At 36.1% G+C, this 72,089-nt stretch overlaps 2 protein-coding genes across 2 annotated transcripts; both read left to right on the top strand.

Moving 5' to 3' along the window:
- The first annotated feature begins 43,506 nt into the window (after window positions 1-43,506).
- LOC132316493 (uncharacterized) lies at window positions 43,507-44,610 on the top strand. The gene is made up of 2 exons (XM_059814964.1): window positions 43,507-43,600; window positions 43,754-44,610. The coding sequence occupies exons 1-2, from the start codon at window positions 43,507-43,509 to the stop codon at window positions 44,608-44,610; spliced, it is 951 nt and encodes a 316-aa protein (XP_059670947.1).
- A 498-nt stretch (window positions 44,611-45,108) lies between these two features.
- LOC132316492 (uncharacterized) lies at window positions 45,109-45,600 on the top strand. Its single transcript, XM_059814963.1, has one exon. It carries the CDS (start codon window positions 45,109-45,111, stop codon window positions 45,598-45,600), a length of 492 nt encoding a protein of 163 aa, XP_059670946.1.
- Window positions 45,601-72,089: the final 26,489 nt, after the last annotated feature.

The raw sequence follows: 72,089 nt of genomic DNA, 5'->3' as shown, positions 1-72,089 counted from the left end.
AAGTTATAATTGTTGTGGAGAAGTTGTTAAGTTATACTTGTTGTGGAAAAGTTGAGCTTTGATACCAAAATTGAGTAGCTGATGTAGGCCCCATCATCTGTGATTACAATTAAAATAAACTTAGTCTATTTAAGAAAAATATAAATAAAGTTGAACCTCTTCTTTAAAAATAAATAAATCAATAAATAAAAGTTATACCTCTTCTGTTAAACTGGTAAAACTTGAAGTTCCACTTCCAACTTGACTGGTTGTTGGTGTAGTTGTATGTTCCTACAAGTTCTTATATAGTGTCAAATAATGTCACAAGTTAAAGGGCATTAACTCATGACTTAATATTAAAAAAAATTTATAAGTGATTTACTTGGTTGGGTTGACCCACTTTACATGTTCTCCTGTTATGCCTAAATTCTTCACACTGTGAGCATTGTAGGGATTTGCTCTTTCTAGCATCACTAGTTGCAGCTGTAGGCTCATCTGCATCTCTTGTCCTGGCTTTTTTTGGTCTGCCAGGCTTTTTCCTTAGAATTAGAGGTTCCACAGGATTACAATGCACAGGAGTCCACATTATCTTATCAGGTACTGGGTGAATTATACTAGAATGAGTTCTCATGTATGTTTGATTATAGAAACATGGATCACAAAACTGTTCAATATCTGTTCTTTTGTGTGTTATGGCTGCAGTTGCATGTTTGCATGGCAGGCCATAAATCTGCCATCCTCTACAATCACATAGCCTTGATCTAAGCTTCACTATATGTTTTTCTTCCTCATTTATAACTTTATACTCATCTTTCCCAACCCAATTGTTGAATGACTCACTAAAATTATTAGTAACATGGTCACTTTTCACCTAGTTAGAAAATGCATGCCTTGACCACTTGTACACATCTATTCTTAAGACCCAATTATAAGCCTCTCTTGACACCTCCCTCATTTGCCTCATTGCCTTATTAAATGTGTAATCATTATAGGCTCTAGCTGCCTACCAGAAAAAGACTGCAAAAACAATTCTGGATACTTCTTTTTGAAATTGTTATATAAATGTCTGCAACATAGCCTATGGGTTGTATGTGGGAAAACAATCCTCATTAATTATTCAAGACCCTAGGCACAAGTAAAAAGCAGAAATTAGATATATAAATTTCATGTAATTTATTAGATATAGAAATTACATGTAATAAATTAAGTTTTTACCTTTTGTTGATCTGACATGAAGCATAGATGTTTATCCTGACCAAATTCAACAAAAGTTTGCAACCCTTGAAGGAAGAATTTCTAGCTTTCTTTCCCTTCAATCTCCACCACAGCCACAACTAGTGGAAAAAGGCCATTATTCCCATCAAGGGCTATAGTAGACAAGATCACACCACCATAAGGGGTCTTTAGGTGACAACCATCCAATCCAATGAACCCCCTGCAACCATTCTTAAATCCAGATTGCATAGCTTCTAAAGACATAAAAATTCTTTTAAATGTCATAGTAGGCAAGTCCCTCTCAAGTTTCATGATACTACCAGGATTAGATTTGAAAATTTCATTAGCATACTTAGGAAGCAAAGTGTATGCTTCCCCATGGTTTCGTTTTAACTCATCCATAACTTTCCTTTTAGCTCTGTATAGTTGCATGGGTCTTGCATCAACTTTGAATTGGCTCATCACTATTGCATGCAATGCATCAAGTGGAACCCCTGGATTGTCTTTTATACTCTGCCCAAGCTTTTTAGCAATCCATGTGGATGTTGCATCCCTCATAGTGCCACTCTTTACATAATTATGTAGACCTGTAATTGTCTTGAGTTGATAAGTTACTTTATCTACCAAATGGGAAGTATGTACCCTCTATGGACACCCCCGAACTGTACAACTTACAGTCACTCTTTGCTTCTCATTTTTAACTCCTTTTATATTACATCCCTCTTGGGCATAAAAATCAACTAAAAGATCCCTAAAATGGTTCATATTGAAAAATAGATGACCTTCTTCTAACTTAATCTTTCCATCCTAATAAATGCTTAAATGTTGCACATTTTAGCTCCTAAACTAGGGTATTTTAGTCATTGCATCTATCTTATTTTCATATTTTAGTTCTAATTTATGTTTTTGTCAATTTCAGGTCAATAAGGTTCAAACGGACTAATTTTGGTTCACTAAAGCCTTTTTGGGTCAATCAAAGACATTCAGAAAAAGTTCAGAAAAAGGCAGAAAGAGGTCGCAGCCCATTACCCGTATAGTGTGTTTATTCTTCAAAAGCGGTCAATCTCGGGCCTCTAATGATGTTCCCAAAGATGAAGAAGCAAACCAATTAGCCCGGGGCCAAAATAGAGCTAAATAAGGCTTAAAGGAAATTTTCAACTCTGGGGGATCGATCCCCCACTATTCACAGAACTAAAAATGCCCTTGAGGGATCGATCCCCAAGATCCCCTAGCCCCTGGCAACATTACGGGATTTTGTCTTTTGGGTTTATTTTTGTAACTTATGAGCTTTAATAGGGTTTGTTACTTAAGGCCCAGTGAGCCATTAGTTTAGGTTTAGTTTTTCATTATTTTAATTAGGTGAATATTATTATTTGGAATTATTAAGTTTTATTTTTTTTAGTCTATATCGATATATTCTCTCTAGAGAACGAGAGGAGGGTGAGAAGAAAGGGAAGAGTACAGGCACAAGGTTTGGGAAGAACATCTACACACTCATCTCTCTAGAGCTTCAAGGAAGAAGAAGAAGGAGCAAAGCATGGAGGAGGATCTTGTTGACACCTTGACCACCACAAGCATGATGGGCTAGATCTCCACTTAGGGCTTGGTTGAGCCCTAAGTTTATGTATTTCTAAACCCTTGTATTTCTATTTTTGGGGAGATTAATATATTGTTGTAGTTGATGTTATGGCCTTGCGATTCCTATTTACATGCTTAATTTGATAAATCATAGCTTGTGTTGGTTTAATTCTTCCATTAACTCTATATGTTAATTATATGTCTATGTATAATTAATCTAGGGTTATGCTCTTGATTAGATGTTAAAGATTAATTCTTTCATTAATTCTTTATGTAATTGCATGTCTATGTGTGATTAGAGGATTATACTCAACACTCGATTCCATTGTTATTTAGGCTTAGTGATGGCCATGGCATGGGTTTTATTGGATGGGATTGCTGATTAATTTGATGGGTTATATTTTATCTTGATGGGTTGTGCTACAAATTAGTTTACTTGTCAGTAGGTAGATAATTCATTACTCAAATTGACAATCCACACTTATTATATGCAAATTCTATTATCCTTTTGATTAATGTATGTTCTCATTAGATGCAATTGTGGTTAGTTTGATGGAGTATGCTTAGGCTTCATGGGTTGTTCTACACCCTAGTTTACACGTCATTAAGTAAACAATTCATACTTACATTTGATAATTCATGCATACTTGATTGCAAGTTGTTTTAGTGATTGAAGCTACATTTAAGTTGCAATAATGTTCACCCCATTAATGAAAAACAAGTGGTTAATTGCATGAGCTTAGTGGTGATTCCAATAAACCCTAAGAATTCTCTTCTATCTCTTAAACCCTTAACTCCAACTTTGTTTATTTTCATTGCATTTTAATTTAATTGTTCACTAGCTTAATCAACTAACCATCTCTTTTATTCTCTCTCTTTCTCTTATGGTAATCAATTGTCTTATTTAAATCCAAGCCAAAGGTCTCTTGGGTTCAATCCCTACTCACTATATACTTCATTATAATAATAGTGGTTTTTATAAATTTAAATTTGACTCTTTGATAACTCTTTGAAAAAGGCTTTTCCTAAACCACACATTAAAACATCTCATTTTGATTAAAGGAAAAACGACCCCCACAAAGGGGCTTGATCAAATTTTGGCGTCGTTGCCAGGGACCATTGGTTTAATTGGAGTTAAATTATATATTGGTTTTCATTTGATTATTTGTATATTCTTACTATTTTCTTATTTTTATCTCTCTAATGTGTAATTAGGTATTTGATTCAAGAAAGGCGAACATTGGAGCTTAAAGCTATCGCTGGAATTTGAAGTTGTTTAAGGACCTTTGGGAGCAATTCTTACCCTAATTGTTCATTTTTCTATGCTTGCGAGATAGGCCTTGTTGAGGCTTTCATATTGCTTAAATATTTTTTCCAAGCATAGGTCCTTGTCGAGGCCATTACTTTCATTGTTATATGCATGAGCCATTGTTGAGGCAATTATTTTATGGTGTTTGGATTGTGAATGTGAATGGATCCCTTGTTTGATCCAAGTTTGGGAGAAATTTTTACCCTTTATCCTTGTGCATCTCCATCATATCATGATCCTTATGAGAGTGAGTCCAATGCATTTCATGAATCATCATCATGTAATGGACTTGATCACTTTTATGATCCCTCTTATGCCTACTACCCTCCCCGACCATTTTATGAAGAAACATCTCTATTACCTTACTCTCCTGGATTTGAAAATAAAATGTTAGCTCTAATTGATGAACTTAATGAAAGGAGACAACTTATTAATTCTCATTCTCATAGGATAGCAATGTTCGAAGCTCAAGTTGAGGAAATTGCAAGTACTTTTTCTCGTCAAGAGGAAGAGGAAGAAGAGGCAAGTCAATTAATGACTAATCAAAGTGAGCAAAACATGATTATAGAAGAGGGTGAGGCAGTTGAGCTAGTGACTAATCCAATAGAGTATAAATTGAATTATGAGGACATTACTTGTAATTTTAAAAGGTAATTGATACCTTAGAGAGTGAGGAGTTGTTAACCACTATAGAGGTAGGAGAGGAAAATGAGGAACTTATAAAGGAGAACCTTCCTTTTATTATCTCTAACGACCCTCTTGAGGCTTGCCTTTTGAAAATGTATGAAGGATGTGGTTTTGACATCGAAAGCCCCACATATGAAGTGAACTTTCTAATAAACTCCATAGCTAACTTGGAAAGTGAAAAGATGGTGATCATTGAGGAAGAGAAAAGGGATGAAAAGAGTGTGTTTCCTAATAATTCAATTGAGTCTTTGAAAGGCATTACCTTGCCAAGTGTAAGGCCACCCGTTATTGATTTCATTTTCAAAACCATGGATGAAAGCAAACAAATTGCATCTTACATCATTTCTTTTCAAACCATTCTTTTGGGAGATGAATTTGTTGTTGTGAGAGAGGATCCACTTGGGAAGATAGACAAACGGATTAATGAGGATGTCTCATATCCCCTTTTTGATACTTTTTATTTGCATGTTGCCCCAACGTTTTGCTAGAGACGTTAAACATTAGTATTTTTCGTAGAGTTTCACAACTCTATTTCTCCCATATTTCTTTTTGTTTTTCATTTGTATTTTTATTTGTTTGCATTTTTATTTTGCTTATTCATACTTTGTTGTAGTTTACAAATATATATATATATATATATATATATATATATATATATGTATATATATATATAATAATAATAATAAATTTGCACAAAAGTATCAAGTGTCGGGCGATCATTTGCCTGGCATTGGGCGACCATTGCCCAGGGAAAAAAAAAATTGAGTAAAAATATCAGGTGTCAGGCGATCATTCTCCCGGCATTGGGCGACTATCGCCCAGAAGAAAAAAATAAAAAAAGAAAGTGGCTAGTGTAGGCTAATATTTGATTTTATTTCAATTTATTATTCTTTATTTATTATTATTTTTATAAATTTTCTTTTATTTTAGAATATATATATTCTAGTTTTGTGTTAAAAAAAAAAAAAAAATACTTTTGTAAATGGGTAATGTAGGTTGGTATTTGATTTTATTTTAATTTTTAGTATTGTTATTTTTCTTTTTATTTTTATATATATTTCATTTCAGTATATTTATTTTCTTTTTTTGTATTGCTTAAATTAAAAAAATATATATATATATATAGTACTAGTTAGTATAGGTTGGTAAGTGATTTTATTTATTATTATTATTATTCTTATTTTTATTTTTATTTTTATCTATTTTTCATTTTAGTGTATATATATTTCTTTTTAGTATTGCTTATTAAATATATATATATATATATATATATATATATATATATATATATATATATATATATTAAAAAAAATTAAAAATAATTTAATGGGTAGTGTAGGTTTGTATTTAATTTTACTTCAACTTATTATTATTTGTTTATTATTATTTTTACATTTATTTTAGTATATATATTCTTTCTAGTTTAGTGTCAAAAAAAATAATAATAAAAAATAAAAAAAAGAAAGAAAAAAAAAAGAAAAAAAGCATGAGCTAATTCCCATCTAATTCACTCTTCAGAAATGACTCATGTTTTTTCTGTTACTCATATTCATGTGTTTTATGAATGGTTTCTACACTTGTGGTTGTTTACATTTTATTTTTTTTATTTTATTTTACATAAATAAAATATATATATATATATATATATATATATTAAAAAAAAATTAAATAAAAAAATTTTCCAAGTAGCATTCCGTCTTGCTAGAGACGTTAAACTTAGCCCATTTTTTATTTTGTAGGTTGAATACACATGTTCTTTTTCTTTGTTTCTTCAAAAAAAAAAACAAAAAAACAAAAAAACAAAAAAAAAAAAAACAACAACAAAAACACAAACAAAATATATATATATATATATATATATATATATATATATATATATATATAAACAAAAACAAAAAACAACAAAAAATAAAAATAAAAATAAAAAATATATGTTACAGGTATGCCCTTATGCTTGGTTATGCATGTTTTAAGCTTTTATACAGGGTTTCATCTCATATCTCTTTGCACCGTGTCATATTCTTGGACTGTATGCATTGCTTATCCCATGTGATATTTGATGTGAGTCTGCTAGTATGGTTTTACAGCTAGGTTTTTGCATCCAAGTTTGGGAGAGCCATCTTTCCTACTAGATCATTGCTGGACTTCATAATCTTTGCCATCACGGTATACTCTTTTCATCATTTTTCATTGTTCTCATTGTACATTGAGGACAATGTACAGTTTAAGTTTGGGGGTAAGGTCATCATGATTCACTCTATTTTAAGTTGAGTTTTAAATGCATGACGAGATTTGAGATGTGCTTGGAAATGATTTCAAACTTTTGAAGCATATTGCCATTAAAAAACAAGTTGTTAAAGTCTAATACTTCTTGTATGCTCTAGGATGCCATTTAGGGGTAAATTTTTAATTTTTGATATCATGTTTGCTCTTATGGTACACATCATCTTGTTGGTTGAAAATGCTTTGAGAGTTGATTCTAGAATTCTATACTTGCAATTGCGCACACTAGCATTCAATTTGTGGGGTAAATGCTTAGTTGATTATTTTCTTGGTTTATTGCAATTGAGCTAGTTTGCTTTGAAAGCTTTCATTCTTGATAAAATGACCTTGCAAAGAAAAGAAATAAAAGCACTCACCAAAAAAAAAAAAAAAACTGCATTCTTTCAATATGTCAACTGATTAAAAAGGAAGATAAGGAAATAATGTAAGATATATGATTAGTTTGAGTTCGTAACCTAGCCATTCCGAGCCATTATGCCCGTAGAAGTGACTTTACACTTAACGCCCTAAGACCATCTGGTTTGGGAGTCATTGGCTCAACGCTTGTTACGTGGGGTGATTAGAGAGCTTAAGGAACTTGGACATTGCACATGGTCATACATAATAATAAATAAATAAAAATGAATAAATAAAAAAATAAAAATAAAAAAACTGCATTCTTTCAACATATCAACTGATTAAAAAGGAAGACAATGATAGAATGTAAGATATATGATTAGTTTGAATTCTTAGCCTAGCCATTCCGAGTTATTATGCCCTTAGGAGTGTCTTTACACTTAACGCCCTAAGACCATCTGGTTTGAGAGTCGTTGGCTCAACGCTTGTTACATGGGGTGATTAGAAAGCTTAAGGAACTTAGACATTGTGCATGGTCATACATAATAAATAAATAAATAAAGTTGTTTGGTTGAATAACAAGGTTCATTCAATGTCTTAAAGATTGGTACTATATCTGTATGCTAGTTTGAGGGTAAAGCTATGCCATTACTTTGATTTGCTAGGATAGCAACACATTTTGATGCCGATTCACTCAAAAAGGATGATAGAATTGATTCAATTTGCATGATTAATTGCTTGATGTGTGGAGGACCATTTTTGCTTACATGATGTTGAAATGTTGAGAATAGCTTAGAAATGGCAGAAATTTGCAGACTTGAAGTAGTCTACTTTCAACAGTTGTTTGATATGTGTCGTTGTTTCTCAAATGAGAAAGAGCTGTTGATGTTTGTGGGTACCATTTCTGGAAACTCTCACGAGACTTCACTCGTCCACTAAAGATAACCTAAGGTTTTAAAAGGCTTGTTGCATATGCTAAATGCAACCGTGATCTCTGCGAAAGTGGTGTTATCTTTATTTGGTTTATTAGTTCATAGTTGTGTATATGTTTGTTTCATTCTCATATACTGTAGTTTATTGCTAGGGACTAACAATATCTAAGTTTGGGGGTGTGATAAGTGCTTAAATGTTGCACATTTCAGCACCTAAACTAGGGTATTTTAGTCATTACATCTATCTTATTTTCATGTTTTAGTTCTAATTTATATTTTTGTCAATTTCAGGTCAATAAGGTTCGAACGGACTAATTTTGGTTCACTAAAGCCTTTTTGGAGTCAAGCAAAGACATTCAGAAAAAATTCAGAAAATGGCAAAAAGGGGTCGCAGCCCATTGCTCGTATAGTGTGTTTATTCTTCAAAAGTGGTCAATCTCGGGCCTTTGATGATGTTTTCAAAGATGAAGAAGCAAATCAATTAGCCTGGAGCCAAGATGGAGCTAAATAAGGTTTAAAGGAAATTTCCAACTCTGGGGGATCGATCCCCAAGATCCCCCAGCCCCTGGCAACATTACGGGATTTTGTCTTTTGGACTTATTTCTGTAACTTATGAGCTTTAATAGGGTTTGTTACTTAAGACCCAGTGAGCCATTAGTTTAGGGTTAGTTTTTCATTATTTTAATTAGGTGAATATTATTATTTGGAATTATTAAGTTTTATTTTTTTTAGTCTGTATCAATATATTCTCTCTGGAGAACGAGCGGAGGGTGAGAAGAGAGGGAAGAGTGGAGGCACAAGGTTTGGGAAGAACATCTACACACTCACCCCTCTAGAGCTTCAAGGAAGAAGAAGAAGGGGCAAAGCATGGAAGAGAATCTTGTTAATACCTTAACCACCATAACCATGATGGGCTAGATCTCCACTTAGGGCTTGGTTGAGCCCTAAGTTTACGTTTTTCTAAACCCTTGTATTTCTATTTTTGGGGAGATTAACATATTGTTGTAGTTGATGTTATGGCCTTGTGATTCCTATTTACATGCTTGATTTGACAAATCATGGCTTGTGTTGGTTTAATTCTTCCATTAACTCTATATGTTAATTATATGTCTATGTATAATTAATCTAGCGTTATGCTCTTGATTAGATGTTAAAGATTAATTCTTTCATTAATTATCTATGTAATTGCATATCTATGTGAGATTAGAGGAATATACTTAACACCCGATTCCATTGTTATTTGGGTTTAGTGATAGCAAAGGTATGGGTTTTATTGGATGGGATTGCTGATTAATTTGATGGGTTATACTTTATCTTGATGGGTTGTGCTACAAATTAGTTTACTTGTCAGTAGGTAGATAATTTATTGCTTGAATTGATAATCCACACTTATTATATGCAAATTCCATTATCCTCTTGATTAATGTATGTTCTCATTAGATGCAATTGTGGTTAATTTGATGGAGTATGCTTAGTCTTGATGGTTTGTTCTACACCCTAGTTTACAAGCCATTAAGTAGACAATTCATACTTACATTTATAATTCAAGCATACTTGATTGCAAGTTGTTTTAGTGATTGAAGCTACATTTAAGTTGCAATAATGTTCTCCCCATTAATGAAAAACAAGTGGTTAATTGCATGAGCTTAGTGATGATTCCAATAAACCCTAAGAATTCTCTTCTATCTCTTAAACCCTTAACTCCAACTTAGTTTATTTTCATTACATTTTAATTTAATTGTTCACTAGCTTAATCAACCAACCATCTTTTTTATTCTCTCTCTCTCTCTTATGGTAATCACTTGTTAAAACCAATTGTCTTATTTAAATCCAAGCCAAAAGTCTCTTGGGTTCGATCACTACTCACTATATACTTCATTATAGTAGTAGTGGTTTTTATAAATTTAAATTCGACTCTTTGACAACTCTTTGAAAAAGGCTTTTCCTAAACCACACATTAAAACATCTCATTTTGATTAAAGGAAAAACGACCGCCACAAAGGGGCTTGATCAAATTTTGGCGCCGTTGCCGAGGACCATAGGTTTAATTGGAGTTAAATTAGATATTGGTTTTCATTTGATTATTTGTATATTCTTACTATTTTCTTATTTTTCTCTCTCTAATGTGCAATTAGGTATTTGATACAAGAAAGGCAAACATTGAAGCTTAAAGCTATTGTTGGAATTTGAAGTTGCTTAAGGACCTTTGTGAGCAATTCTTACCCTAATTGTTCATTTTTCTATGCTTGCGAGATAGTCTTTATTGAGGCTTTCATATTGCTTAAATATTTTTTCCAAGTATAAGTCCTTGTTGAGGCTATTACTCTCATTGTTATATGCATGAGCCATTGTCGAGGCAATTATTTTATGGTGTTTGGATTGTGAATGTAAATGGATCCCTTTGTTTGATCCAAGTTTGGGGAAAATTTTTACCCCTTATCCTTGTGCATCTCCATCATATCATGATCCTTATGAGAGTGAGTCCAATGCGTTTCATGAATCATCATCATGTAATGGACTTGATCACTCTTATGATCCCTCTTGTGACTACTACCCTCCCCGACCATTTTATGAAGAACCATCTCCATTACCTTACTCTCCCGGATTTGAAAATTGAATGTTAGCTCTAATTGATGAACTTAATGAAAGGAGACAACTTATTAATTCTCATTCTCATAGGCTAGCGATGCTAGAAGCTCAAGTTAAGGAAATTGCAAGTACTCTTTCTCATCAAGAGGAAGAGGAAGAAGAGGCAAGTCAATTAATGACTAATCAAAGTGAGCAAAATATGATAATAGAAGAGGATGAGGCAAGTGAGCTAGTGACTAATCCAATAGAGCATAAATTGAATTATGAGTACATTACTTGTAATCTTTAGAGGAAATTAATACTTTAGAGAGTGAGGAGTTGTTGACCATTATAGAGGTAGGAGAGGAAAAGGAGGAACTTGTAAAGGAGAATCTTCCTTTTATTATCTCCAACGACCCTCTTGAGGCTTGCCTTTTGAAAATGTATGAATGATGTGGTTTTGACATCGAAATCTCCACATATGAAGTGAACTTTCAAATGAACTCCATAGCTAACTTGGAAAGTGAAGATATGGTGATCATTGAAGAAGAGAAAAGGGATAAAAAGAGTGCGTTTCCTAATAATTCAATTGAGTCTTTGAAAGACATTGCCTTGCCAAGTGCAAGGCCACCCATTGTTGATTTCATTTTCAAGACCATGGATGAAAGCAAACAAATTGCATCTTACATCATTTCTTTTCAAGCCATTCTTTTGGGAGTTGAATTTGTTGCTATGAGAGAGGATCCACTTAGGAAGATAGACAAACGAATTAATGAGGATATCTCATATCCCCTTTTTGATATTTTTGATTAGCATATTGCCCCAACGTCTTGCTAGAGACGTTAAACATTAGTATTTTTCGTAGAGCTTCACAACTTTATTTCTCCCTTATTTCTTTTTGTTTTTCATTTGTACTTTTATTTCTTTGCATTTTTATTTTGCTTATACATACTTTGTTGTAGTTTACAAAAATATATATATATAAAATAGTAATAATAATAATAAATTTGCGCAAATGTATCAGGTGTCGGGCGATCATTCGTCTGGTATTGGGCGACCAACGCCCAGGGAAAAAAAAATTGCGTAAAAATATCAGGTGTCGGGCGATCATTCGCCCGGCATTGGGCGACCATCGCCAAGAAGAAAAAAATAAAAAAAGAAAGATGGTAGTGTAGGCTAGTATTCGATTTTATTTCAATTTATTATTCTTTATTTATTATTATTTTTATATGTTTTCTTTTATTTTAAGAATATATATATATTCTAGTTTTGTGTTAAAAAAAAAAAAAAAAAACTTTTGTAAATGAGTAATGTAGGTTGGTATTTGATTTTATTTTAATTTTTACTATTATTATTTTTGTTTTTATTTTTATATATATTTCATTTTAGTATATTTATTTTCTTTTTTTGTATTGCTTAAATTAAAAAAAAAAAAGTAGTACTAGTTAGTATAGGTTGGTAAGTGATTTTATTTATTATTATTATTATTATTATTATTATTTTTATTTTTATCTATTTTTCATTTTAGTGTATATATATTTCTTTTAGTTTTGCCTTATTAAAAATATATATACATATATATATTAAAAAAAAAATTTAATGGGTAGTGTAGGTTTGTATTTAATTTTACTTCAACTTATAATTATTTATTTATTATTATTTTTACATAGTTTATTTTAGTATATATATACTTTCTAATTTAGTGTCAAAAAAAAAAAGCGCATGAGCTAATTCCCATCTATTTAACTCTTCAGAAATGACTCGTGTTTTTTCTGTTGCTAATATTCATATGTTTTATGGATGCTTTCTACACTTATGGTTGTTTACATTTTATTTATTTTATTTTATTTTATTTTCTTTATTTTATTTTACATAAATATATATATATATATACATTTTTTTAAAAAAAATTTAATAAAAATTTTTTCCAAGTAGCATTCCGTCTTGCTAGAGACATTTAACTTAGCCCATTTTTTATTTTGTAGGTTGTATACACATGTTCTTTTTCTTTGTTTCTTTAAAAAAAAAAAAAAAAACAAAAACAAAACAAAATAAATAATTAAATAAAAACAACAAAAACACACACAATATATATATATATATATATATATATATATATATAAACAAAAACAAAAACAACAAAAATAAAAATAAAAATAAAAAATATATGTTACAGGTTGGCCCTTATGCTTGGTTATGCATGTTTTAATCTTTTATACAGGGTTTCATCTCATATCTCTTTGTATCGTGTCATATTGTTGGACTGTATGCATTGCTTATCCCATGTGATATTTGACGTGAGTTTGCTAGTATGGTTTTACAACTAAGTTTTTGCATCCAAGTTTGGGGGAGCCATCTTTCCTACTAGATCATTGTAGGACTTCATAATCTTTGCCATCACGGTATACTCTTTTCATCATTTTTCATTGTTCACATTGTACATTGAGGACAATGTACAATTTAAGTTTGGGGGTAAGGTCTTCATGATTCACTCTATTTTAAGTTGAACTTTAAATGCATGATGAGATTTGAGATGTGTTTGGCAATAATTTCAAACTTTTGAAGCATAGTGCCTTTAAAAAACAAGTTGTTAGAGTCTAATACTTCTTGTCTGCTCTAGCATGCCATTTAGGGGTAAATTTTTAATTTTTGATATCATGTTTGCTCTTGTGGTACACATCATCTTGTTGGTTGAAAATGCTTTGAGAGTTGGTTCTAAAATTCTATACTTACACTTGCGCACATTAGCATTCAATTTGTGGGGTACATGCTTAGTTGATTATTGTCTTGGTTTATCCCAATTGAGCTAGTATGCTTTGAAAGCTTTCATTCTTGATAAAATGACCTTGCAAAAAAAAGAAATAAAAGCACTCACCAAAAAAAAAAAAAAAAAAAAATAGCATTCTTTCAACATGTCAATTGATTAAAAAGGAAGACAAGGAAATAACGTAAGATGTATGATTAGTTTGAATTCGTAGCCTAGCCATTCCGAGTCATTATGCCCGTAGGAGTGACTTTACACTTAACGCCCTAAGACCACCTAGTTTGGGAGTCATTGGCTCAACACTTGTTACATAGGGTGATTAGAGAGCTTAAGGAACTTGGACATTGCACATGATCATACATAATAAAAAATAAATAAAAATCTAAAAATATAAAAAAAAAAAAAAAAAAAAAAAAAAAAAAAAAAACTGCATTCTTTCAACATTTCAACTGATTAAAAAAGAAGACAAGGATAGAATGGAAGATATATGATTAGTTTAAGTTCGTAGCCTAGCCATTCCAAGTCATTATACCCTTAGGAGTGTCTTTACACTTAACGCCCTAAGACCATCTGGTTTGGGAGTTGTTGGCTCAACGCTTGTTACATGGGGTGATTAGAAAGCTTAAAGAACTTAGACATTGTGCATGGTCATACATAATAAATAAATAAATAAATAAAATTGTTTGGTTGAATAACAAGGTTCATTCAATGTCTTAAAGATTGGTACTATATCTGTATGCTAGTTTGAGGGTAAGGCTATGCCATTACTTTGATTTGCTAGGATAGCAACACATTTTGATGCGGATTCACTCAAAAAGGATGATAGAATTGATTCAATTTGCATGATTAATTGCTTGATGTCTGGAGGACCATTTTGCTTACATGATGTTGAAATGTTGAGAATAGCTTAGAAATGGCAGAAATTTGCATACTTGAAGTAGTCTACTTTCAACACTTGTTTTATATGTGTCGTTATTTCTCAAGTAAGAAAGAGCTGTTGATGTTTGTGGGTACCATTTCTGGAAACTCTCACGAGACTTCACTCGTCCACTAGGGGTAACCTAGGGGTTTAAAAGGCTTGTTGCATATGCTAAATGCAACCGTGATCTCTGCGAAAGTGGTGTTATCTTTATTTGCTTTATTAGTTTATAGTTGTATATATGTTTGTTTCATTCTCATATACTGTAGTTCATTGCTAGGGACTAACAATATCTAAGTTTAGGGGCATGATAAGTGCTTAAATGTTGCATATTTCAGCACCTAAACTAGGGTATTTTAGTCATTGCATCTATCTTTTTGTCATGTTTTAGTTCTAATTTATGTTTTTGTCAATTTCAAGTTAATAAGGTTCAAACGGACTAATTTTGGTTCACTAAAGCCTTTTTGGAGTCGAGCAAAGACATTCAGAAAAAGTTCAGGAAATGGCAAAAAGAGGTCGCACCCATTGCTCGTATAGTGTTGTTATTCTTCAAAATCGGTCAATCTCGGCCGTTGATGATGTTCCCAAAGATGAAGAAGCAAACCAATTAGCCCGGAGCCAAAATGGAGTTAAATAAGGCTTAAAGGAAATTTCTAACTCTAGGGATCGATCCCCCACTATTCACAAAACTAAAAATGCCCTTGGAGGATCGATGCCCAAGGCTGGGGGATCGATCCCCCAGCCCCTGGCAACATTACGGGATTTTGTCTTTTGGGTTTATTTTTGTAACTTATGAGCTTTAATAGGGTTTGTTACTTAAGGCCCAGTGAGCCATTAGATTAAGATTAGTTTTTCATTATTTTAATTAGGTGAATATTATTATTTGGAATTATTAAGTTTTATTTTTTTTAATCTGTATCGATATATTCTCTCTGGAGAATGAGAGGAGGGTGAGAAGAGAGGGAAGAGTGGAGGCACAAGATTTGGGAAGAACATCTACACATTCATCTCTCTAGAGCTTCAAGGAAGAAGAAGAAGGAGTAAAGCATGGAGGAGGATCTTGTTGACACCTTGACCACCACAACCATGATGGGTTAGATCTCCACTTAGGGCTTGGTTGAGCCCTAAGTTTGTGTATTTCTAAACCCTTGTATTTCTATTTTTGGGGAGATTAATATATTGTTGAAATTGATGTTATGGTCTTGTGATTCCTATTTACATGCTTGATTTGACAAATCATGGCTTGTGTTGGTTTAATTCTTTCATTAACTCTATATGTTAATTATATGTCTATGTATAATTAATCTAGGGTTATGCTCTTGATTAGAAGTTAAAGATTAATTCTTTCATTAATTCTCTATGTAATTGCATGTCTATGTGTGATTAGAGGATTATACTCAACACTCGATTCCATTGTTATTTGGGTTTAGTGATAGCCATGGCATGGGTTTTAATGGATGGGATTGCTGATTAATTTGATGGGTTATACTTTATCTTGATGGGTTGTGCTACAAATTAGTTGACTTGTCTGTTGGTAGATAATTCATTGCTTGAATTGATAATCCACACTTATTATATGCAAATTCCATTATCCTCTTGATTAATGTATGTTCTCATTATATGCAATTGTGGTTAGTTTGATGGAGTATGCTTAGGTTTGATGGGTTGTTCTACACCCTAGTTTACACGTCATTAAGTAGACAATTCATACTTATATTTGATAATTCATGCATACTTGATTGCAAGTTGTTTTAGTGATTGAAGCTACATTTAAGTTGCAATAATGTTCTCCCCATTAATGAAAAACAAGTGGTTAATTGCATGAGCTTAGTGGTGATTCCAATAAACCCTAAGAATTCTCTTCTATCTCTTAAACCCTTAACTCCAACTTAGTTTATTTTCATTGCATTTTAATTTAGTTGTGCACTAGCTTAATCAACCAACCATCTCTTTTATTCTCTCTCTCTCTCTTATGGTAATCACTTGTTAAAACCAATTATCTTATTTAAATCTAAGCCAAAGGTCTCTTGGGTTCGATCCCTACTCACTATATACTTCATTATAGTAGTAGTGGTTTTTATAAATTTAAATATGACTCTTTGATAATTCTTTGAAAAAGGTTTTTCCTAAACCACACATTAAAACATCTAATTTTGATTAAAGGAAAAACGACCCCATAAAGGGGCATGATCAAATTTTGGCGCCGTTGCCGAGGACCATTGGTTTAATTGGAGTTAAATTAGATATTGGTTTTCATTTGATTATTTGTATATTCTTACTATTTTCTTATTTCTCTCTCTTTAATGTGCAATTAGGTATTTGATACAAGAAAGGCGAACATTGGAGCTTAAGCTATCGTTGGAATTTGAAGTTGCTTAAGGACCTTTGTGAGCAATTCTTACCCTAATTGTTTATTTTTCTATGCTTGCGAGAAAATTCTTGTTGAGGCTTTCATATTGCTTAAATATTTTTTCTAAGCATAGGTCCTTGTCAAGGCCATTACTTTCATTGTTATATGCATGAGCCATTGTCGAGGCAATTATTTTATGGTGTTTAGATTGTGAATGTAAATGGATCCCTTGTTTGATCCAAGTTTGGGGGAAAATTTTACCCCTTATCCTTGTGCATCTCCATCATATCATGATCCTTATGAGAGTGAGCCCAATGCATTTCATGAATCATCATCATGTAATGGACTTGATCACTCTTATGATCCCTTTTATGACTACTAGCCTCCCCGACCATTTTATGAAGAACCATCTCCATTACCTTACTCTCCCGGATTTGGAAATAAAATGTTAGCTCTAATTGATGAACTTAATGAAAGAAGACGACTTATTAATTCTCATTCTCATAGGCTAGCGATGCTAGAAGCTTAAGTTAAGGAATTTGCAAGTACTCTTTCTCGTCAAGAGGAAGAGGACGAAATTAATGACTAATCAAAGTGAGCAAAACATGATAATAGAAGAGGATGAGGCAAGTGAGCTAGTGACTAATCCAATAGAGCATAAATTGAAATATGAGGACATTACTTATAATCTTAAGAGGAAATTGATACCTTAGAGCGTGAGGAGTTATTGACCATTATAGAGGTTGGAGAGGAAAAGGAGGAACTTGTAAAAGAGAACCCTCCTTTTATTATCTCCAACGACCCTCTTGAGGCTTGCCTTTTGAAAATGTATGAATGATGTGGTTTTGACATCGAAAGCTCCACATATGAAGTGAACTTTCTAATGAACTCCATAGCTAACTTGGAAAGTGAAGAGATGGTGATCATCATTGAGGAAGAGAAAAGGGATGAAAAGAGTGTGTTTCCTAATAATTCAATTGAGTCTTTGAAAGACATTGCCTTACCAAGTGCAAGGCCACCCATTATTGATTTCATTTTGAAGACCATGGATGAAAGGAAACAAATTGCATCTTACATCAATTCTTTTCAAGCCATTCTTTTGGGAGATAAATTTGTTGTTATGAGAGAAGATCCACTTGGAAAGATAGACAAACGGGTTAATGAGGATGTCACATATCCCCTTTTTGATACTTTTGATTAGCATGTTGCCCCAACGTCTTGTTAGAGACGTTAAACATTAGTATTTTTCGTAGAGTTTCACAACTCTATTTCTCCCTTATTTCTTTTTGTTTTTCATCTGTATTTTTATTTCTTTGCATTTTTATTTTGCTTATACATACTTTGTTGTAGTTTACAAAATATATATATATATATATATATATATATATATATATATATATATAATAATAATAATAATAATAATAATAATAAATTTGCGCAAAAGTATCAGGTGTCGGGCGATCATTCGCCTGGCATTGGGCGACCATCGCCCAGGGAAAAAAAAAAAAATTTGCGTAAAAATATCAGGTGTCGGGCGACCATTCGCCTGGCATTGGGCGATCATCGCCCAGAAGAAAAAAATAAAAAACGAAAGTGGGTAGTGTAGGCTAGTATTCGATTTTATTTCAGTTTATTATTCTTTATTTATTATTATTTTTATATATTTTCTTTTATTTTAGAATATTTATATATTCTAGTTGTGTTAAAAAAAAAAAAAAAAAAACAGACAAACAAACAAACTTTTGTAAATGGGTAATGTAGGTTGGTATTTGATTTTATTTTAATTTTTAGTATTATTATTTTTGTTTTTTTGTTTTTATATATATTTCATTTTAATATATTTATTTTCTTTTTTTGTATTGCTTAAATTAAAAGAAAAAAAATAGTACTAGTTAGTATATGTTAGTAAGTGATTTTATTTATTTATTTATTTATTATTATTATTATTATTATGATTATTATTTTTATTTTTATCTATTTTTCATTCTAGTGTATATATATTTCTTTTTAGTTTTGCCTTATTAAATATATATATATATATATATATATATATATATATATATATATATTAAAAAAATAAGATTTAAAAATAATTTAACGGGTAGTGTAGGTTTGTATTTTATTTTATTTTAACTTATTATTATTTCTTTATTATTATTTTTACATAGTTTATTTTAGTATATATATTCTTTCTAGTTTAGTTTCAAAAAAAAAAAAAAAAAAAAAAAAAAAAAAAAAAAAACCGAAAGAAAAAAAAAAAAAGAAGAAAAAAAGCATGAACTAATTCCCATCTATTTCACTCTTCAGAAATGACTCGTGTTTTTTCTGTTGCTCATATTCATGTGTTTTATGGATGCTTTCTACACTTATGGTTGTTTACATTTTATTTATTTTAATTTATTTTCTTTATTTTATTTTACATAAATAAATAAATATATATGTATATATATATATATATATATATATATATTTAAAAAAAATTTAATAAAAAAATTTTCCAAGTAGCATTCCGTCTTGCTAGAGACGTTAAACTTAGCCCATTTTTTATTTTGTAGGTTGTATACACATTTTCTTTTTCTTTGTTTCTTTAAAAAAAAAAAATAATAACTAAACTAAATAAAAAAATAAAAAAAAACAACAAAAACACACACAATATATATATATATATATATATATATATATATATATATATAAACAAAAACAAAAAACAAATAAAAAAAAAAACAACAAAAATATATATATATATATATATATATATATATATATATATATATATGTTACTGGTATGCCCTTATGCTTGGTTATGCATGTTTTAATCTTTTATACAGAGTTTCATCACATATCTCTTTACATCGTATCTTATTGTTGGACTATATGCATTGCTTATCCCATGTGATATTTGATGTGAGTTTGCTAGTACGGTTTTGCAGTTAGGTTTTTGCATCCAAGTTTGAGGGAGCCATCTTTCCTACTGGATCATTGCGGACTTCATAGTCTTTGCCATCACGGTATACTCTTTTCATCATTTTTCATTATTCTCATTGCACATTGAGGACAATGTACAGTTTAAGTTTGGGGGTAAGGTCATCATGATTCACTTTATTTTGAGTTGAGCTTTAAATGCATGATGAGATTTGAGATGTGTTTGGTAATGATTTCAAACTTTTGAAGCATAGTGCCTTTGAAAAATAAGTTGTTAGAGTCTAATACCTCTTGTATGCTTTAGGATGCCATTTAGGGGTAGATTTTTAATTTTCGATATCATGTTTGCTCTTGTGGTACACATCATCTTATTGGTTGAAAATACTTTGAGAGTTGATTCTAAAATTCTACACTTGCACTTGCGCACACTAGCATTCAATTTATGGGGTACATGTTTAGTTGATTATTGTCTTGGTTTATCCCAATTGAGCTAGTATGCTTTGAAAGTTTTCATTCTTGATAAAATGACATTACAAAGAAAAGAAATAAAAGCACTCACCAAAGGTGAAAAAAAAAAAAAAAAAAAAAAAAATGCATTCTTTCAACATATTAACTAATTAAAACGGAAGACAAGGAAATAATTTAAGATGTATGATTAGTTTGAGTTCGTAACCTAACCATTCCAAGTCATTATGCCCGTAGGAGTGTCTTTACATTTAACGCCCTAAGATAATCTGGTTTGGGAGTTGTTGGCTCAACGCTTGTTACATGGGGTGATTAGAGAACTTAAGGAACTTGGACATTGCATATGGTCATACATAATAAATAAATAAAATACTACATTCTTTCAACATGCCAACTGATTAAAAAGGAAGATAAGGAAAAAATGTAAGATGTATGATTAGTTTGAGTTCGTAGTCTAGCCATTCCGAGTCATTATGCCCATAGGAGTGTCTTTACACTTAACGCCCTAAGACCATCTGGTTTGGGAGTCGTTAGCTCAACGCTTGTTGCATGGGGTGATTAGAAAGCTTAAGGAACTTAGACATTGTACATGGTCATACATAATAAATAAATAAAAAATAAAAAAATGTTTGATTGAATAACAAGGTTCATTCAATGTCTTGAGGATTGGTACTATATCTGTATGCTAGTTTGAGGGAAAGGCGATGTCATTACTTTGATTTTCTAGGATAGCAACACATTTTGATGCTGGTTCACTCAAAAAGGATGATATAATTGATTCAACTTGCATGATTAATTTCTTGATGTGTGGAGGACCATTTTTGCTTACATGATGTTGAAATGTTAAGAATAACTTAGAAATGACAGAAATTTGCATACTTGAAGTAGTCTACTGTCAACACTTGTTTAATATGTGTCGTCATTTCTCAAGTAAGAAAGAGCTGTTGATGTTTGTGGGTACCATTTCTGGAAACCCTCACAAGACTTCACTCGTCCACTAGGGTTAACTCAGGGGTTTAAAAGGCTTGTTGCATATGCTAAATGGAACCGTGATCTCTGCAAAAGTGGTGTTATCTTTTTTTGCTTTATTAGTTCATAGTTATATGTTTGTTTCATTCTCATATATTGTAGTTCATTGCTAGGGACTAACAATATCTAAGTTTGGGGGCGTGATAAGTGCTTAAATGTTGCACATTTCAGCACTTAAATTAGAGTATTTTAGTCATTGCATCTATCTTATTTTCATTTTTTAGTTTTAATTTATATTTTTGTCAATTTCAGGTCAATAAGGTTCAAACGGACTAATTTTGGTTCACTAAAGCCTTTTTGGAGTCAAGTAAGGACATTCAGAAAAAGTTCAGAAAATGGCAAAAAGAGGTTGTAGCCCATTGCTTGTATAGTGTGTTTATTCTTCAAAAGCGGTCAATCTCGGGCCTTTGATGATGTTTCCAAAGATGAAGAAGAAAACCAATTAACCCGAGGCCAAAATGGAGCTAAATAAGGCTTAAATGAAATTTTCAACTTTGGGGGATCGATCCCCCACTATTCACAGAACTAAAAATGCCCTTGAGGGATCGATCCCCAAGGCTGGGAGATCGATCCCCCAGCCCCTGGCAACATTACGGGATTTTGTCTTTTGGGCTTATTTTTGTAACTTGTGAGCTTTAATAGGGTTTGTTACTTAAGGCCCAGTGAGCCATTAGTTTAGGGTTAGTTTTTCATTATTTTAATTAGGTGAATATTATTATTTGGAATTATTAAGTTTTATTTTTTATAGTCCGTATCGATATATTCTCTCTGGAGAACGAGAGGAGGGTGAGAAGAGAAGGAAGAGTGGAGGCACAAGGTTTGGGAAGAACATCTACACACTCATCTCTCTAGAGCTTCAAGGAAGAAGAAGAAGAAGGAGCAAAGCATGGAGGAGGATTTTGTTGACACCTTAACCACCACAACCATGATGGGCTAGATCTCCACTTAGGGCTTGGTTGAGCCCTAAGTTTATGTATTTTTAAACCCTTGTATTTCTATTTTTGGAGAGATTAATATATTGTTGTAGTTGATGTTATGGCCTTGTGATTCCTATTTGCATGCTTGATTTGACAAATCATGGCTTGTGTTGGTTTAATTCTTCAATTAACTTTATATGTTAATTATATGTCTATGTATAATTAATCTAGGGTTATGATCTTGATTAGATGTTAAAGATTAATTACTTCATTAATTCTCTATGTAATTGCATGTCTATATGTGATTAGAGGATTATACTCAACACTCGATTCCATTGTTATTTGGGTTTCGTGGTGGCCATGGCATGGGTTTTATTGGATGGGATTGCTGATTAATTTGATGGGTTATACTTTATCTTGATGGGTTGTACTACAAATTAGTTTACTTGTCAATAGGTAGATAATTCATTGCTTGAATTGATAATCCACACTTATTATATGCAAATTCCATTATCCTTTTGATTAATGTATGTTCTCATTAGATGCAATTGTGGTTAGTTTGATGGAGTATGCTTTGGCTTGATGGCTTGTTCTACACCCTAGTTTACAAGTCATTAAGTAAATAATTCATACTTGCATTTGATAATTCATGCATACTTGATTGCAAGTTGTTTTAGTGATTGAAGCTACATTTAAGTTGCAATAATGTTCTCCCCATTAATGAAAAACAAGTGGTTAATTGCATGAACTTAGTGGTAATTCCAATAAACCCTAAGAATGCTCTTCTATCTCTTAAACCCTTAACTCCAACTTAGTTTATTTTCATTGCATTTTAATTTAATTGTTCACTAGCTTAATCAACCAACCATCTCTTTTATTCTCTCTCTCTCTCTTATGGTAATCACTTTAAAACCAATTGTCTTATTTAAATCCAAGCCAAAGGTCTCTTAGGTTTGATCCCTACTCACTATATACTTCATTATAGTAATGGTGGTTTTTATAAATTTAAATTTGACTCTTTGATAATTCTTTGAAAAAGGCTTTTCTTAAATCACACATTAAAACATTTCATTTTGATTAAAGGAAAAACGACCCCCACAAAGGGGCTTGATCACATCCAAACCTCTCTCAAATGGAATTCCCTTTAAACAGCTTGCATAGCACCTACCCCTTGTTGTTTCAATTTCTGTTGTTCAACATTTATCTCACACTCTTCTTCTTTCACATACATGTTATTATCAAATTCAGTACCAGGTTCATCTCCTGATTCATAGTCTGACATACCATCCTCACTATGGTTCTTTTCTTCCTCCACATTCCTATTCACATCATCATTATGAACTGGATTCTTACTCTTCTCACTATTTTCCCATTCCTCATCTTCATAACTAAACCCAAATACATCATTATCATCTTCCAAATTATACTCGTCCTTTATTGTTCTCATTTACATTGGTCTCATTGTCTCTGACATTACTGTCATCATTTTCACTGACATGACTGTCATCCTTGTCATTGACATTACTGTCATCAAATGCCCTCTAATAAAACTCCATGGTCTCAATTGAGGCAAATTCCGGACTTACATTAGTCACAACCTTATCAATATACAAATCTATCAATCTCTTACTAACATTTACTTTAAACATATCTAGCACATCTTTATCACTATCCATATGCATTCTAGCAGAAGTCCCAAGAACAACACATGACAAAAACAGTGACAAAGGGACAGTAGGTGGAATATGAGATAAAGCTACTACTATTACATCTTTAACAAGATCAATGATGCTATAAAAATCTGGATCCACACTAGTTATAAAAGTTAGATTCCACTTGTAGTGAACAGCAATATCATGAATTGATTCCATTGCTGTAACAATTAAAATTATAACAAAATTAAATATAAATTATAAACACAAATTAACTAAATTTACCACAAACAATACGATGGAACAACTACTCCCAAATTATATATAATTTCAATTATAAAAGCCCTATTTGCCTCTATAAAGTTAACAATAAACAGAAAACAAAACCCTAAACAACTATACATAGAGTAATAAAAAACATAAACCCTAAACTAAATACAGAATTAATAAAAAAACACACACCCTAAATTCAGAGTATAAATTTTAACATAACCTAAACTAAATAGAGAGTAATCAAAAACAAAAACCCTAAATACCGACTAGAAAATTCTTTTCACATACCTCAGACCACTTCAGATTCACATATGCGCAAACCTTAACTCATTCTTTGCAAATACGAATTTGGATTTGTTGCCAAATATGAGAAGCAAACTCCTCTGTTGATGCGATCTTTAGTTAATCCTTCATATGCACAAACCTTAACCAAACGTTCGTTCGTTTGTTCTCTCTCTCTCTCAAAGTGTTCAAAATACACGGCACTAGTTTGGTAAGGTAGATGAAAAGACGCTGCATTGGGAAACAGACACAATTAATGGCAGTTTTCCCTCCAAATGAATGTATAGTTGTATAACTGAGAAGATGATGTCATGGAGAAGGTAGTTTCGTAATTTTAAATGCTAAAGAGAGGGTATTTTAGTAATTTTGACAGCTCTATTAGTGTATTTAACCGTCCGTCACACATAAGGGAGATCTGTGTACGCTTAATTTCCGAAACAGGAAGGATGCTGCCTGTAATTATGGCAAACCATAGGGAAGGTCTGTGTAAATTACCCAAAATATATATATACTAATTTACCAAAACTACATCATTTTAGAAGGGTAGTTTTATAAAATTACTTAGTATGTAATCAAGGACGGTTATTTGGGATAATTTTTTTATTAAAAAAAATATAAATATGGCGCTAAATTTTGGTTCTTTTAGGGAGGTTTATTTGGGATAGTTACCTCTTGCTGTCCCAAAAATTATACTTTTGTGGGACAATTTTGAAACCGTGGCTAATAATCCCATCCTATAGCCCACAATTCCTGTAGTTATATATACAAATTTCAAACAAAATTGTAGAGATAGCTTCATCTTCCAATTTCCATGGACCCACCTAATCTAGTTCAATACCAGCATCTCAGAGCATTCTTAACAATTACTGCCAATGGATAATATAAAATTATTATTCTTTTATTAAGCATACGGATTCCTTCATACAAAGTGAAGGAAATTTAATTAACAAGCAATCCAACAGATTTTTTCCCGGTACATGTACACACACATTGGCCATTCAAACAAGAAATGGCAAAACACTTTTTATGGTCACAATTTTTCCAATGACTAAAACATTCCCAGTCAAAGTTACCGTTTGGTATGGGTCTTTTCAATCCGATTGAAGTCAGGTCGCCTGCAAACTTGGATCCATCCTGATGGTCTCATTGCTCTTCTTTTAGCTTTCTTGTTTCAGCTCCCACACCAAATGCTAGTAATTTCAATCACATGAAGATAATTAAAATCATAACGTTGTTCAACTTTGACACATAAATGCGAGTTTATGTTGTATATGCACGTATAAAAATCAAAATTAGTTTGTATAAAAGGTGAGAAAAAGGTAATTAAAAGGAGATAATAAAAAAATAAAAAATAAAATAAAATAAAATAAAAAAGCATCCCATAATATACCATCACCAGGCATGTGAAATTTCCCATCCCACGTGCACCTGCCAAACAAAGCTATAATATATATATATATATATAGAGAGAGAGAGAGAGAGAGAGAGAGAGAGATTACCAAATGCAGCAAACAAGAGTACTGGTAAGAAAGCCAATTTGAGTGAAGTTGTCTTCATATTCTTGCTAGTATGGCAACTATAAGATACGATGGGCCCTGTAGTTCTCTCTTTATATACTCCAATTGTGGGACGTTGTGCTAAATTTATAAGGCAATGCATATTAATTTATGATATTATTAAATTTATAATAAATTTAGCATAACAATAAATTTAGCATAATAAATTTAGCAAAATAAATTTATTAAATTTAGCATAATAATATCATAAATTTATGATATTATTATTATTTCAAAATTTATGATATTATTATTATTTCAAAATTTATGATATTATTAAATTTATAAGGCAATGCATATTAATATATTCTAAATAATACACTAATAAATTTTGAAATATATATTTGGCAATACAATTATATACCCAAATAGTGGAACTTTAATGCTATTATTAAATTTATCATAATAATATCATAAATTTATGATACTATTATTATTTCAAAACTTATGATATTATTAAATTTATAAGGCAATGCATATTAATATATTCTGTAATAAATTTTGAAATATATATATTTGGCAATACAATTGTATACCCAAATAGTGGAAGGCATTAATGCATATAATGTCATGTTAATTGGCAGAATATGCTAAATTTGAAAGGCATTAATACATATAACGCCTCAATTTTATTTTATTTTTTATTTTATTTTATTTTTTTTTACAAATCCCCCAAATCTCTTCCAAACCCTTATCATCTTTCATCTCTTTCTTTCTTTTTTCCTTTTATGAAGCCCTAATTCAACCTCAATTCATATATAAAGCAAATCCACAGTACCAAACACATATCTCATCACCAGTTTGTTCACTATCTTCTTCATACTTACCCTTTTACTCAAACACCGGGGGAAAAAACCATGGAAGGACTGTTTCCTTTGTAGATTAAATAAAGCCTTAAATATGCGAGTATTTTAAGAAATTCTTCCAGAAACTTTCTATCCCTCTTTTTGTGATAATGCGAATCTTGGTGTGGTAAGTTGGAGTTGTTACAGAGAGAGAGAGAGAGAGAGTGTGTGTGTGTGTGTGAGAGAGAGAGAGATTAATCAAAATGGGTTTGTTGTATTTTAAACCGGGTTAACTTGTTAAAATCGGTTGACCCAACTATTTTTTTTTTTTTTTGGTAAGAATTGTACTTTAAACTTAAGAGGAAAAATTAGTAATTTTAAAAGGAGACCGTGCATTAATTGCATGTTCATTTAAGAAGTTCTTTTAAAAAAAGGAAAATTTAATGGATAACTAATATGGGATTGTGGGAGTATAAGAGGCAATAATAAATTTTTTTTTGAAAAGTGATATCATTGACTTCTTTAATATCCTGAATTAAAACCGACTTAAATAGATATCATTACTATTCTTATTTATTTTCATAAAATACGTCTCTTTTTTCTTCCTAATTTTTTATTTCTTTATTATTATTTTTTATTTGTCGGACTAAATAATAAGACACTTTTTTTTTTTTAGACAACTGGCGCATTTATATTGTGATTTCAGCATTTCAATGACTCGAATGTCATATTGCATGCCATATTTTAATTTAATGATTACATGGTTTTCAATTCCAACAAATACTACTGAGGTTTGTTTAGTGTAATAGAATTGGTTTTGGATATTTTGTTAATAAAATTTATTTGACTCCCCCCAAAAATTGTGAATTCTAAAATAAATATAATTAATTCTCTTGAAATTATAATTTATACTCTTAAAATTCATAAAGATTTTTGCTTAAAGATTTTTAAGCTTAATTGTTTACTAAAGTTGTTATTGATCAAATTGTGTACTCCCGAAAGATGTAATAATTTCTCTTTCCTTACATTCTATGGGCCACAATACCAAATTACCTTTCTAACCAGTATATATTTGAATGACAATTATTTACATGATATGTTTTGACTTTCGAGAAGTTATTAAATGGTCCAATTTATACGATGTGGTTGAGAATTTTTATGGTATAATTAGTGTTTACAAAATTTTGAATTGGAAACCTTTCAACCCAATGGATCCCATTAAAGACATCCTAAAGTTCTATGTCTGTCCAATTATACTCCATGATAAAAACATCACCACACTTAGCACCATTAGCTATGTATATATATTATTGTAAAATAATATATTTCATATGACATTTAAAATATAAAGAATCTTACACTAATATGTAATAAAATAATTAATAATATATTAAAAATAATTAATTAAAATTCAATATTTAATTAAACATGCAGAATAATGCAATAAAATAATAATAAAAAATAAAGAATCTGGATCGAGACTAGTATTGGATACTATATCCTTAGACAATTTACCCCCCGCATGGTACTAACGAACTCTATGGCGTTTGTCTCTCAAGATATAACGGTCAACATCCACTAGTAGCAGCACTTCAAACTCGTGGATACGGCAAGCCTCCTTCATGTAATACTATCTCTGACTCAAAAATACATCTATACTATATAAATAATAAATTAGGTGCAATCCGAACCAAATGGCTCAGACCAAATTTAATATGGCTTAATGAAATTAGTTTTGGGCCTAAGTGACTCAGACCACTTGATCATGGCTTAAACCCACACCCACTTGGGTTGGGTTCATCTTGAGAGAGAGAGATAATAATAAATTGCTCACTTTAAATGGCAACCAATGGTGGGTATTTATAGAGAAACTAGTGCCTCTTGATTATTGGACATGTCCCTTTACTCGCATCCCTTTTACAAAATATGGTTTAAACTACCTTTCACACACCTATTCACTTTAGGTGCGGTTCACATTGAACAGACATAAGTTTTGCATTGCGTCTTTCCAATTCACAATCGACTAGCACACATGTTCAGTCCAATAAACCCCTAAACAGTATGGTGAAGGTGTAGCCTGAATGTATGTCAATGACATTCACAGTCCTCAACCAACAAGGATTTATAGGACCGGTTGAGGTTTCCATTAAAGGATACGTTGTTGCAAGCACCCAGCCTTCATAGGTTTGGCCTACAACTGCCATGTTTTAATGTATATCACTCTGGTATAATCACATTGTAACAACATATAGTTGACATTCACATGTTATAGTTTAAATAGACACGTTGCAGGCAAGTTACATTCACATACCTTTCTAACAATCCCCTACATGAATGGAAATTAGCTGCTAAAATGCAAATGATAATGCAGACACTAAAGAGAGTATAATCGGAAAGTTACTACATCTTGATAGGTAGCTTTTGGCCTTGAACTTTCTTAGTGTATTACTATCGGATTTACTGGCTAACTAGTGAACGTGATGTCTTGAACTGTTCAGTCGTTTATGTACACCAATACAATAGCAAACACACTATACCTTTCCTCACAAGTTGGTTATCATTGTTGTGTTAATTTTGGCTCTGAATAACTCCTGAAATTCATGAGTGGTCTAAAAAACTTAGCTTTTATGGTTCCCATAGAAGCGGCCCCACTTCAAACTAATATAGGTGACTTCTTATTAAGAGTATTCTACTATAACCCACATAAATTTTCAAGGTATAAGAGTCATTAAAAGCGTAGCTTATCTTAATCATTGATGTAGGTAGCACTGTCTCATCATATAAATGGGCAGAAGATTTATATCTTCCCAGTGCTTTTGGTGAGTCACTCAGAATTTCTGTTGTCCCTTTGAACCTAGATCTTGGGATCTCTAGTCAGCTAGGTTGGGTTTCCATTAAGGTGACTCATTAGCTTTCGACTTTAACTCTATTCCCCTCGATGATTTATACAATTGCTCTCTAGTACAACCCTCAATTTTATATATGGCCATAAGGTTGTATTTAAAAATATTACACTCTACAAAGATTTCTCCAATTGAGAGCAACTGTATACTTGATGCCCTAAAATTGCTCATTGTTAACAATATCATTTTCTTTAGTGGCACAGGTGTAGACTTATTTTGAAATGTCCTCTTAAGTTAAGTTTACTGACTTTTCTGTTTGATTTATTTAAAGTTTCTAACTTTGATTCTTTAAAAAGAACATACAACTACACCTTTAATATTAAAGACATATCCATTTTTAAATTTGAAGTCTTTAACATTCTTCATCTAGATTGCATCATTGTTATACCTTCAATTTAGTTAGATACCTCAATTTATGTAATATTAGACTTAGGGTGTATATCAACTACCCAATTTATTATTTTTCAGTGATCCTATCCTAGATTGAAAATGTGCAATTAAACACAGTTATTAAGATGTCTTGTAATCTCAACCAATGAAATACTTTGACTAGTATTTATATTTGAAATTTTCATCTACAAAAGTTAGTGTTGCCCAAGTATTAACTCTAGAGGGGGGGTGAATAGAGTCTATGGCAAACAATGACCAATTTTCAGTTGTACAAATTTGACTAAAAGCCTTCTAACAATTATGCAATAAGCAATATATAGACATAACTTATCAAAAATTAAATAAAAAAATATATATAGACATAAGCAATTAATAGCATAAATGTAAAAGAGATAAGAGAAGAGAAATTTGTAAACATTTACACGGCGATTTAAGCGAGGTTCGGAAACTCCTACTCCTCGGCTCAAGACCCCTCTTGAGACTTCCCAATCCACTAGTGCACCTCTATACGGGTGGAAAACAAACCTTTACATGAAGTAACTCCTTGCTAAGAGAACAATCTTCCCTTAGTCTTCTTTTAGGTCACACCAACCCTTAAAAATTGAAGCTAACTTATTTTTTCTTCCTTTGCTAAGAGAACACCTTCTCTTAGGCTTTATAATAGATTTGAATATCAAATTTCAGTACAAAGATATCTCTCATAGATTTGATGTGCAACTTTCATCTCACTGTAGAGTATATATATGAATAAATTGAGCTCAATACTCTTCTAATGATATGGGATGTACGAATACAAAAATCCATTTTTCACAGTTAGCTAAAAACACAGTTTTTCATGACGTGCATTCTGGGATCCTAATGTCCGTTACCAACTCATGGTAATGAAAGCTTCATATGCCTTAATTGTTGACCAATATAAATCATATGATTGATGGGCATGGTCTTAGCATTTCTAGTACAAGTGATGAGTTCTTTCAAAGCTTAAGCAAGCTTGAACTAACTCATTCTTTAGCAATGACCTCACGTGCAAATATATATGTGATAAAGTGCATAGTCTATTGCTAATGGATATAGGAACATATGAATGATGATATGATATGCATGGTTCTATAGAGATGAGCTTCAAATGGATTCATAAATACTTTAACATTTAATCCTAAAGACTCACCATCCTATCTACCTCTTTCTTCATGCTTTGTCCATGATCATGTAGGCTTTCAGGTAGACTTGTTTTCTTCCTTTCTTTGAGTTGCTTTCTTGCTCGTTGTAGTCCAAGCTATCTTTGGATGGACTTTGCATTTGGTTCCTTACAATTTCATTTTCCTTTATCTCATTTGCTTTCCATAGATGTGATTTTGAGTAATGAAATACTCGGAATGGTCTTTATGATCTTTATTGAGGTTCTTCTTTGAATGTAAATCATCTATAACACTCAATGTAAACATTAGTCCTTAAACACCATTAATGGTTTGTTATCATCAAAACTTCTAGATTGTCCTTGGATGGAGTCCTTAAGGTCAACAGTTAGCTAGATTTTTGTTATCATAACTAGTATTATCTCAATCTTACTCTATTAAAAATATACCATGTTATCAGATGTTAAATCTTTCATATCAAATATACTAATTAGTATATCATTAATTTTTTAAGGCATACAATGACTTATACATCACATTTATGTCATTGTCTCGGTTCTTACTTTAATCCACTCAATGACTTATAAGCTTGCACACTTGACTTTTCAACTAGAACGAATAACCCAGCTATTTAGTTGGAAAAAGAACTCTTCTAGTTGTTCCATAATATTTTCCTCGTAGGAAATAACATGCACTATTGTTATAATACTATAAATAATTTTTGATTCTATCCTAAAATTCTTAGGACTCGGAACCCCTCACATTTATAAGTATTTCTCTTAAGTTAAGATTACTCGTAGCAAATTTTATCTATTGATAACATTTCCCCACAACTTTAGGATAATTCTGAAATTTTATCTTTGATGTATTTATTATGATTTTCAACTTTGGAAATACCATATACTAAATACTTCACCTCAACTACCTTTTCAAGATTCCATAATCGTTTTTTAACAAGCATGTATAACAGTCTCTAGTGCATATGAACTCACTTTATCATTTTATTTCTAGCTTATTCTTATAACAATTCACAGACATTATTGTGAATTAATGCTAGAGATATTAACTAGATTGGGCTCTAATTAATATTTGCTTTAAATTTTTTATATTTATGACTTGAGTTATTTATATTTAGGTTCATGTTAAATCAGTCATATTAACATATCATAACCTTTCATGTGTCACACATTACATAACTCAATCATTTAAGAAAATAACTCGCTTATTATTTAAGCTTTGGATACAGCACTACATAGTGAGCACTCACTTCTCAGTTATTATTACTAGTTAAAAGTGAGTTCTTAGCTATCATTACTAGCTTAGATTAAGTACACTATTCTCATATCTCATTATTAGTTTATGATGAGCACCCACTTCTCAGCTATTACTACTAGCTTGAAGTTAAGTTTGCTCAGTTATCAATTATAGTAGCTCTTAACTTTAGTACATACTTATCTAAGTAGTCTACCTTGGTAGTAGAATAATTTTGTTTTGAAGAATATTCTTTAAAATCTGCTATTTCACATGTAGTATTATTCCCTTTTACAGGAGCAGATATGATGTATAGCTCAAGTAGCTTATAGCTAAAATGACTACTCATCATCCTCGTGTTTTTCTACCAAATTGAGAGCTAAAATCAGCTAACAGATTTTCATCTGCCGCTTCAGTGTTGTTCATCTCAGTAATCGTTTTAGCTTATAACTGGCTAACTTTTACTCTATTGCTAACTAGCTTACACCTCAGTAACATTTAGCTTTTAGCTAAATTGTAGATTATAACTAATTAGCTTGATTTAGCTTGTCTCAGTGTACTAACTTAGTGTATTCATAACATTCTCCATTAAACTCTTTAGAGTTATCGGAAAATCTTCTCTTATTTAGCCCATTCACAGTTATACGTGTCTTAAACACTAATATATATCGTTTTCCCTTGACTATCAGGAGAATTGACATAGTTGGACTATTCAATTTTTGTCTGTTATATAAAATACACAAACCAATTATGAACTCATAAACAAAGTTAATAACATCACACATTAAATAAACTATATTGTAAAATTGAATTATTATGCACACTAAGTAACTCAACTACATAATTTAATATTATATCACATGATTAATTATATCGTATAATTAATATAGGAAATAATAATATTCAAGAGAATACTTTGCTTCCTTAAAGCTTTATGAGTCATTCTCCAATAAACATGTTACAAAATCAGGACCAAAAGATTTAGACGTTCTATCCCTCTTGCTACGTCTAAGCTCATCCTTATTTTCATTGTATAATTTATGCACAAGAAAATAATATGTACTACTGTTATGAGCATAACTTATCAAAGGTTTTATGTAACGATCCACTCCACCGTATGGTATGATATTATCCGCTTTGGGCCCGAGCCCGCACGATTTTGTTTTTGGGTTTTATCCCAGAAGACCTCATACCAATTGGAGATAACACTACTACATAAAAGCATTTCACATTTTGTAAGCGATGTAGGACTGTATGTAACACCCCGTTAATTATTATTATTATTATTATTATTATATATTTATGGATGCATATTGTTATATAGGAATTATCTTTTAAAACAAGATAATAGGTGATTGTATTTAAAAGGGAATAACAAAGTTATCATTTAATTTACTTTGAAATTTAAAAGAGTTCTTATTGAACTCAACCATTGGATATATATATGGATATATCTAGACTTAGTTGTGTATTCAGTGTTTTTTTTTTATTATTATTATTATTTATTATTATTATTATTATTTTTTTACGTACATTGCTATTCCGAGGATTATTACGCGTTCGTTGTTGTGGAGTGAAGAAAAGCTCAAGTAGTGATTGCATTTTAGGCAAGTTAATTCTTGCTTATATCCTGCATGTAATTATGTGATTGATAGTAAGATGGTTATTTATGATTTAATTATAACTTATGATAATTATGTTATATTAGACTTATATATGGAGATTACACATGAAGTTACTGATTTATTAGAATTTGATTATATTTCAGTTGATAGTTAATATATATGTGAATTAGAATGATTTATTTTATCGAGGTATTGGTGTTTTCCTCGATTGGATTATGGATATATCAAAATAAGTTATAGAATCTCTCAATTTTCATGTATATAAGAGAATGTCAATGTATGATTTTAGTTGAATTCATTGGATGATCTGGAATAATTATATAATAGGTATCAATAGTGTTATTCGAACTATGTAGATCTTATACATTCAGATTGGGATGGATCTCTACAGATGGATATATATTGTCTATACATATGTACATAATAATTGGTGGGATTAATTTAATCTATTGTAGGTCACTATTAGGATGTGATTTTATAGAAGCTTCATGTTTGATCTTTCCACTGAACAATCAATATATCCTATTGGGCCGGGACCAAGTGTCCATACTTCCATTGACAATCAATTTAGAGGCCAGAATCAAAGGGTTTTAAAATAAGAGCATCCTTGCATGCTTCACGCCAGAATAATGCTACCATCTATCCGTACTTTAGTCTCTCGGACTGGCCTCTTTAACACCATTAGACCACCATGAGTTTACGGCTGGATTTAGCCTGTTCATCCTGCATGTGACGAGGGAGATTATCCGAAGCTACCGCTTTGGATCTGGCCCTCTAGACTTGCTTAACTTCTGCGAGCCGAACTTCACTAATCAGAGCCCCGTTGACCTGGGGCTCGTTTTGATTGGGAGAGGGCACAGCTTCGTCAACTGGTGGCGGCTAAACTTCATTGGGCCGAACCCCATTGCCTTGAGGTTCGTTTTGGTTGGGAAGAGGCGCAGCCCTGTCAACTGGCGGTGGCTGTGGTGCCAGCTGTGCTATAGCCATTTGAAGGGTGTCGTTCTGCTGTTGAAGCAATGCAATGTAGGCTACGCTGGCTTCATTTGCCTGACAAAGCGCTTCGAACTAGTGCAAGAACTCTTCTCGAATCTTTTGCATCAACTCCATCTGTTGATCTGCCGCCATTGATTCCCCGTTTGACATTCCAGACCGTGGAAAAACAACTTAAAACAAAAAGTGGGAGTATCTTTCTATACTCTTCCCACAGACGGCGCCAAAGTATAGGTGCAAAATTTCTCTCTATTATAATAAATAAAAAGAAAAATACAACTCACTCAAAAACTAGCAAAAATAAGACTCAGAATAAGTATATAATGCTTGATTATTTTCTTTGGAGGTCTAGGCCTCTATTTATAAGGAGTACAGTGGTGGAATTTTGGTAGGATTCGCATAGCTTGTTCTCCAATTCATTCCATATATGATTTTCTTTACATCTATAATCTTTTCCTTTCTACAATTCTTTCTATGTTAAATTTTCCTTGTATAGAACTTGCTCTCTTTTATGATTCATTGGCCTAGCAGGACATGACTTCCCTTTATCAAGATTGGGCCGAACATGGGCTGGCCCTGATGATTCGATTGATGGGCTTGGATCTTGCTATTGGTACGACGGGCTGTCGCTACCTGGACTTAGAAACTGGGCTAGGTGGTTCTGGTCTGCGATCGATGTGGGAGTCGAGGCCTTGTCTGGGCTTGCTCTGGACTGGGCTGATCCAATTTGGGCTTAGTGCAGATTGGGCTATTATGGTATCTGAATCAATTTTGTAGTGTGATGACGTGGATGATGATTATTGGAAGGAGGGATTTTTACCCTCCACTCTTTGCCCCCAATTCCTATTTTAATTGGGCCACGGCTCCTAATTAAATGGGAATTGAAGTTACACGGTTGTCAACTCTTCAAAAGACAGTTCGAGGTGTACCTGTTACCATTTTGACGAAAAAGGGCCTCTTTATAGTTCGTTTCTGTCTTCGCAACGTTCACTTTGCTCTTTTCTCCTGCGCGATCTCAGGTTAGTCCCTTACTCATTTGTCTAATTTCTTTCACATCATGAGCTCTTCATCCACTCACGATCGTATAGACCTCGTAGATTCGGACTCCACCCCTTTTTCTTCCCCTAATCTTATTAGGATTCCTCCCCCTAGGGTTTCTGACCCTGTTGAAACCATGAACGATTCAGTTATTCAGATAGATATCTCTCCTTCACAAGCTGAAGAATCCACTTCAGGGTCCGATTGCTTATTTACTGGGAGAGAGAGAGTTGATTTTATCTGTTCATCATATCAAGTTCTCAACCGAGTCTGTAGTAAATGATTATGAAATTCCTGAAGTTGTTGACATTGTCGTGTACCCAGAAGGGGCTGACTTTAGTTCCGGTGAAGGTGTAGGAGACAATGAATTGCTATTATCCGTTGGGCATCTCAATGCTCTTCGTTTCCCTCTCCATCCCTTCTATCATGTAGTTTTTAACAAATTAGGGATTGCCCCTCTTCAAGTGAACCTTAACTTCTTTCGAGTGATTTCGGCTCTTTTAGTTTGCCGGAGGTTGGAAAGTCTCGACTTGACTCTTGCCGATCTACTTACTACCTATACCATCGCCAGGCATGGGACTGAGCCTGGCCGCTTTTACCTCACTTCTCCCCTTCATCAGAGAATATGCACGGACCTCCTTTCCTCCGAGAAGAAGTGGAAGGAGAGGATGATAATTGTGAAGGGGAACTGGTTTGTGGATAAATCAAATTCCCTTCCCATTTCTTGCAAATTTTGGAAGTTAGGTATAAAGTACCTTCCCTCATTTCATGAAAAATGTTCTGGTTGTTTCCCATATCAAGTTTTATTATTTCGCCATACTTATGAATTTCTTGGTCTTCTTTCAGCTACCTTTCCTTCTTCTGTAGCTAAGAAGAGGCTCGTCTTTCTTGAAGCACAGGTTTGGAGTGAGCCCCCCTCGGTCGAGGAGCTACTGACCTCATCCAACCTTCCGGAAATCGCTGCTAGTGCTTCCGCTGTAGATCTCATGGATTTGGTGCTCCCCTCTTTCGATACCTTTCCCTTGACTGAGGAAGAAAAGCTAAGGGCTGAAGCTCTGAAGAAGAAGGCTGCTGAGGAGCAACCTCTGTTGGTTATTAGGTCAGCTGAAGACGAGCAGGAGGTGGATGAACCCCCTCTCAAAAAGACTAGATCCAATCCTCCCTCCAGCAGCAAGAACAGGACCGTCCCAAAAAGGAAGGGGAAGAAAGCTGGAGAGACTGACTCGGAGGAGGAAGTCTATGCTTATGTTCATATGATACCCCCTGAATTTTCGGATGCGAGTTGGCCAGGCCCACGCCCGATTACCCGAGGATATCAAACCAATTAGCAAGAAACGAACACAGAATACAATTAAGGAAACAGGAATAAATAAAACTGCTGAAAAGAAACTAGAATGATAACCCAAAACTGAAAACCTCATAATAAAATTTTATAAATAAAGTATTAATATGATACATCCAACTTTTCAAATTCTAATACAACTCGGGAATCCATCTGGTGGACCCCTAATCAAAACAAATACTGAAAAGCGAACAACTGAAAAGAAGTCCACTGCTAAACTATGAAGAAACCTCCAACGTCATCGATAGAATGAGTAGTCGTCTCTACTCAGCACGAACTAGCTCTAAGACCTGGAACCGTCAATTACCTGAAAAATAATAGTGGGTCAGGCCCACGAACAAGTTCTATCCTAACTACAATCCAAACAAAGACCCGATATGCAGATACATCCTAGATGTCTCAACCATATCTATATAGTCCGTAATAGATAAATATATATCCACACTATAGGACTCTCACTAAACTTTGCTGAGGGTCTCAACCTGAATAGAAGGCAACATGCAATACACACCTGAGTGGGCATGACTACCTAAGCCTAACAGGGTATACCTCAACCAACATAGCTAGCTACGCATCCTATGGCATATACGCACCCTAACCGTTGACTATGAGACTCAAGCTCAGATCGCGGTACCATAATAATATATTTAAAATCCGTTCCTATCCATACATAAGAAATTCAGTAAGTCGTTCAGCTTATTCAACTGCACAGACTTATATAAGAGATCTAGTAAGTCGTTCAGCTTTTTAAACCCACAAACTAAAATATAAGGAGAATTATGTTTTTATAATCCGTACCCTTATTCCAAACCAATGTAGTGCCGCTCAACTGTTCGTCGCTCGAGACACAACATTTAATCAGGATTTAAATGTTTTAATTAAATCCCTATCCTTCCTAATACAGAAATATAAACAACCATCCAGTATGTCGTTCAACTGTTTTAGTTGACAGGACATAAAACCGTGTAGGATTTAACTATTTTAGTTAATCCATTCCATATATATGAATGGGTAGGAATTAGCGTTGTGACCTAATCCGTCCCTCTGTATGACACCATCCCATACCGGTGCATACATGCAAATGATCCGTAAATGATGCAACATTTTATACTGTACACCAAATAAAGTCCACATTATCCATATAGTTGATAAACATAGCATTTGAAACAAGTCATCAACTAAAAAAAAATCCAGAATCCATCCATGTAATTAAACGAGACAAAGTTTACTAATTCGTCAAGTTAAATTCCAGCATCCATCCAGGTAATTGACAGAAAATATATATTTAATTCTTCAATTAATTCCAAGCCAACATCCAATTAGATTGATAACTAGGTTCTGTCAATCTAATGCCAAACCCTAATCCAAGTAATTACAGTGTAATGCTTAATATTACAACAATTAAAATTCCAAGCTTAAATCCATGCATTGCAGAAAGGAATTTAGCATTTCAACCATTAATATCCAATTATGCATTAAATAATCCTAGTGTACAACCAAAGCAAGATTTAAAAATATAAACATATTCCGTTAAATTGCTAAAATTAAATTAGGCAATTGAACTCCTTCCATCTGTTAACCACCTGTACCGTGGTGCACTTTCCTACGGTTAAATCCATGAGTACTCAGACCTTATTTTATTAAAAGTGGCTCTAATATATCATGATATAATGTTTGGAATCCATGTTCCAACCCTTCTTGGTTGCTAGACACAGTTTGCACAATTACATCCTTCCGACCCGTTAAGTCTGTAACCTGCCTCCGGCTTGCTTTAGATTTTCCTATGGTTTACAACATTAGCATATAGATAGATTAATGCATCCTAGGCCCTTAATACTCCATGACTTAAGGTTTAAAACCATCACAGTAACCCAAACACAGCTGAAAACAACCCAGTTTGTACCAACAGTGCGTAATTAAACTTCTGTAATGCACAAAACCACAAAGCCTTCTCTAAAAAAAACTAGAGAAGGCTCTAAGCTACCTAGAGACGTCTCCAACTAAGGGAGAGCTTTCTCTAAGTTTTCAAGAGCCTTCTCTAAGTGGATTGAGCCTTCTCTAAGTTTTCAAGAGCCTTCTCTAAGTTTTTTTAAAGCTTCTGTAACACACGTTGTAACACCCAAAACCACAGAGCCTGCTCTAAAATCCTAGAGCAGGCTCAAATCAGCCTAGATCCAGCTCTCCCACAAGGGGAGCCGGCTCTCTCCGTGGGAGAGCCGGCTCTATCTCATTTGAGAGCCTTGATTTGTTTCTTCGCCGTTTCCGATGATCTGCTCCATCTCCAACCCTTTCCTACCCCTCTGTTGCTTCTTAAACCTGGTCTTAAGAGTCCTAGATACATCCAATAACATCTCTATGACTTGTTCACAATAGTTCAATTCAATTACAGTGATTAAAGTCATTACCGATTTAACATGCTTTTAACGCAGAATAAGACACAGAGATACAAGAACTATAACAGAACAATTCCACGCATACAGATATCTGAATTAGCATATAACAAGCATGTAAACTTTAATTAGTGATCCATTAAAACCCTAGAGACAGTCTAAGGATGCACAGAACACATGCAACAGGAGAGAGAAAGGAAAGAACTTGCCTTAACCGTCTCTGAATTTTCCGATGAACTCTTCGACGACTGTTCCACCTCTGTTGCTCTTGGTTTTATCCATGAGCCAACCACTGCTCCTCCTCCTTCTTGGTTCAACCCTAGCCTAAGCAAAACCCTAGACTTCCTCCCTTTATCTATCTCTGTTATTCTCCCGATAACTCTCTGTTATTCTCTCTGTACGTGTATAGGTTCTCAACCCTTTTTTGAAGACATACTACAATATATATATAGGCTTTAATCAAAACCCTAATCCACCATGGAAAACCTAATTGAGGCCCAGTTTAGTCGGCGTGAGGTAGTAAAAAACTAAACCCTAAATAACATTACAATTTAAATGCACTAATAATTTAAACCTAACTAACTTATTTAACTAAACTCACAAAACATTTAAACAATTACAAATGTATTTAATTCAATTACAGAAAAATAAATTCACCCAACATTTAATTTAATGCACAAAAACACCTAGCCACGTAAATACCAAAAATAAATAAAATAAAAAATGAAAACAATAAAATAAATATTAAAATTCCAATTATAACCCTTTTAAAACTAGGGGTATTACAGTTCAGGCTGAATCTGGAGAACCCTGGAGGTCTGTCTTTTCAAAGGCTGACAAGTCAGTTCTTCACTCCGGGGATTCCATAGTCTCTGACCCTTTTGCTGCCTTGGCTGTTGCTCGAGGTATGTTGCTTCCCAAGGATGAGGAGATTATTGGGAATCTGGGGCTGGACCAGCTACTGCTATCTGCCCCTGTGGATGCTGTGAAGGTTTATTCTTTTTCATCTATTTGTTTAATTCCTTAAATTTATCTTCACCACAAATCTATTAACATTGTTATTATTAATCATGCAGAGTCTGTACCAGACTATGGTACTATGTGCCACTGCTGAAACTCAGTCCCTTTCCATTAAGAAATTGGAAAGGGATTTAGGCAATGCTGAGAAGAAGTCTTCGCACTGGGCTATGAATGTGAAGATTGCTTCTGATGTGAGGGATGTCTACAAGAATCGCTTGACAGCTTCTGAGGCAAAGGTGCAGGTTCTGGAGTCTGAAGTCCAGTGCTTAAATGATACCATTGGTACCTGCATTACTGCTTGGAGGCAAATGCAAGGATGCTATTCCACCATCGTGGGTTTATCAAGTGCAAAAGCTTTTAGGTTCGGCTTCAACCAAGGCTCTAGTGACAAGTCGAAGGACCCAGAAGCTTTTGATGCTACCATGGGGGTGTCACTTCCTTATGCTGAGGAACCCAAGGCTCCGGAAGCTGAGGTGCTTTTTGCCGAGATGGTGAAAGCTCATCCGGAAGTTCTTCCAGCCTCAAGCTTGCCAGCTCCTCCATCCTTTGACCTGCTAACCCCTTTTCCCACCAATCCAAATATGGTAGACGCCTTTGACTCTACTCCCTTTGATCCAAAAAGGAAGTAGAGCTGTGTAATTGCCTTCTTTTTATGTTTCTTTCCTTGTTTTGAAAGAACAGTTGTATAAACTATAACTTTTACAATGTAATGATCATATTTATTCTGAAGTCCTCTTCATGTTTATGAATACCTTTGGCTTCCGTACAATTATATTACAAAGACATGCTCCTCGCCAGGAGGAAGGCTTATTGCCTGGGAGCTTTGGATCTCTTGTGATCCGAAGTAAAAATAGTACAGATAATAAGAAGGGAATCCATTTGACCGTTTAATTATTACCTGAAGAAGGCTTTTTCATCTATAATTCCAACTGTCAAGGGAACCCGTCTTGCAGCTGACTTACAAGAAATGCACATATCAATGCTTGTTTTTCCCTATATCATTTTGGTGTGGGATGAAATTTCAAGTAAGAATCTGCGGGTGCATCGCCATAGAGAACTTTTGCCCCTGCTTAGACTCACACTTTGCTAGCACAGCTTCGGACTTTAATTGTTTGAAGTAGCACCCTTTGCCTGAGTATTGAACTTGAATCGTCTGAGGTGATGTATTAGCTAGCAAGGAGCTTGAAAAGAGTCGTATTGTGCTGGACTCCTAATGCCTGATGCAATAAACTGCTCAGTCATGAGCCCGAGAGGAGTTGTACTGCTCCTGAGTTCCGAGGTTTGAGTGTTGGACACTTGGGGTCCGAGGAGTTACGTTCCTCGGCTATGAGCCAGAAAATAATGGTGCTGAGCTGACCTTTTAGGGTTCGAAGTGAAGTGTCCTCGACTGTGAGCCTAAAAGGAACTTTTCTGAGCTGGACTCTTGAGGTCCGAAGCGAAGTGTCCTCGGCTATGAGCCGGAGAGGAACTTCTCTGAGCTGGACTCTTGGGGTTCGAAGTGAAGTGTCCTTGGCTATGAGCCGGAGAGGAACTTCTCTGAACTGGACTCTTGGGGTCCGAAGCGAAGTGTCCTCGGCTATGAGCCGGAGAGGAACTTCTCTGAACTGGACTCTTAAGGTCCGAAACGAAGTGTCCTCTGCTATGAGCCGGAAAGGAACTTTCATGAGCTGGACCCTTGGGGTCCGAAGCGAAGTGTCATCGGCTATGAGCCAGAGAAGAACTTCTCTGAGCTGGACTCTTGGGGTCCGAAGCAAAGTGTCCTAGACTATGAGCCGGAGAGGAACTTCTCTGAGCTGGACTCTTGGGGTCCGAAGTGAAGTGTACTCGGTTATGAGCCGGATCTAGAAAAATCATTCAATTCGCCAGGTTAGCCGAAGATTCAAAAATGTCATGAGGCCAAGAAAGAGAGTAACTGTGACTGGGAAATCCTATATATATTTGTTTTGGAAGGCTTTGCTTCACAGGGACTCTTTTCGTGGCAATCAAATGCTGTTTGTCAATTCTATATTGACTATATACTTTTAGTATTCCTTTTCGATGTGGGACAAAGGATATATAAGCCACTAAGACTGATTTATTTGGAAAGAGCAAAAGTTATTGCAAAGAATGCCCGTTGGTACTAGGGATATGAATTCAACTTGGGCTGGGCCGGTACTATTACCAACGGGCCCTCTTTGCAATGCATCCAAATATTTTAAAATTTCCTTATGTAAAGGTAGCATATAAACAGTGTTTTTCTGATGTGGGACCATGGTAGATAAGTATTCTGAACTGCACACACTCGTGGTTTGTGTCCAAAACATGAAAAAACTGTAAAGCAACCTTAGGCTCATGATTTAAATAGAGCCTAAATTTCCATTACCAAAGAACTTGTGATATCAACAATCGGGTACATACTTGCATTTTGATGCATTTTGATGCACTTGTATAAAAAAGGACTTGTAAAGAGTCAAAAGGGCAAGTGAACTATCTTAGGAGATTTATTGTTAATACAGCTGGGAAGTTACATGTGTTTTCCCCAATACTAAAGTTGAAGCCGATGGAAGAATTCAAATGGGATGTTATACATCAAAGGGCATTTGACTAGATTAAGAAATACTTGTCGAGTCCTCCTGTCATGATGCCATCAAGGAAGAAATGGCCGATGAAGTTATATTTATCGGCTGCTGAAGAATCCATTGGAGCTATGTTAGCACAAGAGAATGAAGCAGGAAGTGAACAAGTAATATATTATCTCAGCCAAGTTTTAACTCCAGTCGAGTGTAGATATACACCAATTGAGAAATTATGTTTGGCTTTGTATTTTGCAGCAATTAAGTTAAGAGTCTATATGTTGCCTGTTTTGATTTATATTATTTGTCAAACAGATCTTATAAAGTATATGATATCAAGGTCATTAATCACAGGCCGAATCGACAAGTGGGCTCTAGCATTAATGGAGTTCAATTTTGCATATGCTCCACGAAAGGCAATTAAGGGAAGAGCATTGGCAGACTTTCTTGCCGATCATCCATCACCTGAAATTGAATCACAAGTGTTTGATGAGCTTGACTCGGTAGCCATATTCATAACCCCTTGGACTATAATGTTTGATGGGTCGAGTACCAGTGAAAGCTCAGGAGCTGGCATCATGCTAATATCCCCAACAGGGAACCAAATTTCGTTTTCTTTCTTTTTGGATTTCAGGTGCTCAAATAATCAAGCCGAGTATGAACCATTGATTATCGATTTGGAAATTCTGCTAGAAATGGCAGTCAAAGACATCCACATTGTGGGAGATTCGAGTTTAGTGATTAATCAAATCTCAGAAGACTTTAGATGCTTGAATTGGCAATTAAGGCCATTCCATTCATTAGCAACCCAATTGGTCAACCAATTTCATAATGTAACTTTAGAATATAGACCAAGGGCCATGAATAAAATAGCTAATGATTTAGTGCAGACTGCTTCAGGAGTCAGGTTACAGAGTGGTATAAAGGAAAGGATAATGAAAATTACACGTCGATCTCTTCCATCGGCTGAAACAATAAATCAAGTTATGGAAGAAGTCTTTGCCACTGATGTTGCTGAGTTGGATGATGATGATTGGCAAATCTCTTACATCTTGTTCTTGCAACATCCAACTCTAGAAGCCGATCGAAGAATAAAAAGAAGTGCAATCGATTATATGCTTATGGATGGAGATCTTTATAGAAGATCAACTGATGATGGATTATTATTTTAGTGCATTAGTAAGTTTGAGGGTTTGAAGATTATGGCCGAGGTACATGAAGGGATATGTGGAGCTTATCCAGCCGGCATAAAAATGAGGTGGTTGATACGCCGATATGCATATTATTGGCCTAGAATAAGAAAAGATTGTATGACTTATGCAAAAGGTTATATAGACTGTCAAAAACATGGTCCAATGCAGTGGGTTCCAGCAATAGGGATGCAATTACTTGTTAAACAATGGCCTTTCAGAGGTTAGGCCATGGATTTAATCGGCAAGATTAATCTTCCTTCATCAAAGGGTCATCATTGGATTATTTTAGCTACCGATTACTTTACCAAATGGGTAGAAGCCGAGGAATACGTATCGGTAACTCATAATACCGTTATACAGTTTTTGGAGTGACATATCTTTCACCAATTTGGCTTACCAGAAACAATTGTTGCTGATAATGGATCTATTTTTTGAGCAAATGAAGTATTACAACTTGGCCATGATATGCAAGTGAAAATGGTAACTTCAACACCCTATTATACTCAAGGGAATGGTCAGGCCGAGGCTTCAAATAAAGTTGTTATTGAAATAATTGAAAAGATGATAAAAGATAAGCCAAGGCGTTGGCATGAAACCCTTTCAAAAGCTTTGTGGGCTTATAGAAATTCAAAACGAACAAGTATAAGAACAACTCCTTATCGGCTAACATTTGGCCACGATGCTGTGTTGCCGATGGAGTTAAATGTGAAATTGGCAAGAGTAGCTTTACAACATAATCTTAGACCTGCCGATTATAATGAAGCTATGCTTTCTGAGTTAGAAGATTTAGATGAAGTTCAGAAATTTGCTTTAGACTTCCTTATGGTCCATAAAACAAAAGTAATGAAGGCTTACAACAAAAAGGTAAAGTTCAAGTCATTTGTAGAGGGTGATATGGTGTGGCAAACAATTCTTCCACCTTGGAAGGTGGATAGAGTTTATGGCAAGTGGTCACCTACATGGAAATGACCGTTTTTGGTTCACCAAGTTTTACATGGAGGGGCTTACAAGTAAAAAGATGTAGATGGTAAAATCCACGAGAGACTGACAAACGGAAGGTACCTAAAGAAATATAAACCAACTATTTTTAAACTTATAGAGGAAAAGAAAACCTCCACTAAGTAAAAATACTTTGGATTGTGTTGTTTCAATTTTTTTTTATGTAAGTTGTTTTGAAGATACATCAAAATAAAGTTCCAAAGGCTATTATAGGAACACTGTTCAAAACATAACATCGCATCCAAAAGAAAAGGGCAAATTGTTCAGAGCCATATTACAAACCATTAGAAAAAGATAGAAATAATTGTTTAAAGGAGAGTAAAGTTCATATGAAAATCTTCAAACTTGGCCTTCATATCTGCCCATGAGGCCTTGGTATTGGTAAGCTTGGTTTCTGCTTGTTGTTTGGACTGCTCCAACTTTGGCATCTGGGCTTGTAGTACTTTGAACTTGGGGGCAGTAACTTCTGCTTGTTTCTTCAGTTCTGCCACCTTATTGCCGAGTTGGGATTTGTCTTGTTGAAGCTGAGTAAGTTGTGCTTGAAGCTTTTTCTCTCTAGCATCTAGTTCGGCAACTTCTTTCTTTAAAGACAAATGCAATTCTCTTTCATCTTTCAAAGTTTGGGAAAGCAATTCTTTTTCTTAGATTTGAACAGTGTAGTGGTTAATGGTTTGAGTTGATTCAACATAGGCAACAATCATGGATGGAACTTGGAGTTGAACATTCTTGAAAAAGGATTGATCCTTCAAAGGAAATCCTGGATAGCTGCTTAGAAAGGAAAGGGTTTCAGTGATTTCTTCCTTGAAGAAAGGGATTAAAGACAAGTTTTGTTGAAACATATATCAACAGCTTTAACCACTTCCAATGGAGTGTCAGTGGTATTCTTGGTCAGAATTACAAGAGGTTCGGGATCAAGAGAGTCAAACACCGGGTCAAATAAAGAATCAAGGGCTGTAAATGGAGAACTTGGGTTGATACTGGCAGGAATGGATAGAGTAGCCAAGTCTTTTTGTACCTGAAATATTTTGGGTTAATCACAGGCATTCTCCAGTCTACAAGAACAAGTTATAAAAAGAAATCATAACTTACTTCATCAGAATCTCCAATCTGTTTATTAATTGAAGTTGCAGCCAGGTATGGAGAGGACACGGGAGACCTTTGTTTTCGTCCTCATCAACATGGTCTGTAGAAATTTCTTGAATTGTTTGTTAATCTGAAGAGAGTGGAGCTTTCTGAAAATAATGCCAATTTAGTTATATTATAGGAATAAAGAGGTAATATATGAAATCAGGCAAAAAGGAAGGTACATTGGGATATTTAGCAGTAGGTTTCTTTTTTCTTAGATATGACTTCATCCTTATCAATTTCATTATCATCGATCAATTTAAAGTATCTCTTGGCTCTTGCCTTTTTAGTAGGTTTCTTTCCTACAGTTTTCCTTCTTATTGTTTTCTGAATATGAAGTATTAACAAGAAGAGTGGTATGCATCAAAAGAGTAAATATATGGTTCGATTACAGGTATTACCCGAGTAGCCGAAGATGGAGGTATACTTTGGAGAGGGACTTAAAAATGAACAAGGGTTTCCTCAGAATTGGTGGGTATAGATTTATTTGGTGCATTGGAATGTGTGCCTGAATTTATGATTAGCAAGCATATAAACAAAATAGAAGTTTATATGGAAAAGACGAAAATATAAAACTTACTCTGCCGAGAGCGAGATCTGGTCCTACCTGCAGGAGCTATGGGAGGAGGGTGAGTTGGTGCCACATTGGTTGTATTCTCTAGTTTAGGAGCAGTAGAAAGGACAATGGGTTTAATGGAATCCATACCTTAAAAATTAAGGGAAATGAACTTGTAGGAGCCAAGAAGATTACACACAAGTTGACTGGAATCTACAGTCCTGGTAAAAGTGATATAAGATGCCCACCAATTCTCGAAGTTTGGATCAGTACGTGGCTCTTCAAGGAAAGATTTATACTGAAACCCTTAAAGGAGTTGGGTAAATCGATTAGACACATCCTGAATTTGTTCACTATTTGAAAGCTTCACTCGTCAATGATAGATCTTGTTATAGGAAAAATGGGGAGGTATTGGGATCATTTGAGTCAATCCAAATTGCCGGGCTAATTGGGCTGGGTTGTAAAATTCAACTCCAATCTGACTCTTGGGAAGATAGGGAGCAACGGTGTTACAAGGGATATCTCTTGCAATCAAGAAATGGCCCCATAAATTACTGTAGAGTTCAATCTGTTCGGCTGAAGACTCGGCAGTAGGAGAAAACAACCAAGATGAAGCTAGTTGACATTTGGAAAAAGGAAGGAATTAGGATTGAGTCCTGATTTTGCACTGATAGTAGAAAACTGAAAGCAGTCATTAAAAGAATGGTCTTTGGGTTTTACTCTAGCATACCCAAATGACAACAAAGGATCGTTTAGAGTAGGCCGAATGGGGGGAGTTAATTCAGGGAAGTATGTATGCAGCCAGAATTGGTATAGCCAAAACGGGCCTCCAAATCTTGCAAAGTTGGAGGTAATGAGATCAGATAAGCCTCTATACAAGGATTCTAACACGAATGGAGCTAAGGCCATGGTTTCCCTTTGGATAATGCGATGGCCAATTAGGTAAGGTCTTTGGTAATCTGGATAGCAGGGGCACACAACAAATACCTACACAACCACATTAGTAAAAACCCTATATGTTCTTGTTCATCTACATCAGTTCTTTCTTCTCCTAACATTTCTTTTAAGAATGGCCCATGTGATTGCACATAGGGTTTAGCCCCTTTTTGTTATAGAAAGTAAAAGGAGGTTTCTTCATCCTGGAGGAGATAATTGATTTCATCTCCTCCAGGCTTTAAACCCGTTAGAAAACAAACATCCCTCAATGTAGGGGCCATTCATGCCACAGTGCAAGTATAGTGAATTGGTTGTGGGGGACCAAAAGTGCAAAGAGGCAAAAAAAATAATACTCGGTTAAAGGAAAAGGGAATCTTACTAAGCTGAATGAGGTCAAAGATACCCATCATTTTCCACTACTCTCCTTTTGCTGCTGACACACGATCTACCCAGTCATTCCATTGGAGCACTATTGGGTGCCAATTTCTGACAAAGAGAGTTGGTCTGTCCCCTTCTGCTATTAGATAGAGAGTTTTGGAGAAAGGAAGGTGCGGTTCGGCTTGTGGATAAATTGGAGATAAGGAAAGAGGGAATCGGTTAAGAAAAGTTGGGCCAAGTCCCTTAGCATTTTCAGTAACGTCGATCAACGTGTTGGAATCCAGTTCGCTTTAATCTAGGATTTTGATTGTTGATTTTGTTAGTTGTGTATGCGATGTCGCCTCTGGAAAAAGGTTTTCCAAATTCAGATCACTTTGTTTTGTATGTTTTGAAGTCATAATTACAGAAAGGGTTAGACAGAGAGAAATTTGGAGAAGAAGGAAGTGTGTTGGGAAAGGAGAGTTTGCAAGATGGAGTTGGTTTATGGAAAAGCCATGTATGGTTGAAAAGTTTAAAGGGATTACTGCGAGAATTAATGAGTGATAAGATGGGTTATCATAATCGATATGTTTGGGAAGTGTGTCAAGATAAAGCTGATAGGATTTTAAGAGGTATACAAAGTTACGATGCAACGGGTGTATTTGAATTTTGGAAGCCAAAGAGTTAAACGGTTACCAAAATTAGGGGGCCTTGTTGACACCCATTTTTGTAATTGGGTCTGGGCTCCAATTGGGTGTGATAAACAGTGACATGATGGTATGGACCAAGAATATTTGAGCTTGATGAATGATGAAAGCTTAGGTTGCACAAAGATTAGGCTGGGTACATGGAGTATTGGGCTGATTACATGGTTGGGCTTTAGACTGGAGGAAGCGTTGATAATTCCATGTGGGATCTAAATTGTATGCAAAGATTTATTTTGAAGTAAAAGATAGATAGAGTTTGTTTCATTTTTCAGTTAGGTTATCTGTAGTTTTTTAATTTGAATTGTAGTTATGATTAGATTTTTATTACAAGTAGAATGCTTGAACATGGGAATTTGTTTTGTATGCTATTTATAAATAAAGAAAGAGACATGTTGTGAAAGAGGTCCAGCACCCTCAAAATCAATTTATTATTTTGTTTGCTTTCTCAAGCTCTTTCCCAAAATAGCATCCTTGCTATTTCTCTCTATCCCTATCTTCTTACTTGATGAGCGCTGAAAAGTGCGTATTTAAACTCCTTAAGCTTAGGCATTCTAGTACCTTTATCTATCTTACTTTACCGTTTTAGATTGATTTCGAATTATTTCCATTTTCAGGCACTTATCCCGAAAATAAGCTAACTCAGCCAAATAAGAGCTTAATTGAAGCAATTCTGGGATTAAACAAAGAAATGAGCAAAGTGGAGAAAGAAAGAAGCAAATGAAGTCAAAGGTGGGAAGTAGCAAAGTTCGATCGATCCAACTTCAAGGTTCGATCGATCAAACAATGATCGATCTCAATACTTCAAGATAGATCCAAACCTTGACCCAAAGCAAAAAAAGTCCAAATTTCGATCGATCCAACACCACCCTTCAATCGATCGAACACTTTTGTCCTTATTCAAATGATTGATCTTATCCACAGCTATACCACCCACTAACCACTTTTGTCCTTTTCCCAAAAAAATCTCCCAAACTATCTCGGATTTGTCTTTTCCCAAAAAGCTCAACCTTGGATCGATCTAACCTAAGTTCGATGGATCTCAGCCAAGTTCAATCAATCCAAGTCCAAGGTTCGATCGATCGAACTTCCTCCAGTGCGAAAAACTTAAAAAGCCAGCTTGTTCAATCCGTCATCTATCCAATCATTAGAGAATATTTTTTGCATGACCCAGCTCATTTTGTGTGTCACTTGACCTACATATAAAAGAAATATGATGCATTTTTTGAGAGATAGACAATTCTAGGGATTATTCTCTTGGAGAGCAAGCTTAGAGGAGGAGGAGGCTAAAGACACCATTGGAGAGTCTTCATCAACCAAGGAGCAAATCTCTTCCATGGAGTTAGCCCTTAAGGGTTGGAGCAACATCACCATGAGTGGCTAGACATCTTCTTGGGGCTAGAGTTAGCCCCAAGCATGCTTTCTATATCTTAATCTTGTGTATTATTGAGGGATTAGTGTTGTAATACATGTTTTGATACTTTTAGATATATAGATCTTGTTTATTTAATGATTTATGTGGTTTAATGCTTCTAATTGATTATTTCATTCTATCCATATGTCTATGTATGCTAGAATAGATGTTCATGTGTTTGCCTTTATTTCTTATATTATTGATGCATGTTTATGTGTATTAATGTTATAGGTTTAGAGATTGTCAAAACATTGTGCTTAAAAGAATGCTCTTGTGATTTTCTAGATGGTCCATGCTCATTTCTTGATGGATTGTGCTTCTCCCTTAGCTTAATTAGTTTAATTTCATGTCATTAGCTTAATTGTAGTGTAGTGGTAGCATAGTTGTTAGATGAGAAGACAATCCATACTAGTTGTTTGATGTTTCATACTTTTGAATGTAAGTAGCATATGTCTTTAACCTTATGGTGTATTTGGCTTGTGAGCTTAATGAAAAGATTTATAACTTGCTAGATATGTTGTGCTTTTCACGTGTTATTTAGACAATATATACTTAATTGCTAGATATATTGTGCTTTTTACATGTTAATTAAACAATGTATGCTTAATTGGTCACCCTTGCTAATTGAATTAACCAAACACACACACACACACACACACACACCAATATTGCAACACACATTACCATCATTAGTCACTAGTTAAAGGTGTAGAAAAGCATTGCTTGGTGGTGACCTCTAAGCCCCAAGATTTCTCTCTCTCTTACTTACTCTTTATTGCATTCAATTATTTAGTTTAATTTGCTCTCTAGTCTAATCAACCAACCAACCAATTGTTTGATCACTCGACCTACTAACCCTAATAGTGATTCCACAACCAAGTTCGACTCCAATCCCTTGGGACGATCCCTACTCACCCTAACTATATTTTTAGTGAAGGTAGTAGCAACTTCTATAAATGTAAAACTCTTAGCCCTCGCCTAAAATTCACATTCTCCAAACTTGATGGTGTAGGACGGTGACACCTGACCTGTCAGTTTTTGGCGCCGTTCCGAGGATTAGGCAACGTCATATTTGTGGAATTCATTAGGAATTAGTACTCTTTTGATCGTGTCTTTACTTTGTTTTTATTTTTCTTTAAATTACTTATTGTGTTTGTTCATCTTTAACAAGGAGCATTGAGCTAGGATCCAAGCAAAGGAGCCATCAAGCAAAGGAGCTAAGCAAGCAAGGAAAATTGCTAAAAATTTCAAAAATTTGCTAAGCTAAGCTTTAAATTTGGAGTTGAAGTGCTAAAGAACCTTTGTGAGACTTTCTTTACTCAATCCCTTAGTTAAATCGTCGGCCCGCGTGGAGGCTTGTTTTTAATTTCTTAGATAAATCGTGAGCCCGCGTGGAGACAATTTACTTTTCTTTGCATTGTTATCAAAGCATGGGAGTGTGGGAACATTGTATGTGGTGGAAGCTTGTTGATTGTTGATTTGTTATGAAGGAGGAGTGCTTGCTTGTTTTGTTGTGATTTGTGTGTCGTTTGTAGCCTTATATAGACCTTGTCATATCATATATTCTAGGCATTCACATGGAAAATCTAGAGCGTAATCTTGGCTACTTAGACTCACGTTTCATGCACAATCTACCTCTTAATCAACATGACCCTGGAGTTCAAGCTCTAATTCCTCCAATGGTCCTTCGTGATCATTATAATCTTCATGTATACCATGCACCTACTTGCATTGTGTTGCCTAATTTTGAGGCTAATCAATATGAAACCAAGCCTGAGACCATTCAAATGTGTCCACTCTTTTATGGCTTGGATGAAGAGGAACCATATAGGCATCTTAATGAATTTCTTGAACTATGTTCCACCGTGAGGTACATGGATGTCCATGAGGAAGTTCTTAAATTAATTCTCTTCCCCTTCACGCTTAAAAATAAAGCAAAGTATTGGTTCAATACTTTAAGGGAAAATTCAATAACATCTTCGGCACAAATGCAAAATGAGATTTTAAAAAAAATTTACCCCGTAAGTTTGACCAATGTAATGTGTGCTTCAATTAGAGAATTTTCTCAAAGGGAAGGGGAGTTGTTGCATGAGGCTTGGGAGAGATTGAATGACTTGCTAAGTAAGTGTCCATATCATGGTATTCCAAAATGGCAAGTTATCCAATACTTCTATGAAAACCTATCCGACATGCAAAAGGATATAGTTGATACCTCGTGTGGAGGTTCATATTTTGGGAAACATAAAGATGACATTTGGCACCTTTTTGAAAAAATGAGTGAAAACTCTTTGCACAAATATTACACTTCTCGGCTTGATCATAGTTTTACTAAAAAGGAGAAAATTGTAACAGTGTGTCAAATTGAAAGTTCAAGGGAAATTGTAGTCGAGGTTAAAACTCTTTCTCAAAAACTTGATCAATTCTTGTTGAATCAAAAACTGACTATCAATGTATCTCCTTTTCATTATACAACTCATCTTTGTGAGCCTTGCATGACATGTTCAAGTGTTTTGCATACTACTTTTGATTGTTCCCATAGACATGTTGTTAATGAACACTTTGAACAAGTTAATGCTACATTTGCTCACCCTTATTTAAATGCATATGTTCCATTGTGGAATGAAAGCCCTTATCAAGCTAAAAAACTTTAAAGAAAATACATTCCACCTCATAAGAGAAATAGAAGTTCTCAAGGGTTCGTCTCTTATTCTTTCCATCATCAAAGGATGAATGACCTCCCACATCCTCAAATGTATGATTCCCAAGTTGGCTTTCATTATCCTCAAGCATTTTCTAGTAATTCTATATTTGAAGATAAGATTTTGATGGCCTTGGGTAGCTTAGAAAAAGATACCAACTTGTTGCATTCCCACTCTCGTTCCATATCAGCTTGAATCCCAAATCGGGACCATAGCTAATGCATTGAATGCAAGAGAAATTAGGAAATTACCTAGTCAACCCGAGAGGAATCCAAAGGCCCAATTTGTGTGGAAGCAAACCATACATCGGGGTATTCTTCCTAAGCTCAAGCGCAAGCAATCACCACCTTGAGAAGTGGTAAGCAAGTGGACAATAGAGTTGTACTACCAAAGGAAGATAGTGAATCGGTGTAACCTAAAGTTGTCACCTATCCAATTCCTAATTCCACTCCTACTTCCTTGAATGAAAATGTTTCTAACCAGAATTCTTAATCTTCTCCATCATCCTTTCAAATTACAAAGTCTTGTAAGCCAAAAGCTCCATTCCCTTATGCTTTAAAAGAAACTTCGCCTTATGGGAGGCAAGAAGGGAAAATACATGACATTATGGAAGTTTTTAAGCAAGTCAATATCAATCTTCCTCTTTTGGATGCCATTAAGTAAATTCCACCTTATGCAAAATTCTTAAAAGATCTTTGCACACAAAAGAGGAAGAGCAAGGGACCAAGCCCTAAAAAAGTGTTCCTCACGGAGCAAGTGAGCTCCATTTTTCAACAAAACACTCCACTTAAGTTCAAAGATCCCGGTGCTCCGACTATTTCTTGTGTAATTGGAACCCATGAAATTCGTAGAGCTCTTCTTGACTTAGGTGGAAGTGTCAATTTGAATCCTTACTCCGTATATGTCCAATTAGGGTTGAATGAATTGAAACCAACCTCAGTGGTGCTTCAAATGGCCGATAGATCCGTCAAAACACCTAGGGGCATGGTTGAGGACATTCTTGTCAAGGTGGATAAATTCTACTTTCCGGTTGATTTCGTAGTTCTTGATACCGAACCGGTTACTAATCCCTCCAACCACATCCCAATCATCTGATTTCAACACTGCACAACCATTTTATGTTTCACTTTTGAGTTATAACAAATTCTTAACAAGCAACAAAAGTTGTCTTGAAAATAAAATCATGCCTTAGGGACTTCATGTAAAGGGGAATTCATTGATTTGAAAACTTGTGCCTTGGAATTGGAAAAGAAAGTAAAAGCCGCATGTTGAGAATTCAATTCACTTTCACTGGAGTTTGAGTTATTTCCATTTAAGAGATGACAATTGAATTATTTATATGGACTATGATGTTAATGCATGCATGTTGAAATGGTTTTTGCCAATTTTTGTATCAATGTTTCATATATGCAAGGTAGTCTTCCCAATGATCCCGTCTCCAGCTCTTTATCTGTTTCAAGTTGTATTTGAGCTATGTTTATGTTTATTTTTGCCATGGTGGATATTTTTGTAATAGCATTCCCATGTTTTTCATTCCATTGAGCTTTGCATTTTGGTTTTGCTAAGGGACTAGCAAAATGTAAGTTTGGGGGTGTGATAAGCGCCGAATACTGTATATTCAAGCGCCCTAAATTACATTAACAAAGTCCATTAATTGATTATTTTATGTAGATTATCTCCATTTGTATGTTTTTGTACATTTTCAGGTTAAATTGCAAAAAGGAAGCAAAAATGATGCCTTGTGGAATTTTGAACAAAAAGGGTGTCAATTCTGAAATTCTGGCAGCAGTAGAATCTGACTTTTGTCACCATTTTCGACCTAGGAAACTCAAGAACTGGACTTCCATCATAACATGAAAGATTTAGATCTCTGAATCAGCTTTCCAAATCTTCAAGCAGTTCGTCATTCAGAGTTCGGAGCAGAGAGTTATGATCTTCTTACCAGAGGTGCGCAGAAGTGCCTGGCAGCACTGAAGTGCTGCCTTTCTCCCCATTTTCGACCAACCATACTTGAGAATTGGGTCTTCATCAAAAAATGAAGTTTTTAAAGCTCTAAATCATCTCTCCAAATCTTTAAACAGATCATCATTCGGAGTTCGGAGTACAAAGTTATGGTCATTCTTCCACAGTGGGTCAGAGATGGGCAAGAATTGCATGTTGCTCATTACACTAATTTCGAGTGCTCGAGACCACCTTTAAAGTGCTCGAAATTCTGGCAGATTGCACTCAAAAATGGCTCAATTTCAGCCACTTGCACATTGGTTTCCTCAATGCCATCTTCCTTCTTTATGAAGTGGTTGGAGGTGTTCCTTGGAGGAGAGAGAGCCTTGACTTGAGCTTGATAAGAGAGAGGGAGGACCACATAGATGTTATCATTCATTCTTACAAGATTAGAGGAGAGAGAAGAGAGCAAGGAAGAGGGTGTTCTTGAGTGCTACAGTAGGAGCTCGAAAATGGAGATGGATCCTTGTTCTTCTTCTTCCATTTTTGTATCAATGGAGAGCTAAACCTCCATCTAGGGAGGTGATGAAGCTCCTCCCTTGTAAGCATGTGCTAGTGTAGATTTTATTTTGGGGAGAACAATGTATAGTTTTTGGTTATTTTATGATCTAGAGCATCATATTTGTTGTAATGAACTTTAATGTCTATACATGATTATTTTAAGTTATTCCTCTTGTCTTAGATGATTGCTTCTCTTAATCATAATGCTTACACTTTCATAGTGACAATGGAAGTTAGATCATGAAATGGTTTTATTGACATGAAGTTGGAGAACTTAGATAGTCCATTGTTTAGGATCCCCCTTTGATGGTCTATGCTTAATTCCTAATTTTATGTGCTTTCATCATTCCATTAAGGACTTGATAATCTTGGGCTTAGGGAGCATGTGAAGGCTACACCCTAGTTTAGGTGGCTTGAGTATGTGAACCTTTCATTGATTATTCTTGTTGTTGATTTAATGAACTTCTTGAAAATACTATAGCAACCAAGTGTTGCCATGTATCATGACCATCATTTGTGTTGTTTTTCCCCAATTTAATCTTAATCTAGCATGTGTATAGGGTTGGAGTGAATTCATCTCCCTAGTCTTTTCTACTTGTATCTCACTTCTTCAATTTCATTGCAATCTATTGTTTTATACATTTTAATTTCTTAGTTTAGTGACAAACACACAAACCCTTTATAAACCCCTCATCACTCTAAAATGACTTTAGATACTTAGGTTGCCTTAAGACTAGCGCAGTCCCAATGGTTCGACTTACCCGTCCAATAGCCCTATTTTACAATGATTCGTGCTATTGCGAAGAGGGTTGATTTATAATTGATTTCGACCATCGATCACTAAGCGTACCGCCAATTCATGGCGTGTATGCATTGATTACCGCACATTTAATGCCGCCACTAGAAAGAATCACTTCCCCTTGCCATTCATTAATCAAATCTAGAGATTAGCCGGGCAACAATATTATTGCTTCCTTGATGGCTATTCGGGGTACAATCAAGTAGCCCTCGACCCACTAGACCAAGAGAAAACCACATTTACATGTCCATTTGGCACATTTGCTTAGAGACGAATGCCTTTTGGTTTGTGCAATGCACCCGCCACATTCCAAAGGTGTATGATGTCAATTTTCTCGGATATGGTGGAAGAGTATCTAGAGGTTTTCATGGATGATTTTTCTGTTTTGGGGTTTTCATTTAATGCATGCCTCAAAAATTTAGACCTAGTGCTTAAGAAATGTCGTGAAACCAACCTTGTACTTAGCTGGGAAAAGAGTCATTTCATGGTTCAAGAAGGTATTGTTTTAGGTCACGTTATCTCAAGGAGAGGAATAGAAGTAGATAAAGCAAAGGTTGAGCTTATTTCTGAATTGCCTCCACCTTCAACGGTTTGAAAGGTTCACTCATTTCCAAGTCATGCTGGTTTTTACCGCCGTTTTATCAAAGAATTTAGCAAAATTGCTCGACCCTTGTGCAACCTTCTTACCAAGGAAACTCCTTTTGTCTTTGACCAAGCATGCCTAGACGCTTTTCATAAATTACGTGAATTATTATCATCTGCTCCTATCATGCAACCTCCCAATTGGTCATTGCCATTTGAAATCATGTGTGATGCTTCTGATTATGCCATGGGGGCAGTTTTGGGACAAAGAGTAGGTAAGCTTCCTTGTGCCATCTACTACGCAAGTAAAACTTTCTCGGGAGCTCAATTAAATTACTCCACTACTGAGAAAGAATTACTTGCCGTAATATATACTCTTGATAAATTTCGTTCCTATCTCTTAGGGTCCAAGGTTGTTGTTTATTCTGATCATTCCGCCTTGAGGCATCTATTGACAAAAAGGGAAACAAAACCTAGGCTAATTAGATGGATTTTGCTTATTCAAGAATTCGATTTTGAAATCAAGGACAAGAAAGGCACCAAAAATGTGGTTGCCGATCATCTTTCTAGGTTATCGATAAAGCCTTTCCCTAGTCTACAAATCTGTGACTCTTTTCCGGATGAACAACTCTTTCAAATTTCTAATGGAAAAATGCCTTGGTTTGCCGACATTGTGAATTATTTGGCAGTAGGCAAGCTACCAACTTCTTGGTCGAAGAACGAAAAGAATTATTTCTTTGCTAACATCCGGAATTACTATTGGGAAGACCTTGTCTTATACCGATCGGATCAAATTGTGAGGAGATACATTCCAGTGAGTCAAATTCCAAGTGTCCTAGTGTTTTGTCACACTCTTGCATGTGGTGGGCATTTTAGTGCAAAGAAGACCGCCTTAAAGGTTCTTCAAAGTGGGCTTTTTTGGCCCACTATTCATAGAAATGCCTATAATTTTTTTATATATGAGGCATTGATTTTATGGGTTTATTTCCTATGTCCTATGGTTTTCAATACATTCTTCTTGTCATTGATTATGTTTCCAAGTGGGTGGAAGCATGTGCTACCAAAACAAATGACCACTCCGTGTCATTTAATTCATTAAATCCAATATCTTTTCTCGTTTTGGTATGCCAAGGGTTATAAGTGATGGAGGAAAACATTTTTGCAATCAATTCTTGAGACACTTATTTCTTAAGTACTCCATTACTCATAAAGTAGCCACTCCCTACCATCCTCAAACAAGTGGGCAAATTGAAGTGTCTAACCGGGAAATTAAGCATATTCTTGAGAAAACGGTTAACACCACCAGGAAGGATTGGTCAAGGAAGCTAAATGATGCTTTGTGGGTTTATCAGACGGCATATAAGACTCCCATTGGCATGTCTCCTTATAGACTTGTATATGGAAAGCCTTGCCATCTTCCGGTTGAGTTAGAGCATAAAGCCTTGTGCGCAGTTAAAAAGCTCAATTTTGACCTTAATAAAGCCGGAGAGAATAGGCTACTTCAATTGAGTGAGTTAGAAGAGTTAAGACACAATACTTACGATAATGCCAAAATCTACAAAGAATGAACCAAAGCCTTTCATGATAAGCATATTGTGAAAAAGTCTTTGGAACCCGATAAAAAAACCTGGCTTTTCAACTTTAGACTGAAACCCTGGAAAATTGAGAACCAAATGGGAGGGTCCTTATGAAATCATCTCTGTTGCACCTCATATGGCGGTTGAAATCAAAAACTTGAAGAAGGGGAACATTTTCAAAGTTAATGGACAGAGGTTGAAACCTTACATCGAGGGTCAAGTCTTTTAAAGACATTTGGAAACTGCACATCTAGTTGACCCGGTGTATGAGCACATAGAAGATTGCATTGATAAGGGACCAAAAGTTTCGTTTGAACTTGATCCAACAAGTTCTTCAAAGAACCATTTGTTGGGTGATAAGCGCCGAATATTGTATATTCAAGCGCCCTAAATTACATTAACAAAGTCCAGTTATTAATTATTTTATGTAGATTAACTCCATTTGCATGTTTTTATGCATTTTCAGGTTGAAGTGCAAAAAGGAAGCAAAAATGAGGCCTTGTGGAATTTTGAACAAAAAGGATGCCATTTCTGAATTTCTGGCAGCAGTGATCCTGACTTTTGTCACCATTTTCGACCTAGCAAACTCAAGAACTAGACTTCCATCATAACATGAAAGATTTAGATCTCTGAATCAGCTTTCCAAATCTTCAAGTGGTTCATCATTCGGAGTTCGGAGCAGAGAGTTATGATCTTCATAACAGAGGTGCGCAGAACTGCCTGGCAGCACTGATGTACTGCCTTTCTCCCCAATTTCGACCAACCAGACTTGAGAATTGGATCTTCATCAAAACATGAAGTTTTTAAAGCACTGAATCAGCTCTCCAAATCTTCAAACAGATCATCATTCGGAGTTCGGTGCACAAAGTTATAGCAGTTTTACCAAAATAGGTCAGCGCTGAGCAAGAGGAGCATGTTGCACATTGCACTAAGTTAGAGTGCTCGAGATCACCAAGCGAGTGCTCGAAAATCAGGCAGAATGCCCTTCGAAAATGGCTCATTTCAGCCCACTTGCACATTGGTTTCCTCAATGCCATCTTCCTTCTTTATGAAGTGGTTGGAGGTGTTCCTTGGAGGAGAGAGGGTGTTGTTGGAGCATAAAAAGCTACCCAAGGGCCACACATTAGGGATCTTTTTTGATTTTTAGCAAGATAAAGGAGAGAGAATAGAGCAAGAAGAAGGGGGTTCTTGGAGCAAAAGGAAGGGAGCTCGAAAATGGAGGAAAAGGGCAAGCTTCTTCCTTCTCCTAGCTCACTCATGGGTAACTAAACCTCATCTAGGGAGGTGATGAAGCCTCCCCTTATGTTCATGTTCTAGATTAGGTTCTATTTTGGGGATTATAATGTATAAACTTTGGTCTTTTCATAGTTTAAGAGCTTATTACTTCTTGTAATGAATATTCATGTTTAAATGATTGATGTGAGTTATTTAGCTTGTCTTGATGATTCTTACATTAGTCTTATTGCTTTTATTTTCATAGTGACAATGAAGATATTAACTATGAATGGTTTTCAAGGCATGTTAATTTTGAAGCTTGATATTCCATTGCTTAGGTACCTCCTTTGATGGACTATGCTTGATTCTTACTTTCATGTGCTTCATCATTTGATTGAATGCTTGATGGTCTTTTGCTTAAATTAATGTATTTGATACTACACCCTAGTCTAGGTAGTCCAAATGTGTTGTCTTTTGATAGACCATTCTTGTTTTAATCTCATGAACTTTTTATTGGTTATGAAGCAACTATGTGTTGCTACATAATTCTTGATCATTGCTTATATAGTGTTTATCCCCAATTTAGTCTTGATTTAGCATGTATTTAGGGCGTAGGTGGATTCACTTCTCTAGTTTCCCCTTTTATTATCTCTAACTCTCATTTACTAGCACTATTATTTTATGCATTCTAAGTTCTAAGTTTAAGTGACAAACAACCAAAACCCTCTATAAACCCCTTAGCATTCTAAGAACAATTCTAGACACTTAGGTTGCCATAGACTAGCGCAGTCCCAGTGGTTCGACTTACCCGACCAATAGCCCTATTTTACAATGATTCGTGCTATTGCGAAGGTTGATGTTAGTTGATCGACTGATCAAATTTTTGGCGCCGTTGCCGGGGACTGCAAACGGTTTAGCAATCGAAGTTTCTAGGGTTAATTTTAGTTTGATTGTGAATACTGTGTTTTGTGAATATTTCTTGTGTGGTTTAACTATTTTTGTGTTGTAAGTGAGATTCTAGGAACTCGAAGCTCCCGTGGGAACGCTAGCAAATTGTAAGTCTAGAGGACCCCAGGTAAGTCTCTTGACTTCTAGTTTCAACTTGTAGATACAGTACATGTGTTAATTTTAGAAGTAGTTAATTTAGTTGTGAAGCCCTTGTAGAGGCTATTATCTTGTTTAATTTCGTGTACAAGCATCGGTCCTTGTCGTGGCCATTTATTTTCTGTCTTGATAATTGAGGAGAAAGGGAACATCGTATGTGGAGTATTGATGATGAATTGTGTTGTTGAATTTATGCTTTGTTGTTGATGTTTGGCCGTAGGTCACTCTCTCTACCCACACTTGACTCGCCTATTGATATAAATTCACTCGAAAGAACTCTTAGACGGAACCTTAGGGAACCCACTCTTACAAGGGATCTTGAAACTGAATTCAATACAATGGGGGATAACGTAGGAAATCCGGGGAATGAAATGGTTGAAATTCCTAATGTAGAACCAATGACTCTTAGAGATCATTTCATTCCTACCACCTATGCTTCTCCTTCTTGCATAGTAATGCCAAACATCGATGCAGCTCAATATGAGATCAAGTCTAGTACCATTCAAATGCTTCCATCATTTCATGGCTTTGATAATGAAGATCCATATAAGCATCTTAATGAGTTCCTTGAAATCTGTTCGACCATCCGGTTGAGAGGTTTTCTAGACAATGCACTTCATCTCCATCTTTTCCCATTCTCCCTAAAGGATAGGGCAAAATATTGGTTGAACTCCCTCGCTCCCAACTCTATTACTTCTTGGGCTCAATTGCAACAAGAATTTCTTAAGAAGTACTATCCGGTGAGTAAAACCAACCAAATGAAGCGTTCCATTCTAAGCTTTTCTCAAGTTGATGGAGAACAACTCCACGAGACTTGGGAAAGGCTACAAGATCTTCTTCGAAAATGTCCTCATCATTTGATCCCAAAATGGCAATTAGTGCAAGCTTTCTATGCTGGCTTGACCGAAACCCATAGATTCATGGTTGATTCTTCTTGTGGTGGGATGTTCATGTCCAAGAATGCGGATGAGGCTTGGACCTTACTTGAGAATTTGAGTGAAAATTCACTTCAACACAATTCTCGTAGGGCTCCGACCGCAACCACTCCAAACAACACCAACCCTTGTCAACCAAAGTCAATACGGGAGGAATCATCTCAAATGGATGCCATCGCTCATAAATTCTACCAATTGATGGCACCACATTTTCCTCCTTCATTGTCTCAAAATTCGGCAAGTTCAGTTTGTACTTCCTGTACTAGTCCATTCCATCGCTCGGAAGATTGCCCCACACCGGAGCAATTTCCTAGTCCCAACCAAGAGCAAGCTAATGCCATGTTCTCGCGGCCCGGGAACAATCCATATTCCAACACCTACAATCCGGGTTGGCGAGATCATCCGAATTTCTCGTGGCGGCAACAAGCCCCACAGAATTCCCAATTCCAAAACCAAGGGCGGCAAAATCAGCCCTCTTCTCAATATCAAGGTAGACCTTTCCAAGCCTCTTCAAGCTACCGTCTTCCTTACAATCCAAATGTCTCCAATCAACCTCCTGTGTGTCTAACTGACGAGATAGTAGCTGCAAACAAGTAAATGATGGAATCATTAAATAAGCAAATAATGGATGCCAACAAGCAACTCTTGACATCCTTGCAGCCTACTCTCCAAATGGTTCACTCTCATACTCAATCCATAGCTAATCTCAAAAATCAAGTGGGCCAAATAGCTAACTCGGTGAATCAATTGCTTCAAAAGGACAAGGGCAAGCTTCCCTCTCAACCTTTTGAAAATCCTAGAGGAATGCATGTGATTGACGAAACCCCTCCTCCGAGTGGGCCGACCCATGAACAAGTTCAAGCTATCACCACCCTTCGGAGTGGTAGAGTGGTTGACAACAAGGTCGATGGAGACAAAAGTGAGGAAGTTTCTCCGTTGAAAAATCCAAATTCAAGCTCTTCTAATCCAAATTCTTGTCCCAATACCATTCACGGAAATCCCGCACATGTCTCCCCAAATGTGGAAACTACTTATGAGACAAAAACTCCGTTTCCTCAACGTCTTCAAGAGTCGACACATTTTGGGAACAAGAATTGTAAAATTCAAGACATGTGGGAAGTTTTCAAGCAAGTGAAGATTAACTTGCCCCTGTTGGATGCTATCAAGCAAATCCCTCCCTATGCAAAATTTCTCAAAGATTTGTGCACTCAAAAGCGCACTTCTAGAAATCATTTGCCAAAAAAAGTGAGGTTGACTGAAAATGTTAGTGCTATCATTCAGCACAGCACTCCCCCGAAGTATAAGGATCCGGGAGCCCCCACAATCTCGTGCGTCATTGGTGACAGCAAAATCGAGAGGGCCCTCCTTGACTTAGGAGCTAGTGTGAATTTAATTCCATACTCGGTCTACCTACAACTTGGTTTGGGAGATCTTAAGCCGACTTCCGTGGTTTTGCAACTTGCCGATAGATCGGTCAAGCATCCACGAGGAATTCTCGAGGACGTTATCATCAAAGTGGACAAATTCTACTTCCCGGTAGATTTTGTGGTTCTTGATACGGAACCGGTCCATGACCCAAAAAAGCACATTCCCGTGATCCTTGGTAGGCCATTTTTAGCCACGGCTAATGCATCAATTAATTGCCGAACCGGGGTGATGGACATTGCTTTTGGAAACATGCAAGTCAAACTCCACATCTTTCATGCAACTCAACATCCCTCCAATGAGGATGATTGTTTTCTTGTGGATGTCATTGATGAAGTGGTCGAAGAATCTCTCCCCTTCATCCTAAGCAAAGATCCCCTTGAAACTTGCATGTCCCATTTTGACTTCTCAAACTTTGATGTTGATCAAGCCATTCAAGAAGTCAATTCCTTGCTTGATATTAATGCTATCATGGATGTACCTCCTTGGAAAATTCCAAAAGAACCACTTCCCCAACTTTCCACCACTCCTCCGGTCCCATCATTGTTATCTCCGCCACAACTTGAGCTTAAGCCGCTCCCGGCCCATCTCAAGTATGTGTTCCTTGGTCCAAAGCAAACCCTTCCGGTCATTATTGCCTCGGACCTTCAAAAAGACCAAGAGACCAACCTTTTAGCGGTGCTCCAAGAGCATAAAGAAGCTATTGGTTGGACAGTGGCGGATTTGAAAGGAATTGACCCCTCCATTTGTATGCACCGCATTCATATGGAGGATGACGCAAAGCCTACTAGAGAGGTCCAGCGCCGGTTAAATCCAAACATGAAGGAAGTGGTCATGAAAGAGGTGATCAAATTGCTAGATGCGGGAATCATCTATCCTATCTCTGATAGCAAGTGGGTGAGCCCCACACAAGTTGTCCCCAAGAAATCCGGGCTCACCGTTGTTGAAAATTCAGCGGGAGAGCTCGTGCCACAACGAACCACCACCGGGTGGCGTGTGTGCATTGACTATCGTAAACTCAACTCATCAACTAGGAAGGATCATTTTCCTCTCCCATTTATTTATCAAATCCTAGAAAGGTTAGCCGGCCAAAGCTTCTATTATTTTCTTGATGGTTATTCCGGCTATAACCAAGTGGCCATCGCCCCCCAAGATCAAGAGAAAACAACATTCACATGTCCCTTTGGTACTTTTGCCTATCGACGCATGCCTTTTGGTCTATGCATGCACCGGCAACGTTCCAAAGGTGCATGATGTCCATATTCTCCGATATGGTTGAAAGGTTCTTGGAAGTTTTCATGGATGATTTTTCCGTATTTGGCTCCTCCTTTGACTCGTGTCTCAAAAATTTATCTCTTGTGCTCCAAAGATGCAAAGAGACGAATCTCATTCTAAGTTGGGAGAAAAGCCACTTTATGGTCCAAAAAGGCATTGTTTTAGGACATGTCATTTCTAAGCGGGGAATCGAGGTAGACAAGGCCAAAGTTGAGTTAATCTCTAATCTTCCTCCTCCGAATTCCGTCCATCAAATCCGTTCTTTTCTTGGCCATGCCGGATTCTATCGTCGCTTCATCAAAGATTTTAGCAAAATCTCACGGCCCTTGTGTAATCTCTTAGCCAATGCTGTTCCGTTCAATTTTGATGACGCTTGCATGGAAGCTTTCATCAAACTTCGCATTCTCCTCTCCTCTGCCCCGATCATGAAACCCCCTAATTGGTCTCTTCCCTTTGAGATCATGTGTGATGCATCCGACTATGCATTAGGGGCGGTTTTGGGCCAACGTGTGGATAAACTTCCGCATGTCATTTATTATGCTAGCAAAACTCTCTGCGATGCCCAATTGAACTACACCACCACTGAAAAAGAATTGCTAGCTGTGGTGTACGCCTTGGATAAATTTCGCTCTTATCTTCTTGGCTCCAAGGTCATCGTCTTTTTAGATCATGCCGCTCTTAGGCATTTGTTAGCGAAAAAAGAGACAAAACCCTGCCTAATTCGATGGATCCTCTTACTTCAAGAGTTTGACATTGACATCCGGGACAAAAAAGGGACCGACAATGTTGTCGCCGATCATCTCTCACGCTTACTTACTGAGAAATCTTCAGAATTTGAAGCCATCCATGATTCCTTTCCGGATGAGCAACTTCTTTAAGTTTCACATTCTACTCTTCCATGGTTTGCGGATATTGTCAATTATCTTGCGGTTGGCAAAATTCCAGCTCATTGGTCCAAACAAGAGAGGGACCGGTTTTTCTCCCAAGTCAAGCATTTCTTTTGGGAAGATCCGGAACTATTCAAGTATTGCCCGGACCAAATCATCCGGCGATGTATTCCTGAAACCGAGGCCACAAGCATTTTAAATTTTTGCCATACTCTTGCTTGTGGAGGCCATTTCAGTGCCAAAAAGACCGCTAACAAAATCCTTCAAAGCGGATTCTTTTGGCCTACCTTGTTCCGGGATGCATACAATTTTTGCAAATCGTGTGAACGATGTCAAAAACTTGGATCCATGTCCCGAAGAGACATGATGCCCCTCACCAACATTTTAATTGTTGAAATTTTTGATGTGTGGGGGATTGACTTCATGGGACCATTTCCATCTTCTTATGGCTATGAGTACATCCTTGTAGCGGTGGATTATGTGTCTAAATGGGTTGAAGCCGCGGCTACCAAAACCGATGATCATAAAGTCGTGATCCATTTCATTCAATCTCACATCTTTAGTCGTTTTGGTACGCCCCGAGCAATCATTAGTGATGGCGGATCTCATTTCCGAAATCGTTATCTCAAATCCGTCCTTGCTAAGTATTCAGTCATTCATAAGGTTGCTACACCTTACCACCCTCAAACGAGTGGTCAAGTAGAGATTTCTAACCGGGAGATTAAGCACATTTTAGAAAAAACGGTTAGACCGGACCGCAAAGATTGGTCATTAAGGCTAAACGATGCACTTTGGGCTTACCGGATAGCTTATAAGACACCCATTGGCATGTCACCATATCGACTTGTCTTTGGCAAAGCATGTCATCTCCCGGTAGAATTAGAGCACCGTGCTTATTGGGCCATAAAACCGTTCAATTTTGATCTCAAACAAGCCGGCTCTAATCGTGCGTTGCAATTAAATGAACTTGAGGAATTGCGTAATGACGCGTATGAAAACGCAAAAATTTACAAGGCAAAGACTAAAGCTTTTCATGACAAACACATCGTCAAAAAGTCTTTTGCCCCGGGACAAAAGGTCTGGCTTTTCAATTCCCGCTTGAAACTCTTTCCCGGTAAACTCCGGTCAAGATGGGATGGTCCATACATTGTCACTACCGTCTTTCCTCATGGAGCAATCGAACTTCATGATCCTGCAAGTGGATCACTCTTCAAGGTAAATGGCCAAAGGCTTAAGCCTTGCATTGACGGCACAATTCTAACCCGAAAAGTTGAGGAAGTCCTCTTGACGGATCCAATTTATGAGGATTAGTGCATGCTTTAGCTTGGTCTAGCTATCGACATTAAATTTAGCAAAGCAAAGGAATAAATTCTTTCGATGTTCCAAGCTTCCTTCTCCTTGAAATTGCTCGTGCCTTAAAAAAAATTTCTGGGAAACGGTTTAGAAAAGCCAAAAATTTGATTTTTCTTAGACCTTCTCAACTCTAATTTTCATTCCCGGAAGTCTCCATCGCTTTCTAGCAATTTCATTAGATTTTTCAAATGCGACTCATGTGCATATTTTCTCATTTTTACTAAAAAGTTTGAAAATTTTCTCAAAATTCTTCATGCATTTGAGATGTTTAAAAAGTTGAAAAATTTCACGGTTTCAAAACAAAACTTTCACAATTTCCCATGCATTGGAATGGAATGAATTTGCAAGTTTAAAAATTTTCTCCAGAAATTTCATTCATGCATTGTGTGATGTTGCAAAGGTTTGAAAATTTTCTTACATCCACCCATGCTTTGTGTGATGTTCTGAAAGTTGGCATTTTTTTTCCATGCATTAGATATTGCAAAGTTTGAAAAAAAAAAAAAAAAAAAAAAAAAAAAAAAAAAAAAAAAAAAAAAAAAAAAAAAAAGAGAGAGATTGTTCTTTTTAAATTTTCCATCCATTTGAATGAAAGGATGTTGCACCGTTTCAATTTTTCCCATACATTGGCTTGAATCCATCAACATTGCATGCATAGGAATTTCATGCTTCTCAAAAATTTTATCATGCTCCGCAAAGTTCCTTGCTTGCATGCATTTCTATATTTCATGCATTGTTGCATGCATTTCTCTGATGCATGCATTCCTTCCTATCCGAGCCCACTGCTCAAATTCTTTATGCTTCCATATATTAATGATCTCTTTCCTTGAACCATCCATGCAAGCTCATGCATGGCCATGCAACAGCATTCAAGCTCCATGCCGAGTGCTTTAGTTTTCAAGCTTCACTTTAATTTGGCTGCAATTTGGCTGCCTCAATTTAGAGCAATCCAATTTCCATGAGAAGTGCTCGAAATTCCTTACAGCTGCATTCAAGGTTCAACACCAAAAATCACGAGCCTACTGCCTTCATTTAGAGCATTCTAGCTCCCATTTGGAGTGCTCTAAACCTTTTTAGCCCAACTTCCGCAGCTGCATGCTACTGCCTCAGAATCGAGCACTCGTAGGCCAAGCTTCGAGTGCTCGAAGCTTCACCATTTGCTTAGCCAACTCACTGCTTTCATTTCGAGCACTCGAGCTCCCTCTTCCGAGTGCTCGAACTCCCCATACAACCCACCCGAGCCTACTGTCTCCATACAGAGCACTCGACCTCCCCCTTGCGAGTGCTCGAAGCACCTCACCCAACACAAGCACCTCAATCCATGTAGAGCATTAGAATCTCCTTCCTCACCCCTCAAAACCTCCACCATCCACCATCCCTCTCGGCCTCACACCATTCAACCACCATCAACCTCACTTCACCACCCTCATCTCATCCCACCATGCATGCAACCCATAACTCACCACCATCAACCCCCCAACCTTCCTCCTCTCTCTCGGCAACCTCAACCCTCCTGCATGCAGGCATGCACGCCCATGCATGCATGCCCCTCCACCAACCCCCCCCCCCCCCCCAACCACTTCTCCACTCTCCACTCTCCACCACACAACCCACCCCTCCCCACCCAAGCATGCAAACCATGCATGCTCCCCACCACCTATCCTTCACCTCCCATGACATCCATGCCTGCATGCAAGCTCCATGCATGCATGCAAAACCAAGCTCCCTCACCAACTCACCCTCACCCCATCCCCTCTCCAACTCACCTTCCTCCTTGCTCAAGTCAACCTCCAACCCAACAACCGACATGCACCCACAACCCACCAACACCATCACCACCCTGCATGCCTACCCACAACTTCATCCCCAAGCAACCTTCCCACTCTCAGTCACATTCAACCAACCCTAACTCACCTCAAACTCCTCACAGCAACCAACTCCACAACCTGCATCACTTTCTCTCTCAACCTCACTTCACCACCATACCTCACAAGCCTCTCACCCCATGCAACCATGCACACCTCTCACTCTCGGCATCCGCCTATAAACCATGCAAACCCGTAAACCATGTAAACCCATGCACATCCATGCCACCCCAACCCTTCCTTCTCTCTCTCTCATCCCACACTCATGCCCACCTCTCTGTTTGTTTTTCGAGCACTCGAAGCCAAGCTTCGAGTGCTCGCCACTGCATTCCACCTTCAGCCCAAACCACCCGAGCCTACTGCCTCCACTTCGAGTGCTCGAACAAACACCCACTTCCTCTCTCTTTTAAAACCCCCTCTCTCACTTGAAGCTCCCCCCCTCTCTTTCTTTTAAACCCACCAACCCATCTCCCACCTCACAACCAACTCCCTCTCTCTCGGCTCATCACCTTCCCCAAACCAACCAACCAACCTCCCCACTCCATCTCCCTCTCAACCCACAAATACACCACACCCTCACACCATCACACCATCTTTCTCTCGGCACCCTCCAACCAACCCATCCATGAACCACATGCATGCAACCCACTTTCTCTCTCTACCCAAAACAACCAATCCAACTCTCATCCACCACCAGCCCACCCACATTGCCACCACCCCTGCATATTTGCATTTCCCATTTCCCATTCTTTCCCAAGGTATGTGAGCTTCCTATTATTCTCATTTCCTTGTCTTTATTTCATCATAAGGAGGATGGGATTGCATGTCGGTGATTTTGTTGATGCTTGTGTTGCTTGTTGTTGATGTTGCTCTATGCTAGAGCTTGTTTTCTTGCCAAAATTTTCGGGTTTGCTCCTCCATCCCACTCACTTTCATCTTCTCCTTTTTGTGGTGCACGCCAGGTGTTCGCTGAAATTCCTGAACCAAGTCCACCTCTCTAAATGTCTCGTGTCGGTCCTTCTCGCCCTCCTAGACCCTCTGCGGGTGCCCGTGCTATCAATCGTGAGCGACCACGTGATCCTTGGGTTGGCAAACAACTCAACTACGAGCTTTCTTTTCCGCTCACGGATGCCTTTGACATTCTACCCACTACTTCGTGGGCTATAGCCGAATTGACTAACCGGCGTCTGCAGCACATTTGTGCGCCCCTTGCCAGGGTTGCCTACCCCCGTTTAGTGCGCCTCTTCTACCAGAATCTCCAATGCCCTGAAGAGCCACCCATTTCTCTCACTACATCCATTGATGGCACCGCCTATGCTTTCACTATGACCGACATCATTCAGGTTTCTGGTTGCCCCATTGAGTGCCCCGATGACATTGTCAATCGTGAGAATCTCCCGTTATATGAGGAGCCGGATACATTAACTGTGGCGCAGATTGCCGCTGCCATTTGCACTATTGACGATCCTACTCGGCCTCGGTCTTTTATCCACAAAACCAATCTTCCGGAACGCCTATGGTTCATTGACACTGTCTTCAAGCACAATGTCTGCCCTTTGGTGCATAGCACCGAGCGTCGGGGCCTCCTTCTGCAAGCCTTATATGCCATGGACCAAGGCAAATGGTTCTCCATCCCAGAGCTCATTTGGACCACATTTATGAAGTTTTGGCATGATGCTCATAATACACGGGCTCCGCGAGTTGAAAATCGAAAATTGCCTTTGCCGTTTTTCATCACTCGGCTCCTTCAGCACAAGGGTTTCGTTGTTCCTCCCCATGAACCAAAAGGCGACAAAATTAAAATTTTTACCCAGCGCCGGTGGATCAATGTTCTGAGCCATTCTAGTACCCCTCCGCCTCCTGCCCCCCTGTTCATCCACGCTCCACCTCCTCCTCCTTCTGAGGCGGTTTCCACCGCCGCAGCCGCTGCAAGGGTAGAGCCTCCGGTCGACTCTCACCAGGACCAGGCTTTCATCTGCGCTTCCATTGCCGGTCTTCATGAGCGACTAGATCGTTTTGAGAATTCTTTGTCCGCGTGCACTCAGACTCTGTGTGAGACTTCTTCACGTGCTGAAGAAGATCGTCGTCTTGCTGCTGAAGACCGCCGTGTCGCTGCTGAGGACCGTCGATTGGCTTCCGCTGAACGGCGTAAGACTCAATCTCTCCTCCATTCCATCCTCGCCCGTTTACCTTCTGGACAGTAGCTTGTTGCGAGTGTGGACCTTCTCTTTTTGTTTCATCTGTAACTATTTCTCTTGTATCTTTTGTTTTCCTTTTAAACTGTAAGAATTTGCTATGTATAGGTTGCTCTGGTCGACATGATCCCTGTACAGCTCTTTTTGTCATCATATAAACTCTTTTTGCAATGCAAATTCTTTGTGTTCTGTTAACTTTCGTTACATTCTTTTTCTGTATTTATGCTTGTGCTATTAATGCTGTTTGTGGTTGTTTCTTTTTGTTCTTCATGTTGCTCTCCAGGTTGCGCCGTCCAATTCAAGTTTGGGGGTTTTTGTCTCAAAATGCCGTTCCCTCCCCCTGGGTATTGTTGTTCCTTTTATACTCTTTGTCCTTTTTGTCTCTAATTTGAATCCATGTCCCAAATTGAGGACACTGTGTAGTTTAAGTTTGGGGGTGCATCAAAGCATTCTTGGCATATTTTTGGTTCCATAATTTTTGCTAAGCAATGATAGTATAACTTGACACTTGTCGGAGATGAAACATATGTTTAATACCTTGTGTATAGAAGCAATTGAAATTTTTGAAAATAAAGAAAAATTTGAGTTGAAATGATCATGTAGATTCAAACTAGTCTGTATAAATGTTTCAATTAGATTCTTGCTGGATTTACACTCTTATAAGCTTCACAATGCACAGATGCACATTGGAAACTTAACTGTGAGGCATGCAGCTGATTAACCTTGACCTTGGACTAGTTAATCTGATTTGATGGACCTGATAGATGAATATCTTTGGCATGATTTATTTAGCTTGAAAAAAAAAAAAAAATGAATGAAAAATGACCAGTTGACGTTCGTAGCCTTTCCAACTCGAGCTATTAAGCCCTTTGGAGTGTCTCTACACTTAACACCCTAAAGCCGTCTGGTTTGGGAGTTGTTGGCCTAACGCTTGCTACAAGGGTTGGTTAGAAAGCT

Source organism: Cornus florida, unplaced genomic scaffold (genome assembly GCF_030987335.1).
Source record: "Cornus florida cultivar Cherokee Brave unplaced genomic scaffold, ASM3098733v1 CherokeeBrave_3.0.0_Hap2_Chr07, whole genome shotgun sequence".
NCBI lineage: Eukaryota > Viridiplantae > Streptophyta > Magnoliopsida > Cornales > Cornaceae > Cornus > Cornus florida.
Note: the sequence above shows the minus strand (reverse complement) of the source record. Positions and strands in the feature narration are given on the sequence as shown.

What these genes read in the sequence shown, in the direction of transcription:
- LOC132316493 (XM_059814964.1), top strand. Translation starts at nt 43,507, where the DNA reads ATGCCATCAAGGAAGAAATGGCCGATGAAGTTATATTTATCGGCTGCT. An exon ending in ACAAGAGAATGAAGCAGGAA is followed by an intron (nt 43,601 to 43,753) that starts GTGAACAAGTAA and finishes TTTGTCAAACAG; the next exon opens with ATCTTATAAAGTATATGATA.
- LOC132316492 (XM_059814963.1), top strand. Translation starts at nt 45,109, where the DNA reads ATGGTAACTTCAACACCCTATTATACTCAAGGGAATGGTCAGGCCGAG.